At 40.6% G+C, this 72089-nt stretch overlaps 1 protein-coding gene across 1 annotated transcript; it reads right to left on the minus strand.

The window, feature by feature from the left end:
• Window positions 1–3703: 3703 nt before the first annotated feature.
• LOC117523917 (cytochrome P450 26C1) lies at window positions 3704–36005 on the minus strand. Its single transcript, XM_034185539.1, has 6 exons — window positions 35622–36005; window positions 25301–25525; window positions 24064–24339; window positions 9578–9736; window positions 7982–8395; window positions 3704–5391 (listed from the first exon to the last, which is right to left on the minus strand). Exons 1-6 carry the CDS (start codon window positions 35826–35828, stop codon window positions 5047–5049), a joined length of 1626 nt encoding a protein of 541 aa, XP_034041430.1. The 5' UTR covers window positions 35829–36005; the 3' UTR covers window positions 3704–5046.
• Between the last annotated feature and the right edge of the window lie 36084 nt (window positions 36006–72089).

Raw genomic sequence — 72089 nt, forward strand, 5'->3', positions numbered from 1 at the left:
ATTGATGATGTAATGACAGCCATCTCCCCAGTGCCTTTACCTGACATGCAGCCCCATATCATCAATGACTGTGGAAATTTACATGTTCTCTTCAGGCAGTCATCTTTATAAATCTCATTGGAACGGCACCAAACAAAAGTTCCAGCATCATCACCTTGCCCAATGCAGATTCGAGACTCATCACTGAATATGACTTTCATCCAGTCATCCACAGTCCACGATTGCTTTTCTTTAGCCCATTGTAACCTTGTTTTTTTCTGTTTAGGTGTTAATGATGGCTTTCGTTTAGCTTTTCTGTATGTAAATCCCATTTCCTTTAGGCAGTTTCTTACAGTTCGGTCACAGACGTTGACTCCAGTTTCCTCCCATTCGTTCCTCATTTGTTTTGTTGTACATTTTCGATTTTGAGACATATTGCTTTAAGTTTTCTGTCTTGACGCTTTGATGTCTTCCTTGGTCTACCAGTATGTTTGCCTTTAACAACCTTCCCATGTTGTTTGTATTTGGTCCAGAGTTTAGACACAGCTGACTGTGAACAACCAACATCTTTTGCAACATTGCGTGATGATTTACCCTCTTTTAAGAGTTTGATAATCCTCTCCTTTGTTTCAATTGACATCTCTCGTGTTGGAGCCATGATTCATGTCAGTCCACTTGGTGCAACAGCTCTCCAAGGTGTGATCACTCCTTTTTAGATGCAGACTAACGAGCAGATCTGATTTGATGCAGGTGTTAGTTTTGGGGATGAAAATTTACAGGGTGATTCCATAATTTTTTCCTCAGAATTGAGTGATTCCATATTTTTTTTTCCTCTGCTTGGTCTAAAAAAGTAACAGTTACTGACTGCCACAGTTTTTTTTCCTGATTTCTTATAGTGTTTCTTAAAGCCAGAAAGTTGCCATTTGAAATGACTTTAGTTTTGTGTCATGTCTGTGATCTGCTTTTTTTCTACAAAATTAAACAACTGAATGAACATCCTCCGAAGCCGGTGATTCCATCATTTTTGCCAGGGGTTGTACATGTTTCTCCAGTGATTTTAAATGAGCAGGCAGCTGTTGATTCATGAGATATAATGTGAAGACTCTCAGGCTGAAAGAAATACAGGTAATTTACTCCTCCTCTGTTCTGTATAAAACCTGTGTAACCTCTTAATTTTGCTGTCTGAGACACACCAGTGACACAACTTTAGATAAATAAATAAAGTTATCTTCCTTAAACTCAAACTGAAAGCAAATGTCTACAACTTGATATAAATTAATTAAAAATCTAAAATCCATCTTCCTGATGAAGTGGTGTAGAGGAGGATTTTCTTAAAAAGAAGACCTGAAAGTTCAGCTACAATTTGACAGAAAGTACATTTGAGATGAAAGACTAGATTTGATGTTTTGGTGAAAGAAACTTTTGTATTTCTTCATAATTGATGTAAATAAAGTTCAAGACATATTCAGTGACTTGGAAATGTTCATGTTTCCATCCCCTGACTTGTCTAAAGAAAACTGGCAATAAAACTGATTATCATTTACAGGTTTTATCAAGTTTTAGAGAGTTGCTTTCAGTTTGAGTTTGAGGAAGATCATTTTAGAAATTTTTATTTTTTTTATTATTATTATTTATTTATTTATTTATTTTTTGTATTTCTTGTATTTGAAATGAACAATGCTTAAAAGGCGGGGGGTCTGGGGGAGCAGAGCCCCCCCACCACCAGAAGCTGAAAGGCAAAAAAAGAAATTTCCTTAAAAAAGGCAGGGAGTCAAGAGGGCTGTAATTAGGGGGTCTGGGGGGTGGAGTCCCCCCAAAGCTGAAAGGAAAATAAGGAAAAATACTTAAAAAGGCGACGGTCTGGGGGGCGGAGGCTGAAAGGTTTTATCCATGTTAATGCTCCCCTGAAGCATTTGCTAAAAAAAAGTGTGAGGGACCTAAATGACATAGTGAGATGCTGAAGAGCTTCACTTATTCATGTCTGCAACATATTATTTCATAAAGTGTTAATACAAAAAATTTTGATGAAACAGACATGAATAATGTGATCTTGCTGTGACTCGTAAACTAATTTGTAAAACTCTTAAACTGCTGTAAACGTATCCTAAACCAGTTGAAACTGGATTTAAGTTATCTGGGTTTCCCGGCTGTGAAAATCAGCCTGAATATTTCAATGCTGTTTGGTCAGAACCTGTTTTTGAAGCAATATGGCAGAAGTTCTGACTGTCATCCTTTGACCTCACCTCCATGCTGGTGACCTCACGTTGACCTGTGCACTGTTTTCCTCTTCAGTCAGCTGGTTGAACACTGATTTGTGGGTCGACGGTTGAGATCAGATCTGGTGTGAGATCATCAGCGTGGCGTGTTAGCGACCGCTCTGGGCCGTTGTGTTCATTATGTAACGCACCGACTGCTGCATTGCTGTTTTTGTCTTCTGCCCCTTTGCTGGTTCCCATGCCCCCCCACCAGCCCCCCAATCAGCTGACCGGCTGCTGACCTTCACAGCTGACGGCACCAGAGTGAACTGTGGTTCAAACCGTCACCAAGTTCACGGTGGCTGAGCGTCCATCAGATAATGACCTTCGGGGCCCTGCAGCAGACAGAATTAGTCCCAGCAGTTTGTGTCTCATTAATGTCCTTTGCCCCGTTCTCCACCTGTCAGTCAAAATGACCAGGTGCCGAATGGAAACGCCCCCTGACCTCAGAGGTGACCTCTGTTATCAGGTTGAGATATATGACATGATTGTCCAAATGTCTTGACTCTAACTGCTGCCATCACCTTTCTGCCCCGTCCACGCGCTCCTTAATGGTGCAGCGTGTAACCTGGTCTCACGGCAAGTTGTGATTCAGCAGCACGAAATATACATTAATCTACTGGTTCATGATATTGTGACGAAAAGCGCCTCAGTTTCATCACAGCAGCACAAATTCATTCTCATTCATTCTGTGATGGCTGCACAAAATTAAAAGTGAAGCGGGAGGGGGTCGGGAAGGTTATGGTTAGGGTGGGGAGAAAGAGTAAGATTAGGTTATGGTTAAGGTTAGGGTCGGGGTAGGAGCAGGGTTAGGAATAGTGAGTTTAAAAAAAACCTGTCATGAAAATTTGACTCATTTTGTCATAGGAGCACAAAAAAAACCAAAAAACGTGAGACTGGACTGCAGCGTGTCATAAAGGTCAGTCCATCTGTCTGCCAGCGTGCACACACAGAACACACAGAACACACAGAACCGCTGCCAAGGTCCAAAACATCTGTCATGTTGAAAAGTCAGTTTTGAGTTGTTATTTTTTTCAAGCCATCATGCAGCAGGTCCACCGTTTAAAACTTAAAACACCGAGTCGACGTTTTTGTGCAGATTATGAAAACAGATTCATTAGTTTCTGAGTCATTCTGCAACTAAAACACTATTCAGTTAAAAGAAGCAGTAAACACCTTAAAAAGCTTCTTTGGACCTTTGCTACAGGGTTTACTGGGTCACACTGATCCCAGTTCTACAGACAGCAGGACTTTGATTGCATTGATGCTGGGCCATAGGTAGTTGTACTGGTGTTGCATAGAATCTGGGCCACACGTGTCCATACACATTAATACCAGACCTCAGACATCCGGGTCACATTGATTTTGATATACCGTATGTCACTTTGATGCCGCCTTTAAAGTTTTTGTGAGGTCAGCCTGGACGAAGACGGTCTGTGTTTGAAAACAAAGCTGGACAAAAAGAAGAACAAAAAACTTTTATTTCCTCTTTACGTTCTGTACAGCAGCTACATCAGTGACGGAACAAACGCAACAAATATTTACAGACTCCTTAAAGCAGAGAAAGTGCTACTCGTATGTCCTTCCAAGAATCCATCCGCGTGTCCCCATTTCACAGCGTGTCCATTCAAGAAACTCAATCGGACAGGAACAGATTTACTCTCAATAATTAAAGACAAAGAGTTTTACGTACTTTATATCGGTTAGTGTCTATTTCCTATATTCACAATTACAGAATACGATGCAGTAAATTTATGCACCTACACAACTTTAAATACAGCTTATTCCAAACACTACTTCATGTGATACACAAATAAAAACTGTTAATGACACACAGTACCCATCAAAGTAAAAGTGGGATTTCAAGTCTGTGTTTTATGACATTAAATCAAAAATCCCACTCTTTGACATCACAGGAAATAAATCAGTTCAATATGATCAAAATTAAATTAAGATATCACAAATAATCCACTGGGTGAATGCAAAAACATTTTCTTGGAGTTAAGTGAATTCATTGATGAATAAATGTTGAGAGTAAGATGGTATGTGGTGAGGGAAGCCACCAAAAGATGTTTATTTGTGATTCATATTTAATTTAGAATCTGCAGAAAAAATATTTTAAAAGCTGTTGCTTAAAATCTGAATTTTTAGAATTTTGATTTATTGTCATAAAACAATAACCCTAACCCTAACCTAAGAGGGCTCTTTTTTATGTATGTCACATTCATACTTAGAAATAACACTGAACCTACAGACAGCAAACAGCCGACAAACGACCCAACGTTTGGACTCAACACACGAGTCACGAATTGATCCAGAAGCAGACACAAAAATTTAAGGCACCATCTTCACAAAGACATGCCGAGAATGTCGACGGCACTGAGCACGATTCCCTCCAACACAAATACTGTATTTTCTGGAGTATAGGTTGCAGGGATTTTACTTGTTTCAGAGATCCTGCAGCTTATTCTCTGTTACGATTGTTAAAGAGGTTTTTTCTTCTTCTTCTTCTTCTTCTTCTTCACAATGATTTTTTTGACCGGAGTAACTTGCACTCGGGAAAATACGGTAAATGCTTCAGCGGTAAAGCTGCCGATGAGTGAACCAGAAGGTTGTGATGCTGCAGGACTGATGAGGTGATGTTCCAAAAACAGTAAAGTCTTGAAGGTTTGTGGGCAATGAGACAAAGTGGGAGATGAGAACTGTGCCGTGGCGTCACATCAGGACAGCTGCCTTTCTTTTGGCTTTAAAGAACTTTACAAAAGCAGACTGAAGGTTCCAGACCCGTGTTTTTGAGAGTCTGTCTCTGCACCTAAAGTGGGACATTGTAGGTAAAATGCAGGTGCAGACCGTTGACCGGGTGCACGATGGGCACCGTCTGCATTTTTGGGAAGCTCTTGGTGGCCAGAGTCCATCTGCAGGTCCCAATCAACTCCACGACCAGAGTTTTTAAGATGATCTGTGCCAACTCCTTACCCACGCAGCTCCGCACGCCGCCGCCAAATGGCACGTAGCTGAAACGGCTTGACCGACTCTCGTGCCGGTCCAGGCCAAATCGGTCCGGGTCGAACAGCTCTGGACTTTGGAACACTGCGGCGGTCTCGTGGGTGTCCCGGATGCTGTACATGACACTCCAGCCTTTTGGGATCTGGTAGCCCTGAGTGAAGAGACCAGAAACAATGGTAAATGGACTGGATTTATAAAGCGCTTTTCCATCTGCATCAGACACTCAAAGTGCTTTACAATAATGCCTCACATTCATCCCGATGTCAGGGTGCTGCCATAGAAGGTCCTCACAACACACTGTGAGCAACTAGGGGATTAAGGACCTTGCCCAAGGGCCGTTAGTGATTTTCTGGTCAGGCTGGGATTTGAACCGAGGATCCTCTAGTCTCAAGCCCAACGCTTAACCACTAGACCATCACCTTCCCAATGACACAGGAAATCATTTATTTTGACATCCAACTCACAAGGCATTTTGAAAAAAAGGTTCAATGCAAGAATTTGACTTCTGCATGTTAAGAAGTTAAAAATAAGATTAAAGATGAAGAAAGCTGTAGATGAGCTCGGACCAGAGTTAAGTCAAGAAGTGGTGAAAGTCATGGTTAACATTTGGGGAGGGTACAGACACTGTGGTTATGGTTAGAGTTAGGAGAAGGGGAAGATTATAACTAGCAAAACAGATTTAAAGCGGGCGCTTTTTGTGACAAGGGCACAAAACAAAACATGAAACTGGCCTGGAAAATAACATGTGCAATATTACTAATTATTATAATTACAGTTTATATCAGAATCAAAGCACTAAGCAAAATAAAGTCTAAAAATCAAAGAAAACATGCCCTATGACTGCTGGGATAGGCTCCACCCCCTGCTGCAACCCTTAACCGGAGTAAGTGGTTGAAGATGAGTGAGTGTAATAAATGACAGAAATACAAAATATACGGCAAAAATGCACAAAAATCCAAAATTAAAGAACTGATATACAGAAAAAAATCTGATGTATAAAATATTCATTCTTCTGATGTTGTGTTACATCTGGCATATTTCTGAACAATGTAAGTCCCCAAAAGCTCAGACAAATCTGATTGGTCCTTATTTTGAACTGTCACCACCATGTCCTGTCTGTAAAGCAACTTCGTCTCAGTGCAACTAATTCAGTGACTTTTTGAGCTTTCCTAGCAACTAAAAAGGCGATCTAGCAACTACCAACAAATCTGGTGAGTTTTATTCCACAAAAAACATTCAGTTTTGTAACAAAGGAATTGTTTAGAATGTTGTCACTAGAAAACAGTGGGACATGTTCCATGCAGGTGACCATGCAACTGTAATTTAAACAATATGGAAGAATCTTTGATAAGAATTTTACGTACAGGTCACAGCAGAGTATAAATCACTGGAGTATAAGTCACACCAGAATATAAATAACACCAGAGTATTAGTCACATCGGAGTATAAGTCACACCAGAATATAAATCACACCAGACTATTAGTCACAATGGAGTATAAATCATACTGGAGTATAAATCACACCAGAATATAAATCACATCCGAGTATTAGTCACACCAGAGTATAAGTCACATCAGAGTATAAATCACACCAGAGAATAAGTCACACCAGAGAACAAGTCACACCAGAATATAAATCACACCAGAGTATTAGTCACATCGGAGTATAAGTCACACCAGAATATAAATCACATCCGAGTATTAGTCACACCAGAGTATAAGTCACATCAGAGTATAAATCACACCAGAGAATAAGTCACACCAGAGAACAAGTCACACCAGAGTATATTTCACACCGGAGTATAAATCACACCGGAGTATAAGTCACACCAGAGTACAAGTCACACTGGAGTATAAGTCCGGGGGAGGTGAGGGTCTAGTGGTTAAGTTGTTGGGCTTGAGACCAGAAGATCCTTGGTTCAAATCCTTGCCTGACTGGAAAATCACTAAGGGACCTTGACAAGGTCTTTAATCCCCTAATGCTCCCAGTGTGTAGTGAGCGCCTTGTATGGCAGCACCCTGACATCAGGGTGAATGTGAGGCATAACTGTAAAGCGCTTTGAGTGTCTGATGCAGATGGAAATGTGCTATATAAATGCAATCCATTTACCATTTTTACCATTTAAGTCACAGCAGAGTACAAGTCACACTGGAGTATAAGTCTTTATCTGTACTGTCAGTTCTTTAATTTTTGTGCATTGTTGTAGTGCATGTTTTATTATTAGTTTATTTTGTTCATGATTTGATAACTTGGTTATAAAGTTAGATATAAATAGTCATTGCATTTTTTTTATGAATAATGAACAGTGTTTTTGTGTGTGTGTGTGTGTGTGTATATATATATATATATATATATATATATATATATATATATACACACACCAGACTATAAGTTGCAGGACCTCTCATCTATTACAGAAGATCATGACTTATACTCTGAAAAATACGGTAGGTAAAATACTTACTATGTTATTAACAGAGCAACTCGTCAACGGTAACCTTTTAGATTTCAAACATAAGCTTCCAAACACTGATGGAGGGCAAATGATTCCTTCACATCTGAAAAAATCAAAAATGTTTTCCCTTTTGTTTCTAATTCTTCGAATTTGAAAAATTCTGACTTTTATCATTCCCACTTCTAATGGACTTTTGGTTTCTGGGGTGGGACTCAGAGGAATCTGCTCATTTCTTAAATTAAACTCAACTCCTGCTGGATCACATTTTTATGCCTTTGAACTTACGTCCAGTTCAAAGGTCTTCAGCGCGGTCCGGTAACCACCGGAGACGGGCGGCAGGAATCGGAGGACTTCTTTGACAATACAGTCGATATAATGGAGCTGGCTGAGCTTCTCCAGGCTCAGGTAAGGAATGTGAGACCTGGAAGGTGGCGAGTCCTCCCTGCTGCCGCCAAAGAGCTGATAGCTTTTCCTCCTGCCATTCAGAAGGTGGGCGGTGTCAGTGGCGTCCTCCTCCCTGTCCGCGGTAGCCTCTGATGGATGGAGACCATTGTGAAGATCACAGAATAGGCCCTCCGTTTCCATCTCCTTCCTGGCTTTCTGCACCACTGCCGGGTGGCGAAGAAGCTGCAGTACCAGCGAGGTGGACGCGCTGGCTGTGGTGGAGTGAGCAGCAAAGACCAACTCCACCGCTGTTTCCTGCAAAGGTGGCGACAGAGTCCATTTTATACTTCAGAGTGTGATTTCAAAATGTCACAAGCTGACTGGCTCATTCAGGTGTGCAGCCAATCACGTACCAACAGACACGTGAATGCAGCACAACATAAGTCGCACCAAAGCGCTTCACAAGGGTCAGGTCCAACCTTATCAGTTTCCCTGAGCAAGCACACAGGCAACAATGGTTGAGCCCAGACTTGCCATTAAGGGATTTGTTTTGGTAAAGGTCATGGTCATTCGGGTCAAAGGTCAAATTTTTTGCAGACCTGTCTGTTTTGGCAAGGGTCACAGTCGTTACAGTGAAAGATCAAAATTATGATTTCACTCCGACAACCACCAAACTTGCCAGGGGTTCTGGAATTGCCCAGGTGATATCAAATTTAACAAAGGTCAATCACTGGGTTTGAGGGCATTGGATCAAAGTTAAAAAAATTTGTTTTTCAATCCAATTTGTGCCAAATTTGGCAACCATATGGAGGTGGGTTCTGGAATAACCAGGTTGGCCAAGGGTCAGTCTTTGAGGTCAAGGTCACATATCCCTGTTGGTTAGTTGTCCTGCTCCTCCCAGGTCTTTTTGCTGATTTCTACCATACTTGGTATCTCAGTGAAGATGGCCCCAAAATTATCATAAAATAATTTATTTTGGCAAAGGTCACGGTTCATGAATTTAATTTCCAACCCGATGTGGCAAACGCTTGGGTGGATTATAGAATTTCACTGGAAGATCAGCCAGAGGTCAGTCATTTGGTTGAAGTTGAAGGTCACTGGGGTCAACTGTCAGGTTGCCGAAGCCATTAGTGTCTTTGTGCAGAATTTTTTACATGAACCCAGACTGTAGCACCAACTTCGACCATGTGGTGGGGGTGCTATAGCACTCAGTGCAGTACAAGGTAGTACAATAAACAAGAAATTTGTCGTATTTATTTTGTGCACAGTGAACGTCGATATTAAAATACGATGACACAGATAGTGTAAGTCAATGTGCACACACTGAGGGCTCCACTTTAGGTCTCGAGCGTGTCCAGTAGAGATACAGTAGGCTGAATTTTAAATGAAAACATCTTCAACTGCAACTAATAAACATTTTGACATTTCCAAGTATATTTAGAAGCTTTTAGTGACTTTTAATGCCCTGTGCTGGTTTCACCCCATTGATGTTAGTACCTTGAGTTCCTGGATGCTGAGCTGCTGGCCGAGCTCCTTGGCACCAGACAGCATGTAGTCAAAGGCGTCTTGATATTCGTCCTCCACCAGATGCTGCTCCATTTTTTCCTCAATGATTTTCTCCATGGCAGAGTGTAAGATCTCTCTGGCTTTTATTCCCTGGACCAAAAAATAATTTAAAAAAAATTGCATTTGATGATTAACATTCAGCAGATTAACTGAAATGGAAAAATCAACAGAAATTATTTAAAAATTACATTTTTATCCACATAATGCATTTTATTTTACTAATAATGCATTTTAATGCACATAAAATTTTATTTTTTTATTTTTTATTTTTTTAGCACAAAAAATTGTTTTTTTATCCATGTACAGTTAGCTATATATGCATGTAAAGTTACATTTTATGCATGTGAAATTGAATTTTTATGCATGTAAAATTGGATTTTGATTTATTTATTTTTTTGGCATGTAAAATTGGGGGGAGGGTGGCATGTAAAATTGGATTGTTATACATGTAAAGTGAGACTTTTATATGCAGCCAATCCTTCCTGTGTAAGCCTAATCCTGTCACACCTCAGAGCATTTTGGAGCCTGGTGGGTACTTGGTTAGGAGACCTCTTGAGAAAACCAGGGGCTGTGTGTGTTTCTTCAGATAAAACTGGAGTTGTGTCAGGAAGGGTATCCAGAGTAAATACCAAATACCAATGTGGATCTCACTGTATCTGCTGTGGCGCCCCCAAACAAAAATGGGAGCAGACGAACAAAATAAAATTTTTATGCATGTAAAATTGGATTTTTATACATGTACAGTTAGATATTTACTTATGTAATATTCGGTTTTCATGTATGTAAAGTCAGCTTTTAATGCATGCAAAATTTGATTTTTATCAATGTGCAAAAAAAGCGGGAGCACCTGAAAGGACGATAGCAACAACAAAGTTCGATTTTTATGCATGCAAAATAAAATTTACATACATGTACATTTAGATATTTGTACGTGTAAAGTTTGGGGGGGTTGCATGTACAATTTTATTTTTATGCATGTAAAGTTATTTTACTCATGTAAAGGTAGACTTTGTGCATGTAAAATGTTGTTGTTACGCATGTAAAGTTACATATTTATACATGTAGAGTACGATTTTTATGCATGTAAAGTTAGCTTTTTATGTGTGTAAAATGTGATTTTAAAGAAAGAACAATTTTATTTTTATGCATGTAAAACTGGATTTTTATGCATCTAAAATGTGATTTTTTTTTTATATGAATGAATGAATTTATTTATTCAGCACACACAGATCCAGAACAGCAAAATATTTACAAAGAAAGAAAGAAAACAATCCAACAAAGCACCCATGCACCTGAAAGGGTGTAGGCAGAAGCAAAAGCTTGTAAATGCCTAAACCTTTAACCAAAAATTACAATTATACATATGTATATACAATTATACATATACCCATAATAACTAATACAAAGTATTGATCCATGAATTAGAATTTCAAACAACACAAACATGCAGGCAGCAGTGCACCAAAAAACAAAAAAAAATCAATAAACCTGCTTTAACATGCTAGCGAGCAATCAAATCATTTTTGTAGAGCCCTTTAAGGCCAACGAAACTACCGAGTGATTGTATGTTATCCGGGGAATTATTCCAAATATACTCAACAAAAATATAAACGCAACACTTTTGGTTTTGCTCCCATTTTGTATGAGATGAACTCAAAGATCTAAAACTTTTTCCACATACACAATATCACCATTTCCCTCAAATATTGTTCACAAACCAGTCTAAATCTGTGATAGTGAGCACTTCTCCTTTGCTGAGATAATCCATCCCACCTCACAGGTGTGCCATATCAAGATGCTGATTAGACACCATGATTAGTGCACAGGTGTGCCTTAGACTGCCCACAATAAAAGGCCACTCTGAAAGGTGCAGTTTTATCACACAGCACAATGCCACAGATGTCGCAAGATTTGAGGGAGCGTGCAATTGGCATGCTGACAGCAGGAATGTCAACCAGAGCTGTTGCTCGTGTATTGAATGTTCATTTCTCTACCATAAGCCGTCTCCAAAGGCGTTTCAGAGAATTTGGCAGTACATCCAACCAGCCTCACAACTGCAGACCACGTGTAACCACACCAGCCCAGGACCTCCACATCCAGCATGTTCACCTCCAAGATCGTCTGAGACCAGCCACTCGGACAGCTGCTGAAACAATCGGTTTGCATAACCAAAGAATTTCTGCACAAACTGTCAGAAACCGTCTCAGGAAAGCTCATCTGCATGCTCGTCGTCCTCATCGGGGTCTCGACATGACTCCAGTTCGTCATCGTAACCGACTTGAGTGGGCAAATGCTTACATTTGCTGGCGTTTGGCACGTTGGAGAGGTGTTCTCTTCACGGATGAATCCCGGTTCACACTGTTCAGGGCAGATGGCAGACAGCGTGTGTGGCGTCGTGTGGGTGAGCGGTTTTCTGATGTCAGTGTTGTGGATCGAGTGGCCCATGGTGGCGGTGGGGTTATGGTATGGGCAGGCGTCTGTTATGGACGAACAACACAGGTGCATTTTATTGATGGCATTTTGAATGCACAGAGATACCGTGACGAGATCCTGAGGCCCATTGTTGTGCCACACATCCAAGAACATCACCTCATGTTGCAGCAGGATAATGCACGGCCCCATGTTGCAAGGATCTGTACACAATTCTTGGAAACTGAAAATGTCCCAGTTCTTGCATGGCCGGCATACTCACCGGACATGTCACCCATTGAGCATGTTTGGGATGCTCTGGACCGGCGTATACGACAGCGTGTACCAGTTCCTGCCAATATCCAGCAACTTCGCACAGCCATTGAAGAGGAGTGGACCAACATTCCACAGGCCACAACTGACAACCTGATCAACTCTATGCGAAGGAGATGTGTTGCACTGCATGAGGCAAATGGTGGTCACACCAGATACTGACTGGTATCCCCCCCCCAATAAAACAAAACTGCACCTTTCAGAGTGGCCTTTTATTGTGGGCAGTCTAAGGCACACCTGTGCACTAATCATGGTGTCTAATCAGCATCTTGATATGGCACACCTGTGAGGTGGGATGGATTATCTCAGCAAAGGAGAAGTGCTCACTATCACAGATTTAGACTGGTTTGTGAACAATACTTGAGGGAAATGGTGATATTGTGTATGTGGAAAAAGTTTTAGATCTTTGAGTTCATCTCATACAAAATGGGAGCAAAACCAAAAGTGTTGCGTTTATATTTTTGTTGAGTATATTTACACCTTTAATTAACAGAAACACAATGACTTTTTATGGTAGTTTGAATCTTTGATTTCTGAATTAATAATGTTCCTTGTAGATTATAACTGGACTCGCTCATTTTAAACAGGTCCTGGACATGTTGTGGTAGAAGTTTATTTTTACTTTGAACATAATTTGTATTATGATATAATCAATCAAGTCCCAAAATTTCAAAATATCCAAATGGACAAACAATGGATTAGTTGGCTCACGATAAGGTTTCTTACTAATAATTCTTATAGTTTTCTTTTGAAGTAAAAATACAGGATTTGTATTAGTTTTGTAGGTGGTTCCCCAAACTTCAATAAAGTAGGTCATGTATGGAACAAGTAATGAGTGATATAAAGTAACTAATGAGAGTTGGGAGAGGAAGTCTTGTGCTTTATACAAAATGGCAATGATATTTGACATTTTAGATTTAACATAATTTATATGTGTTTTCCAACTTAAATTATTGTCAATGAAGACCCCAAGAAATTTAGTTTCATTTATGAGTTCAATTTCAACATTGTGTACTCATAAATTTCTACATAAATTCTTGGGCTTATTACCAAATATGATACACTTTGTTTAACCAAAGTGAAGCAACAATTTGTTTGAATCAAACCATTCATTAAACTTCTGTAGTTCCCTCTCCATCGTGTCCAGAATCTGTCCGAAATGATCCCCACTACAAAACACAGTCATGTCATCAGCAAATAAAATACAACTCACAACTTAGACACTAAACATGTCATTAATATATAAAAGAAACAGCACAAAAAAATCTAATTTTACATGCATAAAATCAAATTTTACATGTACACATATCTAACTTTATATGTATTAAAATCTAATTTTACATGTATAAAAATCAAATTTTACATGCACAAAAATCACATTTTACATGTATAAATATCTAACTTTACATGTATTAAAATTTTAAACACATAACAATGTGATTTTATATGCGCACCAATCAAATTTTACATGTATAAAAATAAAATTGTACATGTATAAAGATCTAACTTTACATGTATTTAAAAAAATCTAATTTTACATGCAAAAATTTGATTTTTCTATACATGTCAAATTAGATTTTTAAATACATGTAATGTTAGATATTTGTACATGTAAAATTAGATTTTATGCATGTAAAATTAGATTTTTATACATGTAAAGTTAGATATTTATACATAGAAAAATTGATTTCTTATGCATGTAAAATTAGATTTTTGTGTATGTGAAATAACATTTTATGTATGTAAAATTAGATATTTGTACATTTAAAATTTGATTTAATGCATGTAGAAAATAATTTTATATACATGTAAAATGTATTTTTAATACATGTAAAGTTAGATATTTATTTTTCAATTTAATTTGAATTTATTTTCATTTATATAGCACCAAATCACAAAAAGGTTGCCTCAAGGCAATTCACACAAGTAAGGTTTAACCGTACCAACCTACAGAGCAACAGTGGTAAGGAGAAACTCCCTCTGAGGAAGAAACCTCAAGGGGTGACCCTCTGCTTGGGCCACGCTACACGACAAAAAAATTCACAAAACGAACATACAAGAAATTTTGCCAGTGCATGTAATATTACATTTTTATGCATGTAAAATTAGATTTTTAAAACACGGAAAGTTAGATATTTATATATGTAAAAAGTTTTTTTTTGTGCATGTAAAATTACATTTGTATGCAAGTAAAGTTTGATTTTTTTATGCAAGTAAAGTTTGATATTTGTACATGTAAAGTTTGATTTTTATGCATGTAAAATTAGAATTTTTTAATACATGTAAAGTTAGTGTTTGTATATGGAAAATTTGGTTTTTATGCATGGAAAATTTGGTTTTTGTGCATGTAACATTAGATTTTTATGCATGTAATATTTGATATTTGTTCATGTAAAATTACATTTGTATGCATGTAAAATTTGATTTTTTTATACATGTAAAGTTAGATATTTATGCATGTAACATTAGAATTTTGTGCATGTAAAATTAGATTTTTTTAATACACGTAAAGTTAGATATTTATACATGTAAAATTTAATTTTTAATACATGTAAAGTTAGATATTTATACATGTGGAAATTTATTTTATACATGGAAAAGTTGATTTTAATGCATTTACAGTTAGATATTTATACATGTAAAGTTTTAATTTCATGCACGTAAAATATGATTTTTATACATGTAATGTTAGATATTTATACATGTAAAATTAGGTTTTTATGCATGTAAAATCTGATTTTTATACATGTAATGTTAGATATTTATACATGTAAAATAGATTTTTTTATGCATGTAAAATTTTATTTTTATGCATGCAAAGTTAGATATTTACATGTTAAATTTTATTTTTATGCATGTAAAATTTGATTTGTTATGCATGTAGTTACTTCCTCCAAACCATCAACATGTCTATTAGACCCCATTCCTACCAGACTGCTCAAGAAAGCCCTACCATTAATTAATGCTTCGATCTTAAATATGATCAATCTGTCTTTATTAGTTGGCTATGTACCACAGGCTTTTAAGGTGGCAGTAATTAAACCATTACTTAAAAAGCCATCACTTGACCCAGCTATCTTATAATTACACTATGTAACACAATTTTTGTTCCTGGCTTCTAAGTGTTATATTTCAACTGCTTATGTCTAAAGTTTATGGAAAAATGACTACATTCAGCACAAACTTTGATTTTATTTTTTTAACGTTCTAGAAAGTTCTAAAAGTTTCTTGAAATTTCTAGATAATTCTGGAAACTTCTAGAAAATTCTGGACAGTTCTATCAGTTATAGAATATTCTAGAAGACTACTCAGCAGTAGTGAAGGCAAATCGAGAATATTCTTGAGAACAGACAAATTTCAAAATATCATTGTCCTGATCACAGAAGCAAAGTTTCTGTGGAATAACAGCTATTTTCTATTTACGAGGTCTGTCCATAAAGTATAGGTCCTTTTTATTTTTTTCAAAAACTATATGGATTTCATTCATATGTTTTTACGTCACACATGCTTGAACCCTCGTGCGCATGCGTGAGTTTTTCCACGCCTGTCGGTGACGTCATTCGCCTGTGAGCACTCCTTGTGGGAGGAGTCGTCCAGCCCCTCGTCAGAATTCCTTTGTCTGAGAAGTTGCTGAGAGACTGGCGCTTTGTTTGATCAAAATTTTTTCTAAACCTGTGAGACACATCGAAGTGGACACGGTTCAAAAAATTAAGCTGGTTTTCGGTGAAAATTTTAACGGCTGATGAGAGATTTTGAGGTGATACTGTCGCTTTAAGGACTTCCCACGGTGCGAGACGTCACGCAGCGCTCTCAGGCGCCGTCGTCAGCCTGTTCAAGCTGAAAACCTCCACATTTCAGGCTCTGTTGATCCAGGACGTCGTGAGAGAACAGAGAACTTTCAGAAGAAGTCGGTTTCAGCATTTTATCTGGATATTCCACTGTTAAAGGAGATTTTTTTAATGAAAGACGTGCGGACGGGTCCGCGCGTCGGGACGCAGCCGCCATGGTGCGGCGGCACAGGAAAAACACCTCCATCTTGATAAACATTTGTAAAATCCAGGCGGCTTTTGATGGCTTTCAGTGGAGTGAGTATCTGAGAAATTGTTTAACAGCTGGACATGTTCCAACTTGTCCTTAAAGCTTCCAACAGAGGTGTTTTTCCTGTGGAGCATCGCGGCGGCTGCGAGCCGACGCTGCAATCCGTCTGCACGTCTTTCATTAAAACAAATCAATCAATCAATCAATCAATTTTTTTATATAGCGCCAAATCACAACAAACAGTTGCCCCAAGGCGCTTTATATTGTAAGGCAAGGCCATACAATAATTATGTAAAACCCCAACGGTCAAAACGACCCCCTGTGAGCAAGCACTTGGCTACAGTGGGAAGGAAAAACTCCCTTTTAACAGGAAGAAACCTCCAGCAGAACCAGGCTCAGGGAGGGGCAGTCTTCTGCTGGGACTGGTTGGGGCTGAGGGAGAGAACCAGGAAAAAGACATGCTGTGGAGGGGAGCAGAGATCGATCACTAATGATTAAATGCAGAGTGGTGCATACAGAGCAAAAAGAGAAAGAAACAGTGCATCATGGGAACCCCCAGCAGTCTACGTCTATAGCAGCATAACTAAGGGATGGTTCAGGGTCACCTGATCCAGCCCTAACTATAAGCTTTAGCAAAAAGGAAAGTTTTAAGCCTAATCTTAAAAGTAGAGAGGGTGTCTGTCTCCCTGATCTGAATTGGGAGCTGGTTCCACAGGAGAGGAGCCTGAAAGCTGAAGGCTCTGCCTCCCATTCTACTCTTACAAACCCTAGGAACTACAAGTAAGCCTGCAGTCTGAGAGAGAAGCGCTCTATTGGGGTGATATGGTACTACAAGGTCCCTAAGATAAGATGGGACCTGATTATTCAAAACCTTATAAGTAAGAAGAAGAATTTTAAATTCTATTCTAGAATTAACAGGAAGCCAATGAAGAGAGGCCAATATGGGTGAGATATGCTCTCTCCTTCTAGTCCCCGTCAGTACTCTAGCTGCAGCATTTTGAATTAACTGAAGGCTTTTTAGGGAACTTTTAGGACAACCTGATAATAATGAATTACAATAGTCCAGCCTAGAGGAAATAAATGCATGAATTAGTTTTTCAGCATCACTCTGAGACAAGACCTTTCTGATTTTAGAGATATTGCGTAAATGCAAAAAAGCAGTCCTACATATTTGTTTAATATGCGCTTTGAATGACATATCCTGATCAAAAATGACTCCAAGATTTCTCACAGTATTACTAGAGGTCAGGGTAATGCCATCCAGAGTAAGGATCTGGTTAGACACCATGTTTCTAAGATTTGTGGGGCCAAGTACAAAACTTCAGTTTTATCTGAGTTTAAAAGCAGGAAATTAGAGGTCATCCATGTCTTTATGTCTGTAAGACAATCCTGCAGTTTAGCTAATTGGTGTGTGTCCTCTGGCTTCATGGATAGATAAAGCTGGGTATCATCTGCGTAACAATGAAAATTTAAGCAATACCGTCTAATAATACTGCCTAAGGGAAGCATGTATAAAGTGAATAAAATTGGTCCTAGCACAGAACCTTGTGGAACTCCATAATTAACTTTAGTCTGTGAAGAAGATTCCCCATTTACATGAACAAATTGTAATCTATTAGACAAATATGATTCAAACCACCGCAGCGCAGTGCCTTTAATACCTATGGCATGCTCTAATCTCTGTAATAAAATTTTATGGTCAACAGTATCAAAAGCAGCACTGAGGTCTAACAGAACAAGCACAGAGATGAGTCCACTGTCCGAGGCCATAAGAAGATCATTTGTAACCTTCACTAATGCTGTTTCTGTACTATGATGAATTCTAAAACCTGACTGAAACTCTTCAAATAGACCATTCCTCTGCAGATGATCAGTTAGCTGTTTTACAACTACCCTTTCAAGAATTTTTGAGAGAAAAGGAAGGTTGGAGATTGGCCTATAATTAGCTAAGATAGCTGGGTCAAGTGATGGCTTTTTAAGTAATGGTTTAATTACTGCCACCTTAAAAGCCTGTGGTACATAGCCAACTAACAAAGATAGATTGATCATATTTAAGATCGAAGCATTAAATAATGGTAGGGCTTCCTTGAGCAGCCTGGTAGGAATGGGGTCTAATAAACATGTTGATGGTTTGGATGAAGTAACTAATGAGAATAACTCAGACAGAACAATCGGAGAGAAAGAGTCTAACCAAATACCGGCATCACTGAAAGCAGCCAAAGATAACGATACGTCTTTGGGATGGTTATGAGTAATTTTTTCTCTAATAGTTAAAATTTTGTTAGCAAAGAAAGTCATGAAGTCATTACTAGTTAAAGTTAATGGAATACTCAGCTCAATAGAGCTCTGACTCTTTGTCAGCCTGGCTACAGTGCTGAAAAGAAACCTGGGGTTGTTCTTATTTTCTTCAATTAGTGATGAGTAGAAAGATGTCCTAGCTTTACGGAGGGCTTTTTTATAGAGCAACAGACTCTTTTTCCAGGCTAAGTGAAGATCTTCTAAATTAGTGAGACGCCATTTCGTCTCCAACTTACGGGTTATCTGCTTTAAGCTACGAGTTTGTGAGTTATACCACGGAGTCAGACACTTCTGATTTAAAGCTCTCTTTTTCAGAGGAGCTACAGCATCCAAAGTTGTCTTCAATGAGGATGTAAAACTATTGACGAGATACTCTATCTCCCTTACAGAGTTTAGGTAGCTACTCTGCACTGTGTTGGTATATGGCATTAGAGAACATAAAGAAGGAATCATATCCTTAAACCTAGTTACAGCGCTTTCTGAAAGACTTCTAGTGTAATGAAACTTATTCCCCACTGCTGGGTAGTCCATCAGAGTAAATGTAAATGTTATTAAGAAATGATCAGACAGAAGGGAGTTTTCAGGGAATACTGTTAATTCTTCTATTTCCATACCATAAGTCAGAACAAGATCTAAGATATGATTAAAGTGGTGGGTGGACTCATTTACTTTTTGAGCAAAGCCAATAGAGTCTAATAATAGATTAAATGCAGTGTTGAGGCTGTCATTCTCAGCATCTGTGTGGATGTTAAAATCGCCCACTATAATTATCTTATCTGAGCTAAGCACTAAGTCAGACAAAAGGTCTGAAAATTCACAGAGAAACTCACAGTAACGACCAGGTGGACGATAGATAACAAATAAAACTGGTTTTTGGGACTTCCAATTTGGATGGACAAGACTAAGAGACAAGCTTTCAAATGAATTAAAGCTCTGTCTGGGTTTTGGATTAATTAATAAGCTGGAATGGAAGATTGCTGCTAATCCTCCACCCCGGCCCGTGCTACGAGCATTCTGACAGTTAGTGTGACTCGGGGGTGTTGACTCATTTAAACTAACATATTCATCCTGCTGTAACCAGGTTTCTGTTAGGCAGAATAAATCAATATGTTGATCAATTATTATATCATTTACCAACAGGGACTTAGAAGAGAGAGACCTAATGTTTAATAGACCACATTTAACTGTTTTAGTCTGTGGTGCAGTTGAAGGTGCTATATTATTTTTTCTTTTTGAATTTTTATGCTTAAATAGATTTTTGCTGGTTATTGGTAGTCTGGGAGCAGGCACCGTCTCTACGGGGATGGGGTAATGAGGGGATGGCAGGGGGAGAGAAGCTGCAGAGAGGTGTGTAAGACTACAACTCTGCTTCCTGGTCCCAACCCTGGATAGTCACGGTTTGGAGGATTTAAGAAAATTGGCCAGATTTCTAGAAATGAGAGCTGCTCCATCCAAAGTGGGATGGATGCCGTCTCTCCTAACAAGACCAGGTTTTCCCCAGAAGCTTTGCCAATTATCTAATAAATCTCCTTTAACAGTGGAATATCTGGATAAAATGCTGAAACCGACTTCTTCTGAAACTTCTCTGTTCTCTCACGACGTCCTGGATCAATAGAGCCTGAAATGTGGAGGTTTTCAGCTTGAAACAGGCCGACGACGGCGCCTGAGAGCGCTGCACGACGTCTCGCACCGTGGGAAGTCCTTAAAGCGACAGAATCACCTCAAAATCTCTCATCAGCCGTTAAACCTTTCACTGAAAACCAGCTTAATTTTTCGAACCGTGTCCACTTCGATGTGTCTCACAGGTTTAGAAAAAATTTTGATCAAACAAAGCGCCAGTCTGTCAGCAACTTCTCAGACAAAGGAATTCCTATGAGGGGCTGGACGACTCCTCCCACAAGGAGTGCTCACAGGCGAATGACGTCACCGACAGGCGTGGAAAAACTCACGCATGCGCACGAGGGTTCAAGCATGTCTGACGTAAAAACATATGAATGAAATTCATATAGTTTTTGAAAAAAATAAAAAGGACCTATACTTTATTGACAGACCTCGTATTTAAGGCATAACAGGTTAGGAAAACACACTGTGCACCCAGGAACAAACCAAAAATAAAAATTTGTTACATAGTGATAGGCCAATCTCCAACCTTCCTTTTCTCTCAAAAATTCTTGAAAGGGTAGTTGTAAAACAGCTAACTGATCATCTGCAGAGGAATGGTCTATTTAAAGAGTTTCAGTCAGGTTTTAGAATTCATCATAGTACAGAAACAGCAGTGAAGGTTACAAATGATCTTCTTATGGCCTCAGACAGTGGACTCATCTCTGTGCTTGTTCTGTTAGACCTCAATGCAGGTTTTGATACTGTTGACCATAAAATTTTATTACAGAGATTAGAGCATGCCATAGGTATTAAAGGCACTGCGCTGCAGTGGTTTGAACCATATTTATCTAATAGATTACAATTTGTTCATGTAAATGGGGAGTCTTCTTCACAGACTAAGGTTAATTATGGAGTTCCACAAGGTTCTGTGCTAGGACCAATTTTATTCACTTTATACATGCTTCCCTTAGGCAGTATTATTAGACAGCATTGCTTAAATTTTCATTGTTACGCAGATGATACCCAGCTTTATCTATCCATGAAGCCAGAGGACACACACCAATTAGCTAAACTGCAGGATTGTCTTACAGACATAAAGACATGGATGACCTCTAATTTCCTACTTTTAAACTCAGATAAAACTGAAGTTATTGTACTTGGCCCCACAAATCTTAGAAACATGGTGTCTAACCAGATCCTTACTCTGGATGGCATTACCCTGACCTCTAGTAATACTGTGAGAAATCTTGGAGTCATTTTTGATCAGGATATGTCCTTCAATGCGCATATTAAACAAATATGTAGGACTGCTTTTTTGCATTTGCGCAATATCTCTAAAATTAGAAAGGTCTTGTCTCAGAGTGATGCTGAAAAACTAATTCATGCATTTATTTCCTCTAGGCTGGACTATTGTAATTCATTATTATCAGGTTGTCCTAAAAGTTCCCTGAAAAGCCTTCAGTTAATTCAAAATGCTGCAGCTAGAGTACTGACGGGGACTAGAAGGAGAGAGCATATCTCACCCATATTGGCCTCTCTTCATTGGCTTCCTGTTAATTCCAGAATAGAATTTAAAATTCTTCTTCTTACTTATAAGGTTTTGAATAATCAGGTCCCATGTTATCTTAAGCCCCGTTTACACACAGACGGTAACAGCTCCCGGAAGCGTCCCGGAAGAGTTTTTGGCCGTCTTAAGGATCACACGCCGTTGTTAACGCCGGGACTAGGGGGCGTGGCTTAGTTCCGGTTTTACCGGGAAATGTCGAAAAAATATTCAACATGTCGAATAATTCCGGGAGCGCTCCCGGAGACCTCCCGTGACGACAGCGACAACGCGAACAACGGCGTTTGATACTTTTTAATCGCCATTTCATCCTGCCGCTTCCTGTAGTGCCGCAGTGCTTGTCGCGCCACGATGACCAATCAGGGACTGAATATGTAGTGACGTGGAGATGTCTGGAGTTTGAAGATGTGAACATGTCCTGTATCTGGTAGCAGCCTGTGAGCAGGACTTATGTCTCTTTTGCCTTTATTTTACAATCATGACAGAGTTTTTGGAGTGAACAGCAGCACCACAGCAACGTGGAGCGGAGTTTCTTTTTATTTTTATTTTACATGCGTGCGCGCGCGAATCGTCCTGGAAATTATTTTGCTTATTAGCTACACAGCTTTATAATAAAGCAAATGGTGACTGGCTTCTAAACACAGTTATGACAGAGTTTTTTTGGGGGAAAGAGCGAGGAGCAGCCCCGCTGCAAACAGCAGCAGCAGGGAGCGGAGTTTCTTTATTTCTTTCTTCTTCTTTTTTTACGTGCACGTGAGCGAATCATCTGTAGAGAATATTTTATTAATTAACTACACAGATGTATAATAAAACTAATGGTGACTGGTTTCTAAACACAATTATTGTTGTGAAAGTGTTGGAACACGGACCCACAACAGGGGGCGCAATGAACGGACAATGGAGAAGGTAAATAACAAGATTTACTTCTGTGAAACAGGCACAATTAATATAACAAACACAATTTGGGGTCGAATCCGCTGGTGTCGTGTGGGCAGGCTCGAAGGTAGGAGACGTCCGTCTCAGTCGAACCGGAACCACCCAGATCTCCTCTGCCACCGAACCCTGGAAATACTGGAACCGCCAAGTCCCGAATTCCCAGGTGGCCACTGCCTCCGCTCGTCGGATCCGGTACTGCTGGCAGGAGAGAGCGACAACACACAGGCGTGGATGACCGCACCCAGTAACGGAGAGGGGAGAAGCCGCCTCCACCTCTTGTCAAAGAACAGCAGGAAGGTGAGTACTTATCCAAAACAGTGAAGCTATCTGTAGTCACCAGTCCTGAAAAGGTTTAATAGGTTTAGCTGGTTAATATATATAAATGCAGAGAATACTACCTTAGTCTTAGGCGATATCTCGGCACTGAGGTGGAGACGCCGTCCTCCTGATATACCTCGGTGCTGAGTAGAAACAGCTGTGTTTGGTGATGGGTGACAGCTGTCACCCAGATTACTCCCATGATGCGGTAGCGCCCTCTGGTGCCTGGAGTCCGCACTCCAGGCAGGGCGCCCTCTGGTGGTGGTGGGCCAGCAGTACCTCCTCTTCAGCGGCCCACACAACAATTATGACAGAGTTTTTTGGGGGAAAGAGCGAGGAGGAGCCCCGCTGCGCGCGCTCCGCCCCTTTCCACCACTAAAAACAGCCGGAACTACCGCGAACTTCGGTCTACATACTACTCGCCGACAAAACCGTCTATGTGTAACCAAGCCTTTAGGGACCTCATAGTACCATATCACCCCAATAGTTTCTTTCTCTTTTTGCTCTGTATGCACCACTCTGCATTTAATCATTAGTGATCGATCTCTGCTCCCCTCCACAGCATGTCTTTTTCCTGGTTCTCTCCCTCAGCCCCAACCAGTCCCAGCAGAAGACTGCCCCTCCCTGAGCCTGGTTCTGCTGGAGGTTTCTTTCTGTTAAAAGGGAGTTTTTCCTTCGCACTGTCGCCAAGTGCTTGCTCACAGGGGGTCGTTTTGACCGTTGGGGTTTTTTCTGTAATTATTGTATGGCTTTTGCCTTACAATATAAAGCGCCTTGGGGCAACTGTTTGTTGTGATTTGGCGCTATATAAATAAAATTGATTTGATTTGATTTGATGTAAAACTGGACTCTGACATGGGGTCAGATGTCTCTTGGTAGCACTTGTCAGATAAACTTTAATTTCCTGGCGTAACTTCACCTTGCGTAAGCCGGTGAATGGGCCATCTACAGGGAGTGAGAACAGGTTGTTCATCAGCTGCTCAAAGATGTGAGCCAGGTAAACTATGCGATCCTCATCCAGCTGCAGGCCTAGCAGGACGCTGATGGCGATGCGGAACATCAGGGACTTGGCGGCGCTGTAAACATCCACGGCACCGGGCTCTGAGCACCATTTGGCAATTTCAGACTTGATGACGTCTTGCAGCCGGGGCAGGTAGGACTCCAGAGCCCCCCGGCTAAAGACTTTAGCTAGGATCTTGAAAGAGGAAAGGGAACAAAGAGCCATAAAAAGTTATTACTTGGTACATGCCAGGCAACACCTTTCAGTAAATAGTATCTAAAGAGGGGGGCAGGGTCAGGCTGAGGCAGGACACAGATACACGAGATAAAACACAGCGCTGAGATAAGATTGAATGTTTCTGATGTTTGTTTCACATCGTCCACAGGTGGAACCAACGCTGCACAACCAGCCTCAAAAAATACAAAAAAAAGAACTTCACAAAATTGACTTTTATATCAGTCACTGTGCTAAGTAACAGTTGATGACTTTTGGCATGCATGTGCAAGGGGGCGTGTGTCTTCCAGGTTCCACAGTCCGAGCAGACTTCCAGATCATTTTAACTGAGCAGCATCTTTTGTGAGGCTAGAATTTGAAACATGCGACGTCAGTTTTTACCGTCTCCTTACCATCTGTATGCAAACACACTCAGTTCAGTGAACAATCACATGAATTTGTCTCTCTGTGGAAAGACACAGCACAGACGGACCATCCTGACAAACTGCAGCAAGGGCTCACTTTGAATATGTGTATTTATTGATTGATTGATTTAATCTTTATTTAACCAGGTTAGTCCTGTTGAGATCGAGATCTCTTTTGCAAGGGAGACCTGGACAATTATAAAGTTTCCAGTCCACCAAACCTGCATGTCTTTAAATGTGAGAGGACACCGGAGCACCCGGAGGAAACCCACACAAACACGGGGAGAACATGCAAACTCCACACAGGCCACAGGTGGGACTCGACCCCATGACCTTCTTGCTGTGAGTCAACAGTGCTAACTGCTAAGCAACCAACTTTCCATACAGACAGAAGTAGGTGCCACTGAGCTGTTTTTATTATCCATCAGTCATTTCTGGCATTGACAGACTTTTTGAATATTTCTTTTTTCTCTGCCCATTATTTGAACCTCAGACCATGGTCTGCTTTGAAGTCTTACTTTTCTCTTGGTCTTGTGCAGATCCCCGATGGAGTTGACCAGGGTATTGGGTCCCAGGATGATGCGGGTGCTTTGGGGCCACTGGGTGCATACCAGGTTGTGCTCCCCCAGCAGGATTTTACGGATGTTGCTCGCACCCGTCACCCGGATGACAGGTTTCCCCAAGAGGTGGGTCTTGAACACGTTACCGTGACGCTCCCTCCGTGAGATGTGGAAGTTAGAACCCTGGAGTATGAAGAGGTTTTGAGGATTTCATTATCTCAATCATTCTCCAAGCACCAAATCTTGCTGTTCTTAGTTAGTTAGCTAGTCAGTCTGATGAAAAACTGACTTGACGATGTGCAGCAACATGTTTTTTTAATCGTCATTATAAATCTCATTGCTCAAAACGCAGTCACTCAGCTTGTGCTAGCATTAGCCTGTTAGCATTGTGTTATGTGGTGCTAGTGAGTTTTCAACTAAGTTAGCCAGTTAGGATCACATTATGTGACTTTAGAAAGTTTTTATGCAGGCGTTAGCCTGTTAGTGTTGCCTTATATGACATCTTTTAGTACTACATTAGGTTATGCTAGCATGTTTTCATGCCTTTTGGCATCACATTATGTGACATCTATTAGCATGAAATGTAATGCCTGTTACCATTTCATTATGTGATGCAAATGGAGTTTCATGCTAACATCAGCCCATTAGCATCACATTATGTGACATCCTTGAGCAATGCGTTATGTGATGCAAGTGACTTTTCAAGACACGTGAACATTTTAAATCCATCGTGAATGTCTGTGTTACGGCTCTCCCCTCGCTCAGGTCCTCAGCCGCCACACCAGAAACATGTTCTAAATGCAATTTCACACAGTGGAGGCACTCAGCTCATGCTAACATTAGCCCATTAGTATCGCATTATGTGACGCAAGGGAGTTTTCATACTAAGTTACAGTGTTAGTATCACATTATGTGACACTAGCAAGTTTTCATGCAGAGGTTAGCTTGTTAGCATTGCATTATGACATCTGTTAGCATCATGTCTTGTCATGTTATTCTCAAGGTTGGCGCTCAATCACTTCGGCAAAGTGACCAATCCGACGGTAAGAATTTGTACTTCCGTGACTGGCCGTTCAGTGATACCACGTTTGGGCTGTGTGCCGTTTTATTGAAATCAGTCTGTTTTTTATTGTCTCTAACTTCCTTCTAATGGCTAATTGACAACTATCATTGCCTGAAACAGTGAGATTTATACACAAAGCTGACCTAAAATGAACATTAAATTGACTTTATTGACGAATCTGGCCCGTTTGAAAAGTGACCAAACTACATGTATTTGTAGTGAGTTTGGCGATGTTTTCACCGAGAAACTCCGCGCCTCTATGTTAAATGCCCGGATGACCGACCTTGAGAATATGATACTTGTTAGCATCAAGTTATGTGATGACCATTAGTATTGCGTTATGTGATGCAAGTGTCTTTTCGAGGCACATGAATGATTAAATCTGTGGTGAAGCAGTTTGTGTTAAGGCCCTCCTCTCTTTCACATCCTCAGCAACCACAAGTGTGTATTTTTTGCTAAACACATTATAAATACAATTTTTCGCAATGGAGGCACTTATAGCTCTTGCTAACATTAGCTGTAATGTCAGTGACTTGAAATCACAGCTAATGCTAAGCTAATTATACAGCATAGCATGTTGTCTGTGGGGATCCACAGGCTCTAGATCGGATCGTGTTTATAAAATAGGTACTAGTTGACATTTTTCAAAGGAGGTAATAAATTAAGCAATGAGTTGAAATTTTGCGTGAGTCCAGAATGTTTTTAGAACCTTAGACTTCAACAGTTTTTATAGGAAGAACTTACCCTTTTATTTCCTGTTAATTACATAAATAATTTACTGTCTTAATTTATTTATAAATTGTTGAGGTTGTTGTTATCATATACACACTATTATTATTATTATTATTATTATTATTATTATTATGTATATGTTGCAGACATGAATAAGTGAAGCTCTTCAGCATCTCACCATGTCATTTAGGTCAGACTTTTTTTGAGTAAATGCTTCAGGGGAGCATTAGCATGGATAAAACCTTTCAGCTTTTGGGGGATCTGCTTCCCCAGACCCCCCGCCTTTTTAAGCATTTTTCTTTTTTGCCTTTCAGCTCCCGGGGGGGAGATCCACCCCACAGACCCCCTAATTACACCCCTCTTCCATAATTATTGTATGGCTTTGCCTTACAATATAAAGTGCCTTGGGGCAACTGTTTGTTGTGATTTGGCGCTATATAAATAAAATTGATTTGATTTGATTTGATTTAACCCCCTGCCACTTTAAACATTTTTTAAATGTAAATGTAAATTAATATTCAGAGTTTTCAGCTAGTTGACAGTAGGGCTGCACAATATGGCCAAATGATCATATCTCAATATTTTCATATCAATATGATATACGATATGACTGATTTGACACAAAGTGCAGCAACAGTGAAAATTAAACATTCTTAAACAAAACAGTAATAATCCCACACTCATTTTGCACTCATCATAAGGTTAGGATACTGTGCCCTCCACAAATATGGGAACACTTGGAATTTCACACATTTTAATTTGTTTATGTCATTTTAAATACAAGAAATACAAAAAAATATAAAGAATAAAAAATTATAAAATTATCTTCCTCAAACTCAAACTGAAAGCAAATCTCTAAAATGTAATAAAATCTTTAAATAATAATCAGTTTTATTGCCAGTTTTCTTCAGACAAGTCAGGAGATGGAAACATGAACATTTCCAAGTCACTGAATTACATCAATTATGAAGAAACATAAAAGTGTCTTTCACCAAAACATAAAATTTCAGCTTGCATCTCAGATGTACTTTCTGTCAAATTGTAGCTGAACTTTCAGGTCTTCTTTTTAAGAAAATCCTCCTCTACACCACTTCATCAGGAAGCAGGATTTTATATTTTTAATTCATTTATATCAAGTTGGAGAGATTTGCTTTCACTTTGTTTAAGGAAGATAACTTTAGATTTATTTATTTATTTATTTGTATTTGAAATGGCATAAACAAAGTAAAATGTGTGAAATGCCAAGTGTTCCAATACTTTTGAGTACAGCTGAGAAACACTCTGTGGTATGTGTATTTTTAAGTGAAATGCATCCATCATCCTGGTGTCACTCAGAGAGCAAAATTAAGAAGGTTATTTAAGTCCTTCGGACAGCAAAATTAATAGGTTATTTAATCAACAGCTGCCTGCTCGTTTAAAAAAAGTCAGTGGAAACACACACATATATAAGCCAACCCAAATTAAAGGAAAAATGCCATTTTTAACAACCTGGACCTCATTTCTGGCATAAAATACAGTCGTTTACTCACCAATATAACTTTGGTGTCATTATTAGTCCACGGTTCAAACAACATGTTCAGTTCAAATCTGAAGCAAACATTTTTCACTCTGGACTCAAAATTTGGCACTTCCTGTTTCAGTGTGAACTTGCCACTGAGTTCCTGCGAGATTCCATGGGATCTCATCTGTCAATCCAGGAAGCGTCGATCCAGCAAATGTTTGACATTTGACATTTCCTGTTTCACTGTGGACTCAAAATTTGGCACTTCCTGTTTGGGACTCCCTGTACCATGAGCGAGCTTTGCGCTGCTGCGTGGCACTTCACGGCACTTCGCTCGTATTATTGTTATTATTATTATTGTTGTTGTTGTTATTAGTATTCACATCAAATCAAATCAAAATCAATTTCATTTATACAGCGCCAAATCACAACAAACAGTTGCCCCAAGGCGCTTCATATTGTAAGGCAAAGCCATACAATAATTACAGAAAAACCCCAACAGTCAAAACGACCCCCTGTGAGCAAGCACTTGGCGACAGTAGGAAGGAAAAACTCCCTTTTAACAGGAAGAAACCTCCAGCAGAACCAGGCTCAGGGAGGGGCAGTCTTCTGCTGGGACTGGTTGGGGCTGAGGGAGAGAATCAGGAAAAAGACATGCTGTGGAGGGGAGCAGAGATCAATCACTAATGATTAAATGCAGAGTGGTGCATACAGAGCAAAAAGAGAAAGAAACACTCAGTGCATCATGGGAACCCCCGAGCAGTCTAAGTCTATAGCAGCATAACTAAGGGATGGTTCAGGGTCACCTGATCCAGCCCTAACTATAAGCTTTAGCAAAAAGGAAAGTTTTAAGCCTAATCTTAAAAGTAGAGAGGGTGTCTGTCTCCCTGATCTGAATTGGGAGCTGGTTCCACAGGAGAGGAGCCTGAAAGCTGAAGGCTCTGCCTCCCATTCTACTCTTACAAACCCTAGGAACTACAAGTAAGCCTGCAGTCTGAGAGCGAAGTGATCTGTTGGGGTGATATGGTACTATGAGGTCCCTAAGATAAGATGGGACCTGATTATTCAAAACCTTATAAGTAAGAAGAAGAATTTTAAATTCTATTCTAGAATTAACAGGAAGCCAATGAAGAGAGGCCAATATGGGTGAGATATGCTCTCTCCTTCTAGTCCCCGTTAGTACTCTAGCTGCAGCATTTTGAATTAACTGAAGGCTTTTTAGGGAACTTTTAGGACAACCTGATAATAATGAATTACAATAGTCCAGCCTAGAGGAAATAAATGCATGAATTAGTTTTTCAGCATCACTCTGAGACAAGACCTTTCTGATTTTAGAGATATTGCGCAAATACAAAAAAAGCAGTCTTACATATTTGTTTAATATGCGCATTGAATGACATATCCTGATCAAAAATGACTCCAAGATTTCTCACAGTATTACTAGAGGTCAGGATAATGCCATCCAGAGTAAGGATCTGGTTAGACACCATGTTTCTAAGATTTGTGGGGCCAAGTACAATAACTTCAGTTTTATCTGAGTTTAAAAGCAGGAAATTAGAGGTCATCCATGTCTTTATGTCTGTAAGACAATCCTGCAGTTTAGCTAATTGGTGTGTGTCCTCTGGCATCATGGATAGATAAAGCTGAATATCATCTGCGTAACAATGAAAATTTAAGCAATGCTGTCTAATAATACTGCCTAAGGGAAGCATGTATAAAGTGAATAAAATTGGTCCTAGCACAGAACCTTGTGGAACTCCATAATTAACCTTAGTCTGTGAAGAAGATTCCCCATTTACATGAACAAATTGTAATCTATTAGATAAATATGATTCAAACCACCGCAGCGCAGTGCCTTTAATAGCTATGGCATGCTCTAATCTCTGTAATAAAATTTTATGGTCAACAGTATCAAAAGCAGCACTGAGGTCTAACAGAACAAGCACAGAGATGAGTCCATTGTCTGAGGCCATAAGAAGAACATTTGTAACCTTCACTAATGCTGTTTCTGTACTATGATGAATTCTAAAACCTGACTGATGATCAGTTAGCTGTTTTACAACTACCCTTTCAAGAATTTTTGAGAGAAAAGGAAGGTTGGAGATTGGCCTATAATTAGCTAAGATAGCTGGGCCAAGTGATGGCTTTTTAAGTAATGGTTTAATTACTGCCACCTTAAAAGCCTGTGGTACATAGCCAACTAATAAAGATAGATTGATCATATTTAAGATCGAAGCATTAATTAATGGTAGGGCTTCCTTGAGCAGCATGGTAGGAATGGGGTCTAATAGACATGTTGATGGTTTGGAGGAAGTAACTAATGAAAATAACTCAGACAGAACAATCGGAAAGAAAGAGTCTAACCAAATACCGGCATCACTCGGCTCAATAGAGCTCTGACTCTTTGTCAGCCTGGCTACATTGCTGAAAAGAAACCTGGGGTTGTTCTTATTTTCTTCAATTAGTGATGAGTAGTAAGATGTCCTAGCTTTACGGAGGGCTTTTTTATAGAGCAACAGACTCTTTTTCCAGGCTAAGTGAAGATCTTCTAAATTAGTGAGACTCCATTTCCTCTCCAACTCACGGGTTATCTGCTTTAAGCTGCGAGTTTGTGAGTTATACCACGGAGTCAGGCACTTCTGATTTAAAGCTCTCTTTTTCAGAGGAGCTACAGCATCCAAAGTTGTCTTCAATGAGGATGTAAAACTATTGACGAGATACTCTATCTCACTCACAGAGTTTAGGTAGCTACTCTGCACTGTGTTGGTATATGGCATTAGAGAACATAAAGAAGGAATCATATCCTTAAACCTAGTTACAGCGCTTTCTGAAAGACTTCTACTGTAATGAAACTTATTCCCCACTGCCGGGTAGTCCATCAGAGTAAATGTAAATGTTATTAAGAAATGATCAGACAGAAGGGAGTTTTCAGGGAATACTGTTAAGTCTTCAATTTCCATACCATAAGTCAGAACAAGATCTAAGATATGATTAAAGTGGTGGGTGGACTCATTTACATTTTGAGCAAAGCCAATTGAGTCTAATAATAGATTAAATGCAGTGTTGAGGCTGTCATTCTCAGCATCTGTGTGGATGTTAAAATCGCCCACTATAATTATCTTATCTGAGCTAAAGTAGAGTATTGTTCATTTTATTTTATTACTATTACTTCTATTTTGTCATTTGATTTTTAAATGGAGCACAATGGAATTAAATGTTTTTTACTTTCTTTTGTCTTGTGTTTACCAGAACCAGAACGCTCGTAGCACGGGCCGAGGCGGAGGATTAGCAGCAATCTTCCATTCCAGCTTATTAATTAATCAAAAACCCAGACAGAGCTTTAATTCATTTGAAAGCTTGACTCTTAGTCTTGTCCATCCAAATTGGAAGTCCCAAAAAACAGTTTTTTTTGTTGTTATCTATCGTCCTCCTGGTCGTTACTGTGAGTTTCTCTGTGAATTTTCAGACCTTTTGTCTGACTTAGTGCTTAGCTCAGATAAGATAATTATAGTGGGCGATTTTAACATCCACATAGATGCTGAGAATGACAGCCTCAACACTGCATTTAATCTATTATTAGACTCTATTGGCTTTGCTCAAAATGTAAATGAGTCCACCCACCACTTTAATCATATCTTAGATCTTGTTCTGACTTATGGTATGGAAATTGAAGACTTAACAGTATTCCCTGAAAACCCCCTTCTGTCTGATCATTTCTTAATAACATTTACATTTACTCTGATGGACTACCCAGCAGTGGGGAATAAGTTTCATTACACTAGAAGTCTTTCAGAAAGCGCTGTAACTAGGTTTAAGGATATGATTCCTTCTTTATGTTCTCTAATGTCATATACCAACACAGTGCAGAGTAGCTACCTAAACTCTGTAAGTGAGATAGAGTATCTTGTCAATAGTTTTACATCCTCATTGAAGACAACTTTGGATGCTGTAGCTCCTCTGAAAAAGAGAGCTTTAAATCAGAAGTGCCTGACTCCGTGGTATAACACAAACTCGCAGCTTAAAGCAGATAACCCGTAAATTGGAGAGGAAATGGCGTCTCACTAATTTAGAAGATCTTCACTTAGCCTGGAAAAAGAGTCTGTTGCTCTATAAAAAAGCCCTCCGTAAAGCTAGGACATCTTACTACTCATCACTAATTGAAGAAAATAAGAACAACCCCAGGTTTCTTTTCAGCACTGTAGCCAGGCTGACAAAGAGTCAGAGCTCTATTGAGCCGAGTATTCCTTTAACTTTAACTAGTAATGACTTCATGACTTTCTTTGCTAATAAAATTTTAACTATTAGAGGAAAAAATTACTCATAACCATTCCAAAGACGTATCGTTATCTTTGGCTGCTTTCAGTGATGCCGGTATTTGGTTAGACTCTTTCTCTCAGATTGTTCTGTCTGAGTTATTTTCATTAGTTACTTCATCCAAACCATCAACATGTCTATTAGACCCCATTCCTACCAGGCTGCTCAAGGAAGCCCTACCATTATTTAATGCTTCAATCTTAAATATGATCAATCTATCTTTATTAGTTGGCTATGTACCACAGGCTTTTAAGGTGGCAGTAATTAAACCATTACTTAAAAAGCCATCACTTGACCCAGCTATCTTAGCTAATTATAGGCCAATCTCCAACCTTCCTTTTCTCTCAAAAATTCTTGAAAGGGTAGTTGTAAAACAGCTAACTGATCATCTGCAGAGGAATGGTCTATTTGAAGAGTTTCAGTCAGGTTTTAGAATTCATCATAGTACAGAAACAGCATTAGTGAAGGTTACAAATGATCTTCTTATGGCCTCAAACAGTGGACTCATCTCTGTGCTTGTTCTGTTAGACCTCAGTGCTGCTTTTGATACTGTTGACCATAAAAATTTATTACAGAGATTAGAGCATGCCATAGGTATTAAAGGCACTGCGCTGCGGTGGTTTGAATCATATTTATCTAATAGATTACAATTTGTTCATGTAAATGGGGAATCTTCTTCACAGACTAAGGTTAATTATGGAGTTCCACAAGGTTCTGTGCTAGGACCAATTTTATTCACTTTATACATGCTTCCCTTAGGCAGTATTATTAGACGGTATTGCTTAAATTTTCATTGTTACGCAGATGATACCCAGCTTTATCTATCCATGAAGCCAGAGGACACACACCAATTAGCTAAACTGCAGGATTGTCTTACAGACATAAGGACATGGATGACCTCTAATTTCCTGCTTTTAAACTCAGATAAAACTGAAGTTGTTGTACTTGGCCCCACAAATCTTAGAAACATGGTGTCTAACCAGATCTTTACTCTGGATGGCATTACCCTGACCTCTAGTAATACTGTGAGAAATCTTGGAGTCATTTTTGATCAGGATATGTCATTCAATGCGCATATTAAACAAATATGTAAGACTGCTTTTTTGCATTTACGCAATATCTCTAAAATTAGAAAGGTCTTGTCTCAGAGTGATGCTGAAAAACTAATTCATGCATTTATTTCTTCTAGGCTGGACTATTGTAATTCATTATTATCAGGTTGTCCTAAAAGTTCCCTGAAAAGCCTTCAGTTAATTCAAAATGCTGCAGCTAGAGTACTGACAGGGACTAGAAGGAGAGAGCATATCTCACCCATATTGGCCTCTCTTCATTGGCTTCCTGTTAATTCCAGAATAGAATTTAAAATTCTTCTTCTTCTTATAAGGTTTTGAATAATCAGGTCCCATCTTATCTTAGGGACCTCGTAGTACCATATCACCCCAATAGAGCGCTTCGCTCTCAGACTGCAGGCTTACTTGTAGTTCCTAGGGTTTGTAAGAGTAGAATGGGAGGCAGAGCCTTCAGCTTTCAGGCTCCTCTCCTGTGGAACCAGCTCCCAATTCAGATCAGGGAGACAGACACCCTCTCTACTTTTAAGATTAGGCTTAAAACTTTCCTTTTTGCTAAAGCTTATAGTTAGGGCTGGATCAGGTGACCCTGAACCATCCCTTAGTTATGCTGCTATAGACGTAGACTGCTGGGGGGTTCCCATGATGCACTGTTTCTTTCTCTTTTTGCTCTGTATGCACCACTCTGCATTTAATCATTAGTGATCGATCTCTGCTCCCCTCCACAGCATGTCTTTTTCCTGGTTCTCTCCCTCAGCCCCAACCAGTCCCAGCAGAAGACTGCCCCTCCCTGAGCCTGGTTCTGCTGGAGGTTTCTTCCTGTTAAAAGGGAGTTTTTCCTTCCCACTGTAGCCAAGTGCTTGCTCACAGGGGGTCGTTTTGACCGTTGGGGTTTTACATAATTATTGTATGGCCTTGCCTTACAATATAACGCGCCTTGGGGCAACTGTTTGTTGTGATTTGGCGCTATATAAATAAAATTGATTGATTGATTGATTGATATTTTACAGTTTAATTGCTACAAAGATTCAACAGATTATAGACAAAATAAAGTGTATTTTGTTTTCTACCTCATAGTTCTCAAATGCTATGACTAAGGAAATCTACTACTAAAATAGTTAGCTCTTGAGATTTTATACATTTTTACTTCATTAATTTAATTCAATTAATTTACTAAAAGATAAATAAAAAAATAAATACTTTATTTCAGACTCCCAACTGGATCCATAAAAACATTAAAATACATAAATCTATAGATAACTGCATAAAACAGATAAATATATAAAACCTGGCGGGGGTTGCGTGTTCTTTTCCTGTTGTATAGACGTCGTTGAAACGTTACGTCACTGCGCATCAATCCCGCACGTGTCACAACAGATGAGCACGCGCGGCTTTTCAGAGCGTTTCTTGTTGATCGTCAGTATCTCATCGGTTCCATACAAGAGTCGATATATTGATCTGTGAGCGCAGGAGAATCCGAGCGCCGCAGCGCCTGAAGGTCCGCGTGGAACTTAAAAAACAACAGCAACAAACAGACAAACAAACAAACAGCAGACGTGCACCCTCTCTCCGTCTCACTCACGCGCATTCACACTCTCTCACCTGGAACAGCCAGTGGAAGGTCTCGCCCACCAGGGGCCAGCCCATGGAGCCCCTCGGCAGCGGCAGGCTGCTCTCCGTGTCCCGTGTCAGACTCCAGCGGAGGCTCCACAGCTGCCGGGTCAGAACCAGCAGCAGGAACGCAGACAGCACTGAGGTAAGCGCGACGGCCAGAGACGACAGCGCCCCGAACTGGGCCAGGGGGAACATCTCGTCTGAGCCGCGTCGCTTGCCAGCATCCACCTGCGTCCGTGCGTAAAAGGCGCGTGTGTGCCGTGTTCCAAACTCAGCGCAAATGTGACGCCTCCTCCTCTCCCCCTGCTGGAATAAAACAGTGAGTGAGCGCGTTCAGTCTCCACTGCGTCATAAAAACGAGGAAGGAGCTAAACTCTGTCTGAACTCACCTCCGTCCCGCGGAGGCTGAGCCCGTGACAGCCGAGCTGGACCCCTGCCACCGAGATGCCGCCTCCTCCAAAAGGTCATGTGACCGTTTGTTTGTTTGTTTGTCGTCATGATTACTCAAAATCTTTCAACAGCCTTCGCCACAAAGAACCAGTTTAGTTTCACTGATGTGCGTTATGAATCTTTTCTCTACTTCATTAACTGAAGCGGCTTTTTTTTTTTTATCTGAAGCCCGACAAGGTCCTGGGTTCGATTCCGACCTGCTCCTTTCTGTGCGTGTCTCCCCACTGCCAGAGACAAACAGGTTCGGTGAACTGGAGCTGATGAGGTGTGAGTGAGTGAGTGAGTGAGTGAGTGAGTGAGTGAGTGAGTGAGTGAGTGAATGAATGAATAAATGATTGAGTTGATCATTTTCGGTTGTGTGTTGCTGCAAAATAAACCTTCACGGGACTGAAGCTGATGACGTCCTGCTCATCTTTTTTATTTCTTTTCAGATTCTCCTTCTGTTCCAATGTAGAGCCAAATTCATCCTGTAGATCGTTTTTATTGGTGATATTTAACGCATAAAAAATTCAAAAAGTTTATTCTGGTAAAATTTGAGGATATATTAACTATATCCTCATTTTCTGAAATGTCAGACACCAAAATAAATAATTTGAAAAAATAATAAGTGAATATTCATGGTATTTTTATTTTCGTCTCTTTTCTTTTTTTTTTTCCACGGATGAAGAGGAACGTGAGGAACATGTCTTTCGTGCGGCTGAGGAGCAGCTGTCACAGTTTACAAGTTTACATGCGCCGGCTTGTCGATCTCTCGGTACAGTTCAGGGGGCTCAGCCGCCGGCGCACTTTTATGGAGCAATAAATCAGCTGCAAAGAATTTGTCTACAGTGTGCTGCAGCAGCACTCAACAGGAACAGGATGGAAGTTTAACAGAATTTAACATTCAAAAAAGGAGTCTTACCGCGAAGCAGCGTTCAAAGGTCGTGTGCGTAAAGAGCGTCTCCGTCTCCTGCACGCGCGCAAAACCGGCGACTGTTCCTCCACAGCGCGCGGGCTGCGGGGGTTTTATACATCAAGCTGCGCGCGCCGTGACCCACCTTCAACGCGTGACGTGGAGACGTGGACTGAATATTGAAGAGGAGAGGATTATTTAGGATGGGGGGGGGGGGGGGGGGGGTGACGGTGTTACGCACAAGTTTGTCGTATTTCAGTTTGCAGTGCCACACACACACACACACACACACACACACACACACACACACACACACACACACACACACACACACACACACACACACACACACACACACACACACACACACACACACACACACACACACAGTGTTTCAGGTTCGGGTTTATATGAGTGATGCTGAAAAACAGGTTTGTGTGCCGCTCCGAGATGAATCCGGATTCGTTGACTCTACAGAGGAGAAGCTTTCTGTCAGTCTTTCCTATTTTAAGGATTTATTCGATTTTAAGAATTGAAGGATTTTATTTTTTTTAATTTTTGTAATAAAATAAAGATATTTCTACATTGTTGCATTCATTCAGATGTGGATTCTGGAATGAATTATCCGGTTATTTCCCGTCGTTATACGCAGCAGCGTTGACGCAAATTGATTTTAAAGCGACACCCAAGAGAGAAAAAAGTCCCGCTATAAATCTCTGGTTTTAGATCATTTTAAGTTCCCGTTTTTACATTTGTTTGGTTTTTGGCCTTTAAAGTGAAGATGTTCGTTCTGTCGCCAGCTTTTAATTTTAACGCGCAAACGGACCCGTTTTCGGGTCAAAACAATGACATCAATACTAACCTGCAAGTTAATTTAAAATATATTTTTAAAAAGAAAGACAGTGGCCTCACACGTCTCATCACAAAAAAAAAGTTTTAGAAGTCGAAGAAAAAATAGATGAAATGCTATTTTAATCCCGGATTATAATCCAGACGAGGGGAAAACTGGTGCGTTTAAAATTAAATAATAACAAAACACAGCATTACTGGAGTTAAATAGCGTAATGAAATTGGTCAATTTAAAGAAGTGAAATTCTTCCAGCAGCAACACGTAAATGTGAGAAAAATGTCCAACACACTTGAGCCGACATTAAATTTCAGGGTTTTGTTTAGTTTTTCCTGTTTGTTTGTGGTTTGAATGAAATCTCTTTTCTCCTGAGCTGGCAGACAGCTCATTAACAGTTTGGATTTAGATGATAACGGTTCAGATTATTTCAGACGGTAAACAGACACGTGACCGCTCAGGCTGCGCGCGCTCGTGGAAACGCTGTTGATTTTAACACCTTAAATCATTTCATTTATGGCCTTAAAGTCACAAAATAATCTCATTTACACACACACACAAACACTTGGAACCCCACCGAAGTGACAAAAGTTCAACCTGAGTTCACGGTGCCAGAAAAAAATCAGTTCGGTGTCCTTAAAAAAAAAAAAAATCAACAATTTATTTATTTATTTCTGCTATGAAAATACATTTAATTCACGACTTTTTTTTGTAGTTGGAAGCTGCTTTTATTTTTTTTATTTTTTCCATTTGTTGACATATTTTAATCAAGAATTTTGGCAAGGAGAATTTTTATTCAAGAATTTATCTGTCTATCTATCTATCTATCTGTTTTTCAGTTTAATTTATTTCATTTATATAGCGCCAAATCACAACAAAGTTGCCTCAAGGTGCTTCACACAAGGTCTAACCTTACCAACCCCCAGAGCAACTCCCTCTGAGGAAGAGACCTTAAGCAGACCAGATTCAAGGGGGTGATCCTCTGCTTGGGCCATGATACAGACATAAATTACAAAACAATTCACAAAAGGAATATACAGGAAATGTTGCCGGTGCACAGGACAGGAGGGTTTCAGAAACAGATACCACACCCATCTCTGGATGGAGCTGCACCTCAAACAGAGAGAAAAAAACAGAATCAGGCATCAGAAAGACAACAAATACAGTATAATTTGTCAGCATTAAACAACAAGAAAAACAGAGAAATACTAAGATGATCGTCAGCCACGAGCCCTAAGCTTCACTAAAAGACTCAGACTCTAAAACATTGCAGCTGTGTCTAGTTATGTCCACTTGCTGCCTCTCGTTTTGGATGATGAACTCAACTTTACAAATTGAGTTCAACATCCAAAACCTGTAAGAGCTCTTTATGTTAACGAGAGGTAGCAAGTGGACATAACTAGACACAGCTGCAATGTTTTAGAGTGCAGACTTCAGATACTGAGGCCGCGGCACGCTCCGTTTCCTCATGAAATGAATTTAAAAGAGTAAAAAGCATTGTAACATAGTATGCCAGTATGCTAGCCATACGAAAGGGAAAATAAGTCTATCTATCCATCCATCCATCTATCTATGTTAAATCTTCATATGTGAATCAACAAACCGAGTAAAATCTTTATATTCCCATTAAGGCATTTTGTCATCAGGAAGACATTTATGTTTTCTATCTTTGTACTACTACTACATTGTAAAGAATTCTCCTGTAAATTAACAGTAAGTTACTGGTAGCAGGTTGCCAGTAACTTACTGTTAATTTTACCGTTTCCTACAATTATCTATTTTACAGTAAGTTACTGTAATCATAACAGCCACTGAATTACAGTATATTGCTGTATTTTCTTGAATTCACAGTAAAATACTGGCAGCAGTGTTGCCAGTATTTTACTGTTTTTCTACAGTTTGGTTACTGTTAATTAATTTACAGTTTCTTACTGTTAGAATACTAAGTACTAAAACATAATATAGTGCTGTGTTTTATTTAATTTATAATATGCTAGTGGCAGGGTAGAAACAATATTCTTTTTTCTCCCATTAGCAATGGACTATAACAGTAATCTCAAATACAGTACCATGCTGTATTTCCGTTGTGAATAAACATCACTGTCAGTATTCATGACAACCAATTAAGCACTGTCTTAACTGTAACCTTGATTAGCAATTTTAATGTGTATTCTTTATTCTATACAACATATAGCCTACTGTAATGATGTACTTAACTAAAATGCAGCAATACAAAATCTATGGAAAAGAAGAGACTTACATGATTAATTATAAGGACATTTATTAAAAGTAAGGCATTACTTCATTCAATCAGCAACTCCATCAATACATAAACTAAAGGTTCACACCTTAAAAGCAAAACTCAAATATACATTTTAAAAGTGAAAACTCAAAGTGAAGGTTCGCACCTTAAAAGTCAAAATTCAAACTTATACTTAAAACTGAAAACTCAAACATAAAGTGAAAGTTTACACCTTAAAAGTTCAAAATTCAAAAAAGGCTGAAAAAAAGCTGGGGTAGAGCGCTCTTACTCACCTTTCAACCAGGTACTTGAGCAAAGTGGCTACCTGGGGATTCACTATGGCCGACTTTTTTGAACAACTCTGCTTGTCCTCTTGGAAGTGGCCGTGGCACGACTGGCCTTGGTTCACCTTTCAGGATTGATCCCAACGTATCACCTGAAAAACAGTAGTCTGAGATCAGAGGTTTGACATAAATAAAGTCTGCTATAATAGAGCATGGCTGGGTAATAAAATCAGATGTCAACCTATAATCAAATACATTGATAACTGTTGTGATGATATTTCAGGGATGGCTATTGGTGCATTCCAAACATATGTACATACAGGATTGTTGATAAACAATCACAAGTAATTTGGATGTAATGACCAACCAGACAAGATGATTATTGTTTACATAAGTGAACTTTATATATTGTTAATTTCATTTTCAATTTCAATTTTTAAACTCAGATAAAACTGAAGTTATTGTACTTGGCCCCACAAATCTTAGAAACATGGTGTCTAACCAGATCCTTACTCTGGATGGCATTACCCTGACCTCTAGTAATACTGTGAGAAATCTTGGAGTCATTTTTGATCAGGATATGTCATTCAAAGCGCATATTAAACAAATATGTAGGACTGCTTTTTTGCATTTACGCAATATCTCTAAAATCAGAAAGGTCTTGTCTCAGAGTGATGCTGAAAAACTAATTCATGCATTTATTTCCTCTAGGCTGGACTATTGTAATTCATTATTATCAGGTTGTCCTAAAAGTTCCCTAAAAAGCCTTCAGTTAATTCAAAATGCTGCAGCTAGAGTACTGACAGGGACTAGAAGGAGAGAGCATATCTCACCCATATTGGCCTCTCTTCATTGGCTTCCTGTTAATTCTAGAATAGAATTTAAAATTCTTCTTCTTACTTATAAGGTTTTGAATAATCAGGTCCCATCTTATCTTAGGGACCTCGTAGTACCATATCACCCCAATAGAGCGCTTCGCTCTCAGACTGCAGGCTTACTTGTAGTTCCTAGGGTTTGTAAGAGTAGAATGGGAGGCAGAGCCTTCAGCTTTCAGGCTCCTCTCCTGTGGAACCAGCTCCCAATTCAGATCAGGGAGACAGACACCCTCTCTACTTTTAAGATTAGGCTTAAAACTTTCCTTTTTGCTAAAGCTTATAGTTAGGGCTGGATCAGGTGACCCTGAACCATCCCTTAGTTATGCTGCTATAGACGTAGACTGCTGGGGGGTTCCCATGATGCACTGTTTCTTTCTCTTTTTGCTCTGTATGCACCACTCTGCATTTAATCATTAGTGATTGATCTCTGCTCCCCTCCACAGCATGTCTTTTTCCTGGTTCTCTCCCTCAGCCCCAACCAGTCCCAGCAGAAGACTGCCCCTCCCTGAGCCTGGTTCTGCTGGAGGTTTCTTCCTGTTAAAAGGGAGTTTTTCCTTCCCACTGTAGCCAAGTGCTTGCTCACAGGGGGTCGTTTGACCGTTGGGGTTTTACATAATTATTGTATGGCCTTGCCTTACAATATAACGCGCCTTGGGGCAACTGTTTGTTGTGATTTGGCGCTATATAAAAAAAAAATTGATTGAATTGATTGATTTCAATTTATGTCATTACAGCACCATAATAGAGTTAACCCCACAATTTAATGTCAAAGTGAGTGCTGCGAATAAGGTCATTTGGACGAGTTAAGCCTTACCTTTAAATGAATTCAAGTGTGCAGGCAGCCTCCTCTCAGTACTGTAGGTTAAAGATGATGTACACTGAAAACAGAGCACTTACACACTCTGTCCCACCTGAAATATAAAATTAGAGTTATTTCCGAAAGCATCTTGAAAATATCTCTAATTGGATGAATATGCATGCTTTGCTGGGATGAATATAACTTCAGCTCATCTGATGTGAAATAAATAGTGTGTTCAATCACTAAATACATACCAAGCAGCATTAGGCGAGGAGTCCAGGGTAGGGTGAGGGTCTTCTCGATATCAGCCACTGTGCACGATGACTATAGGGCACAGAAAATATATACATGTTGTAAGAATATTATTCAATGCAATAAAAATTTAAGAAAGAAGAGGAACAAACTTACATCTGCAAGAAGGACGAGCCCATCCGTGGGCTCTCTGAAATGGGCTATCAGCAGCTGGACAGATGGGGTGTCACCTCAGCATCCTCAGCCTGGGAGAGGACCGTCTGAACATCTTTGTTTCTAGTTTTGCTCCAAAAGTATTCAACAATAGCTCTCTACATTCTATAAATGGCACCTTCCAGGAGACATTAAGGTCTGTGAGAAGCTCAAAATGAGAATAGATGCCCCTCTGGTTGAAGGAGTAAATCCGACAGCAATAAAAACTGCCAATACAAAAACACAAACATTTTAGCTCAGTGTTTCATATGACTCAGTTCAACACTGAAAACAAATGCTTTGGCAGAAGAGTTTAACAGATGGGCCTATTGCATCGTAAGCATGAGCTAGCCAGCATTTTCTCACAGCAATTCTTGTATCCTGATCGCAATGACTAACATTAACATATAACCCCAAACATCCGTACCATCGTACATTAACAGTGTTAATGCTCACAGTTTATCATGGTGTTTGATTGACCTTGATACAGATATGCACAGCGAACATGAAATAAAAGAGCCAAACAATTTAAGCGCCCTTGTGTGGTTAACGTTATCCCACTCAGGCAACTCACATTACTGTCAAGCTGTAGAGTTGCGTTACATGAAGTTACACTATGCTTCACCATTCATGATAGAGTTTCATCAAGTGCGCTTACCAGGGAAACAAGTGGTACAACAACACCAGACAGATGTATGAGGGTATTTAAATCAACTCACTGTGTCCAGAATGTAGGATTAAGATGGATCCAAAACAAGTTGAAGAAAGTCCAGATCTGTACTCTTCCATGTGTCCTGTATTTTTACTGCCTCTACCATTTATTCAAAGCTCACTCCCAGAATTCAACACTATTTACAGTATATTGTACTATTTTCTTGGAAATGGGAAGCTGCCCATAAATGTTACCCAGGATGCATTGCTTCCTACAGTTGCAGTGTTACAGTGTACTAATAATAAGCAGAATTTAAGTTTGTGATCAGTAATTAAGTTATTGAAATATTATTGTGATCTTATGTATTTGTTTGTTTGTGGTTGGAGGACGTCACTCACACAGGCTAACAATTTGGAAACACCTGAGTCCTCTCATTTTTCCCCACATTTCAAAAGAACATTAAAAAACATCAGTGTAAAAGAAAAACTAACAAACGTTTCAGATGTTTCTGTCTGTATATTAGTGTGCATGAAGGCCGTGCCGAACATAAACATTCTGTTTGACATATTCAGTATAAACTCTCATATTTTCCCTTTGCTGCCTTCAAAATAGATTCTTTAGCGTAGTATTTTTAAAGGTCCAAGCACATGAATCATCACACGGCCTATTCTTTCCATTTTTTAAAGGAGAAGGTTTTGTTGTATCCTCCTTCATTTGTTTTTATTGTTATTATTATTATTATTAGACAATCAGAACTTTTTGTTAAGTTAGATTTTTATAAAAAGTATTTCTGTTACTTTTGATATCCAAGTTCACTCAAGTTTAATGATGTAATAGGTTTTAATTGTTTCTTCAAACATAACTCGAAAGTTAAAAAATTGTGTAAAATCACTCAGCTACATGTTAAACTCTTTTTTTAATTCTTAATTTTGCTGTTTTCGGCAAAATTACTACATGCTAACTAGCAAAGCTGGGCTAGTTAGCATGTTAGTTACATCATTTGCTTCCTGTACAATACATACAAAACATTCATGTTTATGTCTCTGGTTTTGTTATAACTGTTTTCTGAACCATTTATGTTCCAGTAGAACAGAATTTTTATAGAATTTATCGTAGTTCCTACTTCTACTTCTAGACATTGGTTAGTTCTTGCATAGTTACTTTTTGTTTTGTTTTGTTTGGGGTTTTTTTGTTGTTGTTGTTGTTGTTTCTTTGTTTGCTTTTTTGTTTTTTGTTTTTTTGTTTTTTCAGAATCGAACTTGATGCAACTTTCGATGCATTTCATTCGCTGAACATACTGGTCCAGGTTGTCCCAAAGAATTCTGTCTGAGCATTTGCGAGTGTGACTGCAACACAATCCTGCTCGCCGATGACACGTAAATGCAGATTGCATGTCATCAATCGGTGTCCTTTACACATAAAAGACTCCGTGGTCTTTTAGCTGTGATGTAAACATTTCTGAAGACGGGATCTGGTCGAAATCAGCCCGTTGTGGATGCACAGACACACAGCTGTGTTGTCACTTCCTGTTGCACGGTGCAGCTCAGCACATCAAAGGTTGTCTCACTAATCCTAATCCTGAGCATTTAGGATCTTGTGTAATGGAGATGTTGGGGCTGCGCCGCCTCAGGCCGCTGTCAGCCTCTCAAACAAAAATACAGGCCGAGAGTTTCACAAGACAACACCAACGTCTGAGAAAACAAACAAATGTCACAGTGAGCCGTGTTACTAAACCAGAACGCCGCTCAGACCACCACCCAGCAGTAGGGGGCAGCCATATTTCTGAATTTTATCCCCATTAAGTCTTTGTGACATCATAAAGTGATAATGTTAAAGAATGAAATGACAGAAAGAGCACGTCCAGATCAGGGCTGCAGTCTCAAAGAAGGACCATCCAGGTTATTGTGTATACAGAGGCCAACATTTAAGCTCCGCCCTCTTCTGTCATTTTCAGATGTTAAGAAAAGCGCTAAGAGTGTGTACATCTGTTGAGGACACAGTCCTGGACGTCTGTGTTCCGACTGATGATTAATTTGAGTGACATCAGTCTGAATGATGTTGGTCAGCTGACAGAGGGCAGTGGTCATGTGACCTGCCAGAGGTCAAACGTTTCCTGTAAGTCTTCACCAGGTTTGTACACACTGTAGCTGGTATTTTGGTCCATTCCTCCATGCAGATCTCCTCTAGAGCAGTGATGTTTTGGGGCTGTCGCTGGGCAACACGGACTTTCAACTCCCTCAACAAATTTTCTATGGTGTTGATGTCTGGAGACTGGCTCAGCCACTCCAGGACCTTGAAATGCTTTTTACGGAGCCACTCTTTTGTTGTCTGAGTGGTGTGTTTGGGATCATTGTCATGCTGGAAGGCCCAGCCACGTTACATCTTCAATGCTCTCACTGATGGAAGGAGGTTTTGGCTTAAAATCTCATGGTACATGGCCACGTTCATTGTTCCCTTAACACGGATCAGTCGTCCTGTCCCCTTTGCAGAAAAACAGCCCCAAAGCATGATGTTTCCACCACCATGCTTCACAGTAGATTTGGTGTTCTTGGAATGCAACTCGGCATTCTTCTTCCTCCAAACATGACTCGTTGAGTTTTTACCAAAATGTTCTACTTTGGTTTCATCTGACCACATGATATTCTTCCAATCCTCTTCTGGATCATCCATATGCTCTCTGGCAAACTTCAGACAGGCCTGGACACATACTATCTTAAGCGGGGGGACAGGCCTGGCACTGCAGGATTTGAGTCCCTCTCTGCATAGTGTGTAGCCTTTGTTACTTTGGTCCCAGCTCTCTGCAGGTCATTCATCAGGTCTCTCTGTGTAGTTCTGGGATTTTTGTTCACCGTTCTCATGATCATTTTGACCCCACGGGATGAGATCTTGCGTGGAGCCCCAGATCGAGGGAGATTATCAATGGTCTTGTACGTCTTCCATTTTCTTACAATTGCTCCCATAGTTGATATATTTACACCAACCTGCTTGACTATTGTAGATTCACTTTTCCCAGCCTGGTGCAGGTGTACAATGTTCTTCCTGGTGTCCTTCAACAGCTCTTTGGTCTTGGCCATCGTTGCGTTTGGAGTCTGACTGTTTGAGGCTGTGGACAGGTGTCTTTTATACAGATAACGAGTTCAAACAGGTGCCATTAATACAGGTAACAGGTGGAGGACAGAAGAGCTTCTTAAAGAAGAAGTTACAGGTCTGTGAGAGCCAGAAATCTTGCTTGTTTGTTATTGACCAAATTCTTATTTTCCACCATGGTTTACAAATAAATTCTTTAAAAATCCTACAATGTGATTTCCTGGAATTTTTTTTTTCTCATTTTGTCTCTCACAGTTGAAGTGTGATGAAAATTACAGACCTCTCTGATCTTTCTAAGTAGGAGAACTTGAACAATCAGGGGCTGACTAAATACTTTTTTTTACCCCACTGTACATGTGATTTCTTTTTCTTTTTTTTTTATAATTTGCAAAAATAAAAATACAAAAATCATGTTGTCATTATGGGATGTTGTGTGTTGAATTTTCAGAGGTGAAGATTTAATTAATTTTGGAATTAGACTGAAACATAACAAAATGTGGAAAAAGTGAAGTGCTGTGAAGACTTTCTGGATGCTCTGCAAACGTACTGCATGCTGCACAGAGACCAACAGACCTGTGTGTGTGTGTGTGTGTGTGTGTGTGTGTGTGTGTGTGTGTGTGTGTGTGTGTGTGTGTGTGTGTGTGTGTGTGTGTGTGTGTGTGTGTGTGTGTGTGTGTGTGTGTGTGTGTGAGAGAGAGAGACTCCTGCTCAGCCTGAGGCATTGCTGCATTGTCAGTGTGAAGACTTTGATCTGGATCAGATCCCTTTTGAGATGCCGTCATCAGACTCTGTAGCATCAGACATGTGTTAAACCCTTTTAAAAGGTTTCACTTAATGTCTCATAATTCTCACTTTTACTCCGATGCATCGCAAAGCCCCTTTCAGGTGATGTTGTTGACTTCTGACCACAGTTCCTGAACGATCTTTTCGGACTTGTGAAAGTGATGGTTTCAGATCGGACACAGAAAGCGTTGGTGTCCTCGCTGACGGAGACGGTTTGCTGAGGTCAGAGGGCAAAGCAGAAATCATTTAGCAGTTTGTTGTTGTTGTCTTTGCTGCGTCTCATGTCTTTCTCCTCATGACACTGATTAACTCATCTGTCTTTGATCTGTAGTTACCCAGAAACCGTTTTGATCCAAACACCTCCAGTCAGCCTCAGCACTGTCATCAGGAGGAAAAAACCTTTATTATAAATTGATCTTTTAATTCAGAGGTTATGGGAGGAGATTCACACGGGGGGCTGTCATGAAGCATGTTGCATTAGTTTGTGCCTGTGGTCCCAGACAGGTGTCGATGTGGTCCGTCTGTCTGTCACAGCATGAAGGCCATAAAAGTTGACTGGATTATCAGATCATCTCCAAAGTGCACACGGACGTTTTCCACATCAACACCTCGAGTCTGTTCCACTTTCAACTCGCTGATGCTGGAGAGTCTAAAAATGTTGACTAAGAAAAAACAACATAAAACAGCTTCATATTATGATCATATTTCAATTTCAATTTGTTTTCATTTATATAGCGCAAAATCACAACAGAGTTGCATCCAGGTGCTTCACACAAGTAAGATATTTATCATTTCACGCATTTAGTTGGTGTCATATTTTACAGCTGGCAAGGTTGAGATATTTCCTTTGTACAGAGTTTGTCTGGTTACCAGGGACTGATTAATGGTGACATCAGCATCCACTGTTGTTTCCTAATATGCCTAATTTCACCAAAAATATTAGTCCTATCAACATTTAGTTTTGGCAGCGTTCAGCCTTGACCCAAAATTCATAAACATACCAAACAGCAAATGTCAGCTCTACCCATTTTCTACATGACCTAAGTCACACACACACACGGCTTTTAATATATAGATTATTATTATTATTAAAAAGGAGAAGAAGAATTAAAATCAACACAAAATAAACTCCAGTAATAAAAGAATAAATGGAAATACAACAATGCACAAAATGCCAAATTTCCAACTCTGTGGGTTTTCAATCTTTCATCTGTGTCAAAATACATCCAATATGTTGTCCAGTGCTCATATATTTATCTATGTTGCTTATTTTTGGAATTTAACAGTCTTCATGTTACACACCACAAGTTGAAAGCTTCCTGCAGAAATTCACTTTGTTGAAATGCATTCAAATTATATCAAATATGTTTTGCAATGTGTGATTATTTCTTCATCTTGCTTATTTTGAAAATTAAAAAGCCCTTATGTTAAGTGACAGCACAGGCTGTGGTGTGCACATGTGCTTCAATGACTTCCTGTCCATTGTTAAATCTGTCTCAGCATTTAGCCACCTTGACACTTGCACTAACTGGATCCCCGCACTGCCACAGAATTCATTGTGCCAATGCGACCTGCTTTGTCCCGCTGGATGCCACGCTATATAAAATAATCATTTTGTAGCTGATGATGCATTTGTTCTCAGAACTTGGCTGATGAAACCATCCTGTCATCACTATCACAGAGAAATGATCTCGTACAGCTGCAGGTTGTCTCTTGCGCATTGTGCGGTGGATAATGCATTTGGAATCTTGACTCAAAGGTAATTATTTCTAATATTGTAATCCACTTTTTAAAACAGTTCCTTCTTATGCGTTAGATAATGTATCTGCAAAATTATGATTATTGTGGATGTAACATCTCGTCATAATCGTTCAGATGTGCTACGCGCAATGAGACGCATTGATACGCAGTGACACACTGTTTTTGAATAGGTTGTGCAATGTTCACAATTAGTTCATGAAATTAATGCATGTCAGAAGTTTAGAACATTTCTAAATTTTCTTTGTGCACTGGCACACAGCCATGCACAGTGTGCGATGAGTTTGCGTGCCAGTGCAGGGATCGAATCCGTGCAAGTGTCAAGGTGCCTTTTAAAGTGAGTTCCACATACAGAAGAAAAGGTGCAACTCCAATTGATGACAGGTGCGACTTCTACGCCGGAAAATGACGTGACGTCAGAGAGCGTCCCGAAACCCAGGAAAGTGTTTTAATCTCTAAATTAGATGCTGGATTCTTCTCTAACTGGAGGCCACACATGTGGATGGTCCTCCTTTGAAAAAGTTTTGAAGTGTTCATACTTTTTAAGAGTCTTAAACTTGTTTGGGTCTTTTCAGATCAGAGACAAACTGCACCGTTTCAGTCTCTTTGAGGATTAAGGTCTTCTCGCTCGTGACCTGTGCTGAAAACGTGGAGGGCAGCTGCTTCCTGTGCTTTTAAAAAGCTGCCTGTCAGGAGAGTGTCCTCCAGTTTACAGCGGAAGCTTCAGGCGGATATTTTACACCTCCTTTCCTGGAAACCCAACACTGCAGGAGTAGGAGGAAGGAGAGCGAAAGTTTTCACTCCTTCTCAGGAGACCACAGAGGATGAGTGAAGGAGGAAAAAAGTAATAACAAGGCTTCATCCTCTTCATCATCATCATCATCGTGGTCTCAGAGGTTGTCCGAGCTTCAGGGAAACAGCGATATTTAGTTTTATGTCTTAAACTTTGGAACATAACCTGAAGCAGAGGACATCAAACATGTTCATGGTTCTAAATTTGTGGAAGTGTTTCAAGTTTCTCAAAGGAGGCACCGAGATTTTATCAGCCCACAAAATCGAAATCAAACTGAATTCAGTCAGTGGTGTCGGTACCATCAGTTCCACCTGGATGGCAACCACTCAGGCAGGAAACCGGTCCATCCCCACATCCCTAAAATAGCCATTTGTCTGCAACAGCCAGGTGGAACATGGGCGTGTCTTCAACCAGGTTAAACGTGGGCGTGTCTTCAACCAGGTTAAACGTGAGCGTGTCTTCAACCAGGTTAAACGTGGGCGTGTCTTCAACCAGGTTAAACGTGGGCTTGTCCTCAACCAGGTTAAACGTGGGCGTGTCTTCAACCCGGTTAAATGTGGGTGTGTCTTCAACTAGGTTAAACGTGGGCGTGTCCTCAACCAGGTTAAATGTGGGCGTGTCTTCAACCAGGTTAAATGTGGGCTTGTCCTCAACTAGGTTAAATGTGGGCGTGTCTTCAACCAGGTTAAATGTGGGCTTGTCCTCAACCAGGTTAAACGTGGGCGTGTCTTCAACCAGGTTAAATGTGGGCGTGTCTTCAACCAGGTTAAACGTGGGCTTGTCCTCAACTAGGTTAAACGTGGGCGTGTCCTCAACCAGTTTAAATGTGGGCGTGTCTTCAACCAGGTTAAATGTGGGCTTGTCCTCAACCAGGTTAAACGTGGGCGTGTCTTCAACCAGGTTAAACGTGGGCGTGTCTTCAACCAGGTTAAATGTGGGCGTGTGTTCAACCAGGTTAAATGTGGGCTTGTCCTCAACCAGGTTAAATGTGGGCGTGTCTTCAACCAGGTTAAACGTGGGCGTGTCTTCAACCAGGTTAAATGTGGGCTTGTCCTCAACCAGGTTAAACGTGGGCGTGTCTTCAACCAGGTTAAATGTGGGTGTGTCTTCAACTAGGTTAAACGTGGGCGTGTCCTCAACCAGGTTAAATGTGGGCGTGTCTTCAACAGGTTAAATGTGGGCGTGTCTTCAACCAGGTTAAATGTGGGCATGTCTTCAACCAGATTAAATGTGGGCGTGTCTTCAACGAGATTAAATGTGGGCTTGTGTCTTCAACCAGGTTAAATGTGGGCGTGTCTTCAACAGGTTAAACGTGGGTGTGTCTTCAACCAGGTTAAATGTGGGCGTGTCTTCAACAAGATTAAATGTGGGCTTGTCCTCAGCCAGGTTAAACGTGGGTGTGTCGTCAACCAGGTTAAATGTGGGCGTGTCTTCAACCAGGTTAAATGTGGGCGTGTCTTCAACCATATTAAATGCGGGCGTGTCTTCAACGCGATTAAATGTGGGCTTGTCCTCAGCCAGGTTAAACGTGGGTGTGTCTTCAACCAGGTTAAATGTGGGCGTGTCTTCAACCAGGTTAAATGTGGGCGTGTCTTCAACAGGTTAAACGTGGGTGTGTCTTCAACCAGGTTAAATGTGGACGTGTCTTCAACCAGGTTAAATGTGGGCGTGTCTTCAACCAGATTAAATGTGGGCGTGTCTTCAACGAGATTAAATGTGGGCTTATCCTCAACCAGGTTAAACGTGGGTGTGTCTTCAACCAGGTTAAATGTGGGCGTGTCTTCAACCAGGTTAAATGTGGGCGTGTCTTCAACCAGATTAAATGTGGGCGTGTCTTCAACCAGGTTAAATGTGGGCGTGTCTTCAACAGGTTAAACGTGGGTGTGTCTTCAACCAGGTTAAATGTGGGCGTGTCTTCAACCAGGTTAAATGTGGGCATGTCTTCAACCAGATTAAATGTGGGCGTGTCTTCAACGAGATTAAATGTGGGCTTGTGTCTTCAACCAGGTTAAATGTGGGCGTGTCTTCAACAGGTTAAACGTGGGTGTGTCTTCAACCAGGTTAAATGTGGGCGTGTCTTCAACAAGATTAAATGTGGGCTTGTCCTCAGCCAGGTTAAACGTGGGTGTGTCGTCAACCAGGTTAAATGTGGGCGTGTCTTCAACCAGGTTAAATGTGGGCGTGTCTTCAACCATATTAAATGCGGGCGTGTCTTCAACGCGATTAAATGTGGGCTTGTCCTCAGCCAGGTTAAACGTGGGTGTGTCTTCAACCAGGTTAAATGTGGGCGTGTCTTCAACCAGGTTAAATGTGGGCGTGTCTTCAACAGGTTAAACGTGGGTGTGTCTTCAACCAGGTTAAATGTGGACATGTCTTCAACCAGGTTAAATGTGGGCGTGTCTTCAACCAGATTAAATGTGGGCGTGTCTTCAACGAGATTAAATGTGGTCTTATCCTCAACCAGGTTAAACGTGGGTGTGTCTTCAACCAGGTTAAATGTGGACGTGTCTTCAACCAGGTTAAATGTGGGTGTGTCTTCAACCAGGTTAAATGTGGGCGTGTCTTCAACAAGATTAAATGTGGGCTTGTCCTCAACCAGGTTAAACATGGGTGTGTCTTCAACCAGGTTAAATGTGGGCGTGTCTTCAACAGGTTAAATGTCGGCGTGTCTTCAACCAGGTTAAATGTGGGCGTGTCTTCAACCAGGATAAATGTGGGCGTGTCTTCAACCAGGTTAAATGTGGGTGTGTCTTCAACTAGGTTAAACGTGGGCGTGTTCTCAACAGATTAAATGTGGGTGTGTCTTCAACCAGGTTAGATGTGGGCGTGTCTTCAACCAGATTAAATGTGGGCGTGTCCTCGGACAGGTTAAACGTGAGCGTGTCCTCTGCAAGGTCAAATGTGGGCGTGTCTTCAACAGGTTAAACGTGGGTGTGTCTTCAACCAGGTTAAATGTGGGCGTGTCTTCAACAAGATTAAATGTGGGCTTGTCCTCAGCCAGGTTAAACGTGGGTGTGTCGTCAACCAGGTTAAATGTGGGCGTGTCTTCAACCAGGTTAAATGTGGGCGTGTCTTCAACCATATTAAATGCGGGCGTGTCTTCAACGCGATTAAATGTGGGCTTGTCCTCAGCCAGGTTAAACGTGGGTGTGTCTTCAACCAGGTTAAATGTGGGCGTGTCTTCAACCAGGTTAAATGTGGGCGTGTCTTCAACAGGTTAAACGTGGGTGTGTCTTCAACCAGGTTAAATGTGGACGTGTCTTCAACCAGGTTAAATGTGGGCGTGTCTTCAACCAGATTAAATGTGGGCGTGTCTTCAACGAGATTAAATGTGGTCTTATCCTCAACCAGGTTAAACGTGGGTGTGTCTTCAACCAGGTTAAATGTGGACGTGTCTTCAACCAGGTTAAATGTGGGTGTGTCTTCAACCAGGTTAAATGTGGGCGTGTCTTCAACAAGATTAAATGTGGGCTTGTCCTCAACCAGGTTAAACATGGGTGTGTCTTCAACCAGGTTAAATGTGGGCGTGTCTTCAACAGGTTAAATGTCGGCGTGTCTTCAACCAGGTTAAATGTGGGCGTGTCTTCAACCAGGATAAATGTGGGCGTGTCTTCAACCAGGTTAAATGTGGGTGTGTCTTCAACTAGGTTAAACGTGGGCGTGTTCTCAACAGATTAAATGTGGGTGTGTCTTCAACCAGGTTAGATGTGGGCGTGTCTTCAACCAGATTAAATGTGGGCGTGTCCTCGGACAGGTTAAACGTGAGCATGTCCTCTGCAAGGTCAAATGTGGGCGTGTCCTCAGTTGGGTGAAACGTGGGCGTGTGCTCTGCCAGATGAAATATGGTTGACCTCTGTGGACCACATGCACTGCTAAGCAGATGTAAGTAATTGTGCTGTCACCTGACCGCTACAGAAACTAGTGCAGCCATGACGATGCTACAACTGGATTTAACTGGATTGATTGATGGATTTACTGTGGCTTTAACTCATTGCAGCTGATGAGATGGAGAAATCTGTAGGTCTGCTCACAGAACTTCCAGTTTGGCATGAAAACACTGCTGCTCCGGTAAGGTTTGATGAGCCGACTGCACCCTTTGACAATGATTTGCCGACTGAATTACTTACAGAAAAAAACCCCCATGCAAACGTTGAAATTGGATTAGAATAGGAATAACCCTGTTGTGTCTGATGATTTGCAGGCGTGAATGCAGGATGTTACAGTCACAAATTGAGTTTTAATGTAAAACGGCTATCGTGTCGCTCATAAAACTCAGTTTGTCACTATAACATCCTGCATTCACGCCTGCAAATCATCAGACACAACAGGGTTATTCCCTAAACGTGTGTCGCCATCGTTCACTTTAAATCAACATATCTTCTTGCTGATGCCTCCATGTCGACACATGAACACAGCGTACGATAGAAAAGTGTTTCTGAATAGTCCAGTTAGTTTGATGCACAGTGGTGGATTTGGGGAGGGGCATTGAAATGGTTTAAAGCCCCCCACCACATAAGATGCTCAACGAAGGTGTGATAAAAAAAACAGAGGCTGCCTTGTACTGAATTAGAAGATTTCCGGTATTTTAATTATTATTATTTATGTATTTATTTATTGTGTATTAAAAGTCTCAGTCTGACCTGTTACAGAGCTCTGGGTAGCTCCATCAGGAACAGACTGATTCATCCAGAGTCTCTTCAGGAGACGTATCGCAGGTTTCTGCTGCTGTTCCACGGTACAACCTGCAGTAAGTGTATATATATTTACTGTTGTATATTCCAGGTCAATAAACTGCACTATGCTTTTGTTAAATCTGCATCACTGCACACCAGACTTGTTCAATCCACCTCATATATTATCTTTGTGTCCTGCTTAAAAAGTATATAGTATTTCTTTATTTTCCCTTGCCTCAGTATTTATTCTGCCTTCTGCTTCTACATTTTACTCTTCAGGTTTCTCCATGCAGGACTAATAAAGGAACGTCTTAAAAATAATGACTACAGTCAGTATTTCATTTCCCAGAATGCCTTAGAATGCAAGAGAAAGACTCCAAGTTTATTACAGAAGACCTCCAGACCACTTGGGGGAGCAATGAGCTGGTCTTGACTCTGCAGCATTATGAGGTTGTATTGAACTTGAAAAACCTTAAAGCCAAGACTTTTGCTGCATTTACAGTCATGTGTTGTCCCCAAAACATTTTATGAAATTTGTGGGGGGGGGGGGGGGGGGGGGGGTTATTCTAAGACGGTAAAATTCTGTGCATCTCATTCCAAATTCATTGGTTTTTGATTTGTTTTTTAATTTGATGTGAATTACATCAACATCCTGTCATAATCTTGATCCCGCTGATATTTGAGGTAAAAGATGTAAAGTAGCATGTTATCATGCTACATCAAATAAAAAAAATTAAAAAAAACTGGTGTCCAAGCAGATTCATATACATAATATTATAACAGTAACAAGCAATCTGAGATTTCTGACGTCTGACAATCCGGATCCAGGCGTCTTCATGGCCTGATATCCATCTGTGGTGAAAATCTTCTCAAAATCTGTGAAGTAGTTTTGACGTAATCCTGCTAACAGACAGACAAATAAATAAATCAACACCGATGATTTTATTACGTCCTTGGTGGATGTAATAAAATCATGATAGGTTTGGTTTTTATCTTGTGGGTATTTCTTAAAAAAAGAAGATGATCCTGTGCGATAAATGAATCTGGCAGAAACGCGGCGTTAACGAGCATCAGCGAGGTGTGTAAGGTGAGGCACGCGGGCTTTGAACCCCCGGGGCTAACACCAGGACTACCGGTGGTCCATTTCCTCATCTTTCAGGCGCAGCTCCCCGTTGAGCCGGCAGGCCGGGTGTCGGGTTCGGGCCGGGGAGGGGTCACGACCTCTGCCAGGAACAAGGGCTACTGTTCTGCTCCAGTCGAGCTTTAAGTGGAGACGCCTGTTCTGTGTGAGACGCACTCAGGTGATCGTTCATACACAAAACACTTTATGCAGTCGGACACATTCTCTGAAATTAGAATGTTTATTATTAATGATGATTATTATTATTATTATTATTATTAGCAGTTCATGTTGCCGTTCAGGTGCAACTACTTCTGGAATTAGGTTAAAAAAAAAGAGGAAAAACGCCATAGAATTCTGAGACAAATGGGAGATTCTTATCATCAAAGTTGATGTCAGATATATTTACTTTTTGTTGCATTGTAACAACAAAAACTTCGACAAACACTGCATTTCAAACTTTTATGGGTTTTTAGTCATTTACACTAATTCCACACAGCAGAGCATCAGAGTGACGGCGATGATGACAAACATGATCTGTTTGTGTCTGCTGATCAAATATTCTTTTTTAAAAATCCATATTTACAATAACATGTAAAGTCATTCTTTGCTGCTAAAATCTTGACTGAAAGTTACTTTTTTTTTCTTTTTTTTTTTGGCTGCTCTGAATCTGAATTTTTCCTTTTGAAAGTCGAGACTTTAAGCCGCCTGCAGCTCAGGTATCCAGAGACGTGAAGGTGGGAAAATTTGAAGTTTGCAGCTTGATAACTGCCATGAAAAAGAAAAAAACAATCCCTCCTGAGTGTTCTTTACTGGACGTGATTTTACAGGATAGTTTGGGCTTTTGTGTGTGCGTGCGAGCGTGTGAATTATCAGACTGCAACATGGCGGCAGTCACACTTTGTGACAGTGCTACTTTTGAAAGTTTCTCAAGAGCATTCAGTTTTTTCCACACAGACACAAAGCCGATTGTGGAATTTAGCTGCATGTTCAAGAGCGCCGGCTGCAAAATATAAAACATGTTTTCATGCAGGAGTTTGTAGGTGCTGGTCCCTCCTGGAAGCTAACGCACCTTGGATTTGGATCACATGATCGCAACATCGTGGGTGACATGTCTGCACCCTTTGAACTATTTTTTAGAAAACAAACAGAAATATTGTGATTCATTAGAGTTAAATTGAAGCTAACATATTTGTGCATTTCTTGGACTGAATATTTTTATGGATTTGTCGATTTTTTTTTTCTTTAATTTGGTGTTGTGGGGGAACCTGTTCCTTTAAGATGAACCAAAGAGGCTTTAAACGTGTTGTGACCCGGGTTTTTAGACTCTGCTTCCTGGTTGTGTTGCTGAACTTTACTTTTTGCTCTGTGTGGTGTTCTCTCATCAAACCCAAATCCAAGGTTTCTTCTCTAAACTTTAATACCGTATTAATAAATAAGATATTTTCATCAAAGTCAACTCGTGCTTTTCTTGCTTTAATCCACCAGGTGGGGGGGGGTTAGCAGATTGTGCACACGTTTGTGTGCCTGTGCCGCGGCCTCCGGGCTGACATACCTGACACGGAAACAACTCGCTGCACTCTGACTGTGGTGGTGCGTTGCGGGTCGCGGTCTTTGTTTACTCTGACGGGATCGTAAACAGTGAGGACAGGAAGCATGTGAGGAAAGTGTGCACGTGCACATGCACACATGGTGAGTAAGACCACCTGCCACACTCACAAACAGACAAACATGGCTGGGCTGAGGGGGCGTGTCCTCAGGCAGCAACTGGACAAACACACATGCACACGCAAAAGTGCACATTATCCGTGCCATTGTCAGAAGTGGGCATGTCTACTTCTGATGTCACATGGACGGAATCCTTTACCGTGCATTGTCAAGTCACCTTAGCAACATGTGAGGCTCCTCCCTTGTGAGAGGCCACGCCCCTTCCTCATAACAATTCAAACTCACACGTCTCGTTATGCAGAAACTCACTCGAACGCTTCACTCATCCAGTTAAATAAACAGCCAAATAAACGTTTATACGCACAAATTTTCTACAAATTAACAAAATACATTAAAAAAAAAGCCTCTCACTCTGTCTGTTGATTCTTGTCCTGCACTGTAAGGGGTGCTGAGTGTCATAGCCCTCATACAACCACTAGGGGGCAGCAAGTCTCCAAAACATACATTGTGAAACTTGGATATTTTGTTGTAGAAATTTGACCACAAAGTTCCAAATCAGTGGCTGCACTAGTCGGCCGTCATACGAACACGACAAAGCTGTTGGAATTCAGCCACTAAATGCAGCCTTAGAAGGATGCAGCCCTTAAACTGGGATGCAGCCATAGTTATTCTGCAGGTTTTCTTTCTGGCTACCATTTGTTGAGTCATTTCTCTCTGCTGGCACCTGGAGTTTTGGAGAATATCAGTGTAAAAAGAGTCGGTGTAGTCGGTGTTTTTTATGTTGGAGGCAGAGTCACCAACCCAGTTCCTGGATGTTACTTGTCTTGCAGGTTTTCCAGCTCTCACTGCCCCGCCCACTGCTAATTAGCTACATTAGGTATGCTCAGCCAATCAGGACATCGTAAACTCCAGGTCTGCCAAATCAGCTGTGGTTGCAGCAGGTCCACATGGACAACATGCAGGTGACCTCCAGGGCTGGTGACCCCTGTGTTTGAGATCTGGGGTGAGTAAACCCACATAGTAGAGTGGGTTATACATTAACCGAAGGGTTGTTGGTTTGATCTCCAGCTGCTGCAGGCTGTTGAGTCTAAAGCTGAAATCAGTCCATTTATCTTTTATTTATGTTTAGACACATGAAATCTAGAAGAGATGCTCAAATACTACATTCACTGAAAAATCATATATTAAAATAATATTTAATTAAAAAATATAATAATAATACTAATAAAAGCAGTTCTTATTCAGAAGAAAATTCCAACAAACAACCAACCTGTGATCAGACGGTTAAATAGACTTTATTTTCTAAAAATGAAATGAGATGTAAAATGAAGAGATGAGATTGTCTTGGGGGCGTGTCCTCCCCCACCATCCACACAAACTGTAGCTCCGCCCACCTCACCCACAGGTTTTTACCGTTTTATTATTTAGGTAGTTTACTTTCATTAACTTTGCCACTTGGTGTGTTTTTCAATGTTATAACGTTTAATATTTATTTCCAGAAATAATAAATCCACTGATGTTAATTCAAATTCAACAAGCAGAGAGAAGCAGAAACAGTCATATGATTGTCTTTGACTATATTACATCAAAGGCTTTGCAGCACCGCCAGCTTTATGCTTTTCTGAAATCAAAGCAAAATTTGATAATTTGCATTCTTAACATCACGTGGAGCCGATCTGTACCCTACACGCTCCACACGCCACAATCTGGACCTCCGTCTGTAACGGCGCTTTGACTATGTGTGACTTCATTATCAAGTCATTTACAAATGTTTTCCTGTTCAACACAGGCTTTAGATCACCCATTGAGGTGTCTTGGCTGTTAAGATATACAAAAAAGATTTTGGGGGGATCCTTTTCCTTGATCTTTGACCTTTGTCCTAACCACTCCAAAATCTAATCCACCTCTAGATATCTATCCATGTAACATGTATATGTGGCAGACATGAAGGAGTGAAGCTCTTCACCATCTGACCATCTCATTTAGGTCCTTCAGACTTTATTTTCAGTAAATGCTTCTGGGCAGCATTAGCATGGCTAAAAAACTTCATGCAATTTACACACTGAATAGTCACTGACTGACCTCATGTGCTGTCAAGGTGCACACTGCCTCTCACTTTAGCATTCCCAGATTCAATGTCGACTCAAGATTTAGCATTTCCTGTTTGAATGAATGAATTTATTTATTTATTCAGCACACACACACACATACTTAACAAAAAATCTTGTAAAACAAAAAAACTCAAACAATTTCTCAGTTTTGTGCGGCTGAAAGGGTTTAGGCAGAAGCAAAAGCTTAATTCACCCAGGACGTCGTCAGAGAATAGAGAAGTTTCAGAAGAAGCCGGCATCAGGAGTTTATCCAGGTATTCCACTGTTAAAGGAGATTTTGTAATGAAAGAACATGCGGACGAATTTGCCGAGTCGGATCCGTGACGATGTGGCAAATCCGTCTGCGCCGCGACAGGAAAAACACCTCCGTGTTGAAAACATTTGTAAAATTCAGGCGGCTTTTGATGGCTTTCAACAAGTAAGTAACTGAGAAATTGTTTAACAGCTTGGGCATGTTCCAACTTGCCCGTTAAGGTTTCCAACGGAGGTGTTTTTCCTGTCGCGACCCCCCGCGGTCGGGTCCGGCCCGACATGCGACTCTGCCCACACGTTCTTTCATTACAAAATGTCCGTTAACAATGGAATGTCCGAATAAACTCCTCATGCCGACTTCTTCTGAAAGTTCTCTGTTCTCTGACGACTTACTGCGTCAACAGAGCCTGAAATGTGGAAGTTTTCAACTTGAAACGGCGAGACACTGCCGCCTCGAAGCGCAGATCGCCGTCAGGCGCTGTGGGCTGTCCTTAAAGCGACACTACCAGACCAAAATCTCTCATCAGCCGTTAAAATTTTTACCGAAAACCAGCTGAATTTATCGAATGGTGTCCACTCAGTTGTGCCTTACAGTTTTGAAAAAATTTTGATCAAACAAAGCAGCAGTCTCTGAGCCATGAAAAAAACGACGAGAGGGTGGGCCACTCCTTACTCAAAGACTGCCCACAGGCGAATGACGTAAACGACAGGCGTGAAAAAACTCTCGCATGCCCACGAGGGTTCAAGCATGTCTGATGTAATCACACGTGATTCAAATCCATATGGTTTTTGAAAAAAAAATAATAAGGTCGGATACTTTTCTAATAGACCTCATGTATATAGAAGAATCAGAATTGCCTTTATTGTCATTGTAATTTGCATTACAACGAGATATGAGTGCAACTCCAAAAAGGTGCTTTCCGTGGTGTAAGTAATTTTTAGCCAAATAAAACATAATGAAATTTAACAAGAAATTGTTCAGAGTATATGTACAACTAAATAAACATAAGATAAAGCAAAATAACATAAAATGTGGACCAACTAAAATGTAAAATGAGAATTATACGTACAACTGTGGAATCATATTGCACGGGAATATTGCACATGGTTTACAGATTCTGCACAATAAACTTGAAAGGTGCAGATTAGAGTGATTTGTTATTGTTCGGTACAGTGATCGCACTGGGGAGAAATCTGTCCCTGAGTCTGTTTGTCCTAGTTTTGATTGACCTATACCGTCGGCCGGAGGGTAGTAGGTTAAACAGGTGGTTGCTGGGGTGGGATGTGTCTTTGCTGATGCTGGCAGCTCTGCTGAGGTAGCAAGAGCTGGCAATGTCCTCCAGCGTGGGCAGAGAGCAGCCAGTGATCCCCTGGGCCGTTTTGATCACCCTCTGCAGCGCTCTCCTGTCTGCTGCTGAGCACCCCCCGTACCACACTGTGATGCAGTACGTCAGGATGTTCTTGATGGTGGCTCTGTAGAACAACACCAGCAGCTTCTCCTCCAGATTGTTTCTCCTGAGCACCCTCAGGAAGTGGAGTTGCTGCTGGGCTTTCTTCACCATCACTGTGGTGTTGGCAGTCCAGGAGAGACTGTCAGAGAGCTGCACTCCCAGGAACCTGATGGAGCTGACCCTTTCCACACAGTCCCCTTGGATGTAGAGCGAGACTGGGCCAGCCCTGTTCTTCCTGAAGTCCAGGATTATTTCTTTTGTTTTTTGTAGTGTTCAGTGGCAGGTTGTTAGCTGTATCACGATGGATGTATAGGTTGTATCACAATACAAATTATATATATATATATATATATGTGTGTGTGTGTGTGTGTGTGTGTGTGTGTGTGATTTGTATCGTGATATAATCAACCAAGTCCCAGAATTTCAAAATGTGTAAACAGACAAATAGTGAGTTTGTTGGCTCACAATAGGATTTATTACTAATAACTCTTATAGTTTTCTTTTGTAATAAAAATATTGGATTGGTATTTGTTTTATATGTGTTTCCCCAAACCTTAACGCAATAGGTCATATATGGGTCAAGTAATGAATAATATAGCATAACTAACGAATGTTGGGAGAGGAAATCTTGTGCTTTATACAGAATTGCAAAGGCTGTTGAGATTTTAGATTTAACATAATTTATATGAGTTTTCCATCTTAATTTATCATCAATGAAAACTCCAAGAACATTGGTTTCAGTTACAATGTCAGTTTCAGCATCATTTAATTAAAAAAAATTCTACTTAAGTTCCTGGGCTTATTTCTGAATATAATACACTTTGTTTTACAAGATGAAGCCATAATTTGTTTCAATCAAACCACTGTTTAAAATTTAGTAGTTCCCGCTCCATCATGTCCAAGAGCTGTCCCAAATGATCCCCACTACAAAACACAGTCGTAACATTGGCAAACAAAATACAACTCACAGACTTAGAAACCAAACATATGGCATTAATATACAACAGAAACAACGGTCCAAGGACTGAACCCTGGGGCACCGCACATGTAATCTTCAAAAATTCAGAATTTATCCCACCAATATGGACACACTGAAACCTAGCTATCCAATCATGTGCTAATCCTCTAATACTGTACTGCTGTAATTTATCCAACAGTAAAGTGTGATCTATAGTATCAAATGCTTTCCGTAAATCAAAAAAAAAAAAAAAAAAACCTGCAGTGTATTGATTATTCTCAGTTGCATTTGTAATTTGTTCAACAAAATCAATTAAAGCCAGTGAAGTAGTATGATTTTTTTTTCTAAATCCATACAGCTGTTTACTGAGTATATGATGTTTAGTTATGAAATCGTTCAACCTCTTTACAAATATCTTTTCCAGAATTTGTGAAAATTGTGGTAACAGTGAGATTGGTGTGTAGTTTGAAAAGACATGTATCTCACCAGACAGTGGTATCACCTTGGCTATTTTCATTTTGGAAGGAAATCTCCCAGTCATTAATGACAAATTACAAATATAAGTTAAAGGTTTAACAATACAATCACTAATATTCTTTATCAAAACATATCAAAGTTGTAACTGTCAGTTGATTTTTTTTTTTTTTCCTTTTTGTTCATGAACTATGTCAATAATTTCATTTTCATCTGTTTCTTTAATATACATTGAATCCAGAATTGGATTAATTGTTTAACTGTTAACATGTTTTAGAGGATACAATAGAAGCTGGATAATCTTTAACAACTTTTTTCTTCTTAATGATTTCATTTAAAAGCTTCCAAGTACCTTTAATGCTGGTTTTATTTTTTCCAATAAATTACTATAGTACTGCTTCTGACAAGATATCATAATGTTAATTAATTTGTTTTTGTATATCTTATATTTTCTTTCAGTTTCATTTGTTCTGAGTTTTATAAACTGTTTATGCAAAAAGTTTTTATTGTTACATGCATCCTGGAGTCCCTTTGTGACTCAGTGTTGTATAGTAACGAAGTAAAAATACTTCACTACTGTACTTAAGTATGTTTTGGGAGACTTTGTACTTTGAGTTTTTTTCATTCAGCTTACTTTCACTTTTACTTCACTACATTTCCGACCTTAATTGCATACTTCTACTCCAATACATTTTCTATGCGCCACGCCGTTACTCGTTACAAAAACACACACACACACATGAAAAAAGTTGTGTTTTCACCCAGAGACACCACTAGTGACTGCAACGAAGTCAGACCGATTTGTCATGAGTCATGTCCGGTAGGCTTTTTTGTATTTGCGCACTTGTGGGGTGTTTGTCAGGAAAATGATCATTTCTCTACATTGATTACAGACCTGCAGCAGGTCTGTAATCAACTTTTCTGCATCGCGGCTTTGCTTTGAACATTAAACCAATCGAAGCAGTGATTCGCAGATTGAAGCAGTGCTTCGATCTATGATTCGTGGGTTCGTTTATCGCTTTATCCTAATTATTCCCCGCTAAAACCCTGAAGAGCATATGTCTGTGAGTAATATTTAATATTTTTATGTTAAACCGACCTGTTGTGGTCTTCTGAAACAATCAATCAATCAATCAATTTTTTTTATACAGCGCCAAATCACAACAAACAGTTGCCCCAAGGCGCTTTATATTGTAAGGCAAGGCCATACAATAATCATGTAAAACCCCAACGGTCAAAACGACCTCCTGTGAGCAAGCACTTGGCTACAGTGGGAAGGAAAAACTCCCTTTTAACAGGAAGAAACCTCCAGCAGAACCAGGCTCAGGGAGGGGCAGTCTTCTGCTGGGACTGGTTGGGGCTGAGGGAGAGAACCAGGAAAAAGACATGCTGTGGAGGGGAGCAGAGATCGATCACTAATGATTAAATGCAGAGTGGTGCATACAGAGCAAAAAGAGAAAGAAACACTCAGTGCATCATGGGAACCCCCCAGCAGTCTACGTCTATAGCAGCATAACTAAGGGATGGTTCAGGGTCACCTGATCCAGCCCTAACTATAAGCTTTAGCAAAAAGGAAAGTTTTAAGCCTAATCTTAAAAGTAGAGAGGGTGTCTGTCTCCCTGATCTGAATTGGGAGCTGGTTCCACAGGAGAGGAGCCTGAAAGCTGAAGGCTCTGCCTCTCATTCTACTCTTACAAACCCTAGGAACTACAAGTAAGCCTGCAGTCTGAGAGCGAAGCGCTCTATTGGGGTGATATGGTACTACGAGGTCCCTAAGATAAGATGGGACCTGATTATTCAAACCTTATAAGTAAGAAGAAGAATTTTAAATTCTATTCTAGAATTAACAGGAAGCCAATGAAGAGAGGCCAATATGGGTGAGATATGCTCTCTCCTTCTAGTCCCCGTCAGTACTCTAGCTGCAGCATTTTGAATTAACTGAAGGCTTTTTAGGGAACTTTTAGGACAACCTGATAATAATGAATTACAATAGTCCAGCCTAGAGGAAATAAATGCATGAATTAGTTTTTCAGCATCACTCTGAGACAAGACCTTTCTGATTTTAGAGATATTGCGTAAATGCAAAAAAGCAGTCCTACATATTTGTTTAATATGCGCTTTGAATGACATATCCTGATCAAAAATGACTCCAAGATTTCTCACAGTATTACTAGAGGTCAGGGTAATGCCATCCAGAGTAAGGATCTGGTTAGACACCATGTTTCTAAGATTTGTGGGGCCAAGTACAATAACTTCAGTTTTATCTGAGTTTAAAAGCAGGAAATTAGAGGTCATTCATGTCTTTATGTCTGTAAGACAATCCTGCAGTTTAGCTAATTGGTGTGTGTCCTCTGGCTTCATGGATAGATAAAGCTGGGTATCATCTGCGTAACAATGAAAATTTAAGCAATACCGTCTAATAATACTGCCTAAGGGAAGCATGTATAAAGTGAATAAAATTGGTCCTAGCACAGAACCTTGAGGAACTCCATAATTAACTTTAGTCTGTGAAGAAGATTCCCCATTTACATGAACAAATTGTAATCTATTAGATAAATATGATTCAAACCACCGCAGCGCAGTGCCTTTAATACCTATGGCATGCTCTAATCTCTGTAATAAAATTTTATGGTCAACAGTATCAAAAGCAGCACTGAGGTCTAACAGAACAAGCACAGAGATGAGTCCACTGTCCGAGGCCATAAGAAGATCATTTGTAACCTTCACTAATGCTGTTTCTGTACTATGATGAATTCTAAAACCTGACTGAAACTCTTCAAATAGACCATTCCTCTGCAGATGATCAGTTAGCTGTTTTACAACTACCCTTTCAAGAATTTTTGAGAGAAAAGGAAGGTTGGAGATTGGCCTATAATTAGCTAAGATAGCTGGGTCAAACAGTTGATAGATGTATTTTATAACTTAAAAACAGGACCGATGCTAACGCGTTAGCATATCTATGGCTTTTTCAATGTTAAAGTTAGCATCAAGCTGTTCGCATCAGCACATTTGTGTTGATTTGTGTTCTGTATAATTAATGGCTCAGCATTCGTTGTCGTAAAAGAGTCAAATTGTAATTTTTTAAATTTGTTTTATTTATATATTATTAATAATAGCAGAAACATTAATAAATACATATAGAAATAAATAAGTGTTTCCTGTGAACACCTAGTGAGTAGTCTACTCTTGTTTAGGTTTTGAAACCTTGTTTCTGAAGTGTTTTTGTGTGATGTGCACAAGTTTCAGTTTTTTGACTAATACTACCAGTCATTTACAAGACTAGATAAACTTTGTAATAGAAAAAAATCAGTCTGTTTTTGATTATTAACATTTACTTGTACTTTTACTTTCACTACTTGAATACATTTAGTTGTACATGTCATACTTAAGTACAATAAATACTAGATACTTTAAGACTTTTACTTGAGTAGCATTTCAATCAGTGACTTGAACTTCTACCAAAGTCATTTTTTAGTGGGTATCTGTACTTTTACTTAAGTGTGATTTTCCGGTACTTTATACAACACTGTTGTGACCCAAGGTTTATTAATTTTTCACTTATTACCAAATTCTGACACAAATGGGCAAATGTTTCAGGGTCGACTGTGCACTGAATTCCCACGAGATCTCCTCGAAAAGTTGCACAAAAATCTTACAGAGGATAAACATACCAGTGCAAAAACAACACAATGAATAATAGGTTCATATCCTCTGCTGTAGCTCCAGGAAGTGTTCAACATTTGACATTTCCTGTTTCACTGTGGGCTCAAAATTTGGCACTTCCTGTTTGGGACTCCCTGTACCATAAGCGACCTTTGCGCCACTTGCACGGTGCTTCACTTGTAATATACCCACCAAGTTCAAAGGAAATCCATCAAGCTGTTTTTGAGTTATCTTGTCCACACACAAGCCAGTGAAAACAACACCCTGCTATCACCACTTCACTGGTGTACAGGGTCAAAGGTTCTGGCACTGATATAGCTGTTTTTTATTTTTCTGGATGCTGGTGTAGCAGCTGATGAAGATGGCTCAATTTTGAGAGCCACTGGTGAATTCTGGTGTTCCTCATGGACATGTTCTGATTCCATGTTGGGTTGTGGATTCCAGCAACTTTGGTGGTTTTATCAGCTGACCTTCTTCACAACATGCACCACAGTGTACCAGGAATGAACTTGTGGCTCAAATCTTGGAGGTGCAACGCTGAGAGAGAAGGTTGAGGATGAGTTCAGAGTGAACCCGTGTGAACTTTGAGATTCTACGTGAGCAGGTGGGTGTCGGTCAGCACTCCAAGTTGCAGAACGTGACGTGTGGAAGCATGAACCAGACACAGATTTTTTTTTTTTTAATTATGCTGGGACATTGTTACCAAACCATGTTTCCACAGTGGTTGATCAAGAACTGGGATTTCCAGTTCCATCATGTCTCCAGTGGTTTCATCTCGTCTCTCTTCTGTTATCGGTTTTCTTCTGGGTCACACACAGTCACCATGCTTTATTCCAGATTCCAAAATGAGTGTTAGATTCTGGAGTGTTGATCAGGTGTGAAGGCAGACCGCTGTGGAATGTGTGTTGTATGGCTGGGGGGCCTGGCTGTCTTTTTGTTTCTGTCCTTTGTTTCTCCTTGCAGGTGGCTTGCATTTGGGACTGAGTGGCTGTGTTGCTGAGGTTATCAGGACCTCACCCTGATCACCTGCAGCTCGTCAGGACTCACAGCTGTGGTGCATCTATATGGATTGGAACATGGTGGCATTTAAGACTGGAGTATACAGTGTGTATTTGCCAGAGACTCGACCTTGTGACCAGACGGGTGAGATCGTCGTCTCGGGAGCCATCTCATCATCAGTGGATGCAGAGAACGTCCAGGGTTTGATGCACGGTCTGTGAAAGAGGAGGGGGTGAGGTCTCACGCTCGTCAGCACACTTCCTGAGGTACGTTAGATTTTGTGACTAACGTTTATACAGTCAGTAAATGTGGTGTCCCTCACACCTTATTATATTGAGCTGTATGTTAGTCATGTATCGGCTTCCACTGCAGTGGAGTTTTGTGAACTGGATGTTCCATGCCTGCAGGTTGGGAAGCTGATTAGTAATCAAGCCAGGAAGTGTTTGCTGTTTGTACACCTTTAAGTGTTCTCTCTGTGTGTAGAGTGTGGACTCACATAATGGTTCCTTCTTTCACAGACTCGGTTTGTTGCGGCCACCTGGGGGGTGTCGGCGGGGTCCTTGAGTCCGAACAGCTTCTGGCTCCGGACCGTTAGTGCTGCTGGGAGCGCACCACGCCAGGCCGCACTTTGTTTTGTTATGTTTTGTATCACTGTTATGTATTAAATTCAGTTATCCTTTGTACCGTGCTGTGCTTATTTCATACTGGGTCCTTCAAACGCTGGTCGGTTCTCCGAGCTGCGTCCGACACATAACAATGTGGCTGTCATGGAAATTTGTGAATGAACACCTGAGCCCCGCCCACACACACATACCTGTACTATATATATAACACAAGCACACGCCCACAGCCTGCTTCATTCCTCTCTGCTTCCTGTTGCACTGACCTCTGACCTCTATCCATCAACAGAGGTGTTACCTGCCCCTCGGCGCTCGCTGTGTGGGATCTCTTCGTGTGGGCGCCACTGTGAAGATGAGCCCACATCAGGTAAACCGCCAGGACACGAGTGCGGACTGAAATATTCCATCTTCCCCAAACGTTCACCAAATTTACAACAGACTTATAATGTTTTAGAGTTTTTCTTTGTTTTTCCTTTTATATTGTTCCCCTTATGATGTCACAAAGATGTGATGGAATAAAAGTTTAAATTCTGTCCATTGTCCTCTTAGAGTTGAAGTTGATGAGGATCTGGAGCGGTTCCAGGTTACTCGGCCTTGGCGGATACCTGCATGAAGGCAGATTAAACAGCCTGACGCCTCCATCAGGACTAATGTGATATCAATACACCAATCCCAAAGCCAGCGCGGCGGTCTGAGGCGGTGTCGGGTTGGACGGAGCACCGGCTCGGCTCAGACTGACACAAACTGATGAGCCCAGAACAATGAGCCCCGCCTCCTCCCCCGCCGTGCTAATTGTGATGGAGGCCGTGTGTGTGTGTGTGCCCACCCGCTGCTCGCTGAGGGAGGATCGGCATGCGTGAAAGGACACAAGGAAGGAAGTCTGGCCAGAAGAAGAAAAGCTGCTTGAAAGAGAAATTTAATTTACTGCTGCTCTTGTCCTGACTGATGGACAGCAGGACTGGGTTTGAGAAGTCACCAGTTTCCACTGCAACCAAAAAGTCCACCAGCTGGTTTCGCTGTGGTTGGAGTAAAAATCTTCTTGCACCCTCGTGGCTCCTGGTCTGAAAGGTCCCGCTGACTTCCAGTGGAAGCTGCGGAGGCAGATTTAATCGTTCATGATCCAAAGTTCACTTTCATTCCTAACAGGCCTGCGGCATAAAGTTCTGGGATCATGGCGGCTGGTGTCCCAGTGGGGCCACCGTACTTATTAATATGTATGTGCTCACGGGGCCGTAAGGTGTCCGGATAAAAGCCTCCATCAAATCAAGCGCCAGCCGTGGCCTCGCCTCACGGTAATGACGTTAGGAAGCCGTTTGATGGATCGTCTGTCAGGCAAAGTTTAAGAACACATCGCATAAAGTCGCCAACCTTTAATACGTCATCTGTTAGCTTACAAACTGTTTTTTTGCTTACAGTTAAAGTTTGGCCTTTAAAACATCTTTAAATTGACTTTTACTTGTTTTAGGACTAATTTCATATCTTACTATCTGACTGTTACAAAATAATTAAAAAAAATGCAAATGTCAAGAAGAAATCATTTATTTCAACTAAATTAGTAAAAATAATTTCAAATATAAAAGAAAAATAAATGGCAAAAGATGAAAAAATAAGAAACAATATGGAAGGAAAAGTGAGTGAAGAGAAAAAAGTAAAAAATTAAACTGGAGAAAAAACTCGATCATCAGTTTCTTTTTGTGTCCTCGGACCAACGACAGCGGTGCTGATTGTCCATTTCTGTTTGTTCCAAACATCAGCATGGGGTCAAAGGTCAAACCCAAAGAAAACTCCTCTGACCTTCTTCTCAGTGGCTGTGCTGCTCTCAGATACAGCTCGTCTTCCTTCCAGCCTGATCAGCAGCGACCCCGACCTCGCCAACCCGACCCCTAAACTCTGTCACCCTCGTCCACCCGACCCGCCTCTGAAAGAAGTCTGCTGAGGTGCTTCAGGAATCTGATTACGATGCTCTAATGGCGTTCCCTGCTGTAGACCCATGCCACGCTAGAGAGATCAGGAATTCCATTGAGGTTGGAAACACCACATGATTGCAGAGGACGAACTGCATGATGAGGCTGGACAGATGGACGTCCCGACTGCCTGACTTGTGGCTACTGGTTCCACATAAGTGGACTAAACAACACTTACAGTCCAGCATCAGTGGATCATGACCTGTGCAATAAGTACGGTGGCCATCCAGGGTGGTAGCTGTAGCCAGGTAGGATTACACAGGGGTCAAAGTATAAAGATGATCCAATCATGTTGAAAAGTATATCACATTATTAGTCTGATCATGAAGATTCCAAAAAGGTATAACTGACTATGTATGACTGAATGTTATGGTGTTATGGAGTAAAAACAGCAAAAATGGTGACAAAAGTCAATGTAAGTTTGTACAGGGGTCAAAAGTTGCTCTAGTTTTGGTTAAAAAAAAACAAAAAAAAAAAACAAAAGAAAAGTGATAGAGTTAAATTTAAATGTTGACCCGTGTGATTCTTCTTTGACCCCTACCTGACTACAGCTGCCACCCTGGGTGGCCACCATACATTGTATATGGGTCAAGGTACACTGAGGCTGGATTGTAAGTGTTGTTTGGTCCCTTAAGCGGCACTGATCTGTCAAAATAGGTTTCAGGGTTTGTCTGGATCAAGCCCATCTCTGCTGCAGTCTCATAATCAGTACTTTGTCCCATTAAAACTGGTTTCTACTTCTTCACAGTCGAGTCCTGAAGTCTTCCATTCTCATCACTCTTTCACCGACATCGTCTCTTCTCATCACGTGTCCAAACCACCCCCTCCTACAGTCCTTTGCTGGACTTTCATAGATGTTTTTAGAGATACTGTTTTGTTTTTGTGTTTTGTTTTTTTTTTATCTGTTCAGGTTTTTAACTCCACACATCACTCAGTCCATCCAGCTGTAAACTGTTACCGGTTACAACTGGGGAAGTAACCTGCGTCAGACCAGCGTCCCGTCTAAGTGGACTCATAGACTCTCATCTGCTGGTTGCTACGGAATCAGCAGATCAGCACTGGCACCAACCAGCCTCAGGGACAACTTCGAACTTACAGATGACATCACTCAGCATTTGTGACAAATCCAACTTCTCCAGCACTCTCTTCCCCACCAGGGTTTAGGAGCATGCACCCGTTCCACGAGTAGTCACATGTACTACACTATGAAACCACCTCAGGTCCTGGTGAATAACCACACTGGCAAACCACCAGTCCATCACCACCTCGTGACCATCAACCTTCCACAGTCAGGGGAAACCTTGGGGTGTCCTTATTCTTCTCCAGCTGCTGGTGTCCTCAACATGGCGGTGCCTTATAAACCTGCCCTTTAACTGAATTCTTCAGTCCCACAACACTCTTGATGTCCTCTTCTAGTTGGACAGCACTCTGCAGACAGTTCTCCAGCTTCAGCTCACATCATCTACTATTATAAACAACAGGTTGGTTGTCATCAAGTCCCAAGGTTCTTGAAATGGAGCAATATCTCCACCTGGTGAACACTGACCATTAATGCAGGTACAATAAAACTTCAAGAGCTCGAGCACTATAATAATTGTAGCATGTGTGTGTCGCACCATGCACACACACACACACACACACACACACACACACACACACACACACACACACACACACACAGAGTAGCCACTTGTACCCTGTGTATTTAAACATACTCTTCTCAGAAACTGAAAATCTTTTCATAACAACTCAAACACAGTCTGCTCACTCAGAACACATCAGGTGTGTGTGAGGCTTAAAAACTCATCATCAGAATTAATCAATCAATTAATTAATTAATTAATAACACTTCATCTTTGCTGAGGTAATAATAACCAACCGTTGTTCCCTTTTGTGACTTTTGTGCCCATCAGAGCTTTGTGATGTCATAAGGTGCAAATACTAAAGCAGTAAAAGGAAAATGTGGAGGCTGATTGAGATCATCACTAAAACGTGTTCCTTGACCCTGAATCCGTCTCTCCACAAAGTCTCCCTGTGGTCAGATGAAAACCACAGAACTCCAACGTGGACCTTGTCACTGGGGGCCTTTGAGGGGACTTCACAGGTCTGGTGGGGTCTGAAAGCTCACTCAGTACACAGACAACCAGGACAACTTTCAGTTCACACAGGAAAAAGAAAAACAGACTTAATGGTTTATGACATTTCATCTCTTTTTTTCAGCATCAACTCTGCTGACGTGAAGCCTCTGAAAAGCAACAAAGATCCACCGAAGGGGTCAATGATACACTCAGTGCATTCCTGCACCCCCGTCCCCCCGTCCGAGCCTCTGTTCTTTCTTTCTGGGGAGGAGAGACGACAAAAAGAAAAGAGGAAAAAAAAAGTGAGTGGCTTTTTCTGCCCGTTTGACAGGTACCTTTCATCAGGGCCCACCCCGTCCGTCAGCATGATTAATGTGCCGCTCGGGGACGAGCGCCGCCTCCCCAATGAGAAATATGACGACCGTCTGCTAATTAGTTTAGCATTGAGCTACTTAGAGAAAAGCCATTCATCCTGAAGTGCCACAGAACCCCAAACTGCCAACTGGCCCAGAACGCTTCCAG

This window comes from Thalassophryne amazonica, chromosome 13 (genome assembly GCF_902500255.1).
Source record: "Thalassophryne amazonica chromosome 13, fThaAma1.1, whole genome shotgun sequence".
Lineage (NCBI taxonomy): Eukaryota > Metazoa > Chordata > Actinopteri > Batrachoidiformes > Batrachoididae > Thalassophryne > Thalassophryne amazonica.

What these genes read in the sequence shown, in the direction of transcription:
- LOC117523917 (XM_034185539.1), bottom strand. Translation starts at nt 35,828, where the DNA reads ATGTTCCCCCTGGCCCAGTTCGGGGCGCTGTCGTCTCTGGCCGTCGCG. An exon ending in CATTCACCGGCTTACGCAAG is followed by an intron (nt 9,737 to 24,063) that starts GTGAAGTTACGC and finishes TTTTTGGTCCAG; the next exon opens with GGAATAAAAGCCAGAGAGAT. An exon ending in TGAAGACCTTTGAACTGGAC is followed by an intron (nt 5,392 to 7,981) that starts GTAAGTTCAAAG and finishes CTCTTCACTCAG; the next exon opens with GGCTACCAGATCCCAAAAGG.